This window comes from Dermacentor variabilis, chromosome 4 (genome assembly GCF_050947875.1).
Source record: "Dermacentor variabilis isolate Ectoservices chromosome 4, ASM5094787v1, whole genome shotgun sequence".
Taxonomy (NCBI): Eukaryota; Metazoa; Arthropoda; class Arachnida; order Ixodida; family Ixodidae; genus Dermacentor; species Dermacentor variabilis.
Window position 1 is genome coordinate 108,409,144 of NC_134571.1, and position 72,089 is coordinate 108,481,232.

General features: G+C 45.6%; 1 protein-coding gene across 3 annotated transcripts; it reads right to left on the bottom strand.

Annotated features, from left to right (window-relative positions):
• Positions 1-29,156: 29,156 nt before the first annotated feature.
• LOC142579593 (uncharacterized) lies at positions 29,157-57,628 on the bottom strand. 3 transcript variants are annotated; one of them, XM_075689974.1, is made up of 4 exons: positions 57,557-57,628; positions 56,085-56,143; positions 53,538-53,665; positions 29,157-33,543 (listed from the first exon to the last, which is right to left on the bottom strand). In XM_075689974.1, the coding sequence occupies exon 4, from the start codon at positions 33,502-33,504 to the stop codon at positions 32,131-32,133; it is 1,374 nt and encodes a 457-aa protein (XP_075546089.1). In that variant the 5' UTR covers positions 33,505-33,543; positions 53,538-53,665; positions 56,085-56,143; positions 57,557-57,628; the 3' UTR covers positions 29,157-32,130. The 3 variants fall into 3 exon arrangements, with proteins under 3 accessions (XP_075546089.1, XP_075546087.1, XP_075546088.1); XM_075689972.1 differs by lacking the exon at positions 53,538-53,665; XM_075689973.1 differs by lacking the exons at positions 53,538-53,665; positions 57,557-57,628 and adding an exon at positions 56,493-56,806.
• Positions 57,629-72,089: the final 14,461 nt, after the last annotated feature.

Consider the following 72,089-nt stretch of genomic DNA (forward strand, 5'->3'; position numbering starts at 1 on the left):
AGCCCGTGTTCAAGAAGCAAATGAAAACGCATGAGAGGACACATGTTGTGCACTGGTATCAGGATCGGCCTACCAAGCAGCCTTTGATTATGCTGCCTCCAAGAGCGGCTCAGTTTACTTAACCAAACCTCAGTCGACTCATGGCGGGAGAAAACTCGCCGTGAGATTACTTGGAGTGAGATTCTTTTATCCAAAGTCGACGTCCCTATAGTCAGGCCCACAGCCTACAAGGAAACTGGACAGTTCCTCGTGCAGCGTTTTTGGATATACGAGACCCCAACAAGTATCCTGATCTTCCACCGTTATTTTGCCAATGAAAGAACGACTTTGCGTGTCGCTTTAAGCCGACTGGACGACGAAGCATTCAGAGGAGACAGATTCTGGGAGACCCAACCGCGTGCTGTGACCCACCAGAGCCGTGCTGCGCTTTTTGAAGGCGACTGAGCTCTGCGACCGCCTGTTATTGCGCGGTGAACGCCGTTGCAGGTGAGCGCGCGTATCACTTGCTCTTCCTTTCCTTCTGCCTTCACAGCTTTTCTTTATTTTCTGTCCTCCTCCGTTTCCCACAGTGTTGGGTAGCAAACCAGCTGGGTTAAGCTCCCTGTCTTTCCTTTTCTCTCTCTTTCTCTCTCTCTTTCAATCGAAGCGCACTGCCTTCAAACACAAAGAAATGGGTCACTTAGGGATGCGCTGTAGATTACATTTAGGTGGGCGCGTCGAAACTTTCGCTGCACGCTTTGAGCGCTACGCTGACGAGCGTTCTTCCTTCTTTATTAGTTTCTTTCTGTATTCTTTGTGCTCCGCTCCCATCTAAATGCGGCCACCGCTGCCTGAATCGAACCTGCAACCTCGAGCTCAGCAGAGCAACGCCACAGCCACTGCGACAGTGCTACTGCGCCGTGTCAATGCTGAAATCTGCCGCTAGGGTAAGATGCACTACTAACTGTCACTGCTTGCCCCCTTCGTTACTGTCAGTCCGAACTTCGAGCAGAGGTGACCTCGCAATAGTGAATGCGAATGCAGCAACGGTAATTGTTGTCTATACACGGCCTGCTTTGTGCGATCTAAGCCACTCGGGCTCAACGTTGACATCTCGTTGAATCCGACCTATATAGATGTTGCCTTGATCAGAAGTGTATTGTCCTCTCTCTTTGCTTTCGAGCCAGAGAAAAAAAAGGAAACGTACGAAACGGATCTAAATGAATATGAATGAAGGCTAGTAGACGTGTGGTTATGTCAGGTACAAAATAGCAATTATGTAGTGAGATCGCCCCTCATACCCTTAACCGCGCAGTCCAGGTGCTTTCTGATGGCGGGCCACAGAAATTTTCAGAGCACCAGAATATAAGGGAGGAAAATATTAAGACGGTACGGCTGCGAAAAACAGTCAGTCTGAGGCAACGAGCAAGACTTAGTGGAGCGGTCACTCTCAGGCGTGAAACCCAAGGCACGGATATGAGGCAGGCGCATCACGTTCCCGTGTATAGAAGCAGGAGCTACGCCATACGAATGGAGTGGGAAACTGCCCCGGGGCTGTGTGTCTGAGTTCTGAGCCTAGTCCCCTCTTCTTACCTCCATCCCCTCCTTCCTTCCTATAATCTTCGCTCTAGAGGAGAACCCGTCTACGCGCACTGAGGCGAGTGCTTATACCATTTTCTTTGCAAACACGAAGCTTCTGGATTGACGCACAGAAGAGGAGTTGTTCTTCTTCTTCTTTATCTCTCTCTCTCTCCCTGCAAAACACTTTGTTTGAATCTATAAAACAGTCGGTATTAGATTCAATATATGATAGTCTTTTTCTTTGAATATTCATATCCGACTTGATTCGAGAACTTAAGTATTCGAAACCCCTGTTTTTAAAGGCCAAGTCTTCCTTTCTTATTTTCATTTGTTTCCTTATTTTACGTACTGATATAGACGGTACGTGATTCGGAGCGATGTTACGAATGGATTCGCAATAAATCTCCCAAGTGTTGCAATCACATCGCATGGCCGTTGCAGAAAGTGGCTGCACGCGCTTATACGCAGTTTTCAAGCGAACCTTGCATTGCCTCACAAGTGGCGTTGTCGTGGCCACGCAAGAACACCCAGTTGCTCCCAGAGCCGAGTGACTGCGGGAAAGGGCGCCTTGATTGACAGCTGCGTCGGCGCCGGAGCGCGAGTTATTAGCAAGAATTCCAGCTGCACAGGCGCGCGCTCACGCCCCGCGCGCAACCAATCAGAGCCGTTTCGTTTCCGCCGGGGAGGGAAAGGGCAGGAAAGGGCTCCGCGTGCACTGCGCCGGCTTCGTTTTCGTTCAGTTCTGTCTGAGAAAACGGATGGGACGGCCACGCGTTGTGCCTTCCCCCGAGGAATGGGCAGCGTTCGACGAGCGGCGGCTAGAACTCGCCCTTGAAAGGGCTCACCCGGCGCGCCAATCCATTCATTATACCCGCCCGAGCCCAGGCAATCCGACAGCAACGAGAAGAAGATCCCGAGCTGAGGGAGCGGAACGCCGATGCAATGCGGCACCGTTACTTGTGGGTTACTTAACAGTGACGAAGGTCAGGTGCACCCAGGACAAATTTCGCTTCCCGCCATTTCCCGGCAGGGGAAGAGTTGGTCATTTTACTTTATTTATTTATTTATTTATTTATTTATTTATTTATTTATTTATTTTTATAAGTAATTAAAAGATAGGTTGGCACCTTTAGTGGCGCTGGCCTCACCTCACCTCTCCGCACAGCAAACTAAGTTAATATCGTTAAAGAAAATGCGCAAGGCTCAGGGTAGTCGAGTATCACGAACATTTGCGAAATTTCTCGCACGAATTAAGGAAGGGATGCAAGAAAGTAAGAGACGCTCGCAGCACCGTAATAATATTTGGGGTTTTACGTGCCAAAACCACTTTCTGATTATGAGGCACGCCGTAGTGGAGGACTCCGGAAATTTTGACCACCTGGGGTTCTTTAACGTGCACCTAAATCTAAGCACACGGGTGTTTTCGCATTTCGCCCCCATCGAAATTCGGCCGCCGTGGCCGGGATTCGATCCCGCGACCTCGTGCTCAGCAGCCCAACACCAGCTCGCAGCACCGTAAACAGCACCCAAAGGCGCACCCAAAGAAATACCAAAACACGCGCACAAGTTGACAGATCTGCCGACGACACGGCTGACGTATACACTCATAGATGTATAACACATGACGGTGCCGCGTGCATAATCCGGTAAATTCAACGAATCGTTTGTTTATTTATTAGAAATTTATTTCGGCCATGGCCATTCCGGAATTTATAAACCTGTAACTGGCCGTTTACGACGATTACCTTCAACTTCCCAACATTTACCATAAGGTTTGTAGCTACGAAGTTAGTTATTCTGGTTTGTTCGATTAGCGAATGGATTACTTTGATTTTTCTTGCTAATGAAGCTGGCCTGGACAGATAATTCATCTGTTGTGATGTAATTCGGGTAAAGCTTGTTTCCTTCTTTTTAACATTTACGTATGCACGCATGTATGTATTCATGCATGTATGTCATTGATGTATTATCTGTGTGATGTCTTGAGCAACATGCTTGGCATCTTTTCCCCTATTTCCCCTATGTTGTCCTTGGTGTCAGTGTTTGTTGGCCTCATATGATACGCTTGGCATCTTGGCAGTCGCTCTTCTTAAATCCCCGTTTTTTACACTTTTCATGGACGCTACTGCCCAAAATCCGTGCTCAGTGCGGTAACCGAATGCGTCATGGAACGCACGTACCGGCCATCTCGAAATCAATAACGGATAGAGCTGCAAAGACGGCCGAGCCTTTCCTCCGGGATCTCGCGATGGACGACTCCACTGATCCGCTTTCCCGATGAGCTTATCAAGACCCCGTCTACACTCACCCACCATCACCAGCCTCACGCCAACCCCAAAACACGGCGTTCGCAACATAAGAAAAAAGAATTTAAGCCATATTGGTGGTCGCAGCTCGAGTGCCTTTGCCGTGGTTACAGTATAGGCTTTACGGAAAGAGGTTACGTGCTTCATTTCAGGGCGTTATAGACTTCAGTGTTCAAGGCGGTATCAAAGGCTTATGTGAAAACGTACAGCAGATTAGCCGGTAGGGCTGGGAATGTAGGATGAAAAAGCTTTCGAGCTTGCCATAACTTTTGGTCAGAACGCAAGTAAAAAATGAATGATGGCTACAATGCGCTTAACCGAGATACTCTACGTATCTCTAACAATAACCGTGGAGGTAAGCCAGGCAGGGAGGGGTGAAGCATGCTCCGACTTAGGAGATTGCACACGAAACTACCTTTGCAGCAAAAGGTGCCATAGAATCGAAGAAAAGCACGTGAACGTGCGAACTCGAGGTGGCTTTTACAGGGCCTGGTTGAGGCATCCCGCTAGAAAACACGGGTACAACAAACGGGAATACTAAATTAAAGCTGCTTTATAACATTACGCTCCGCCCATAGGAAACAGGCCACTTTTGTAGTGAGCGGAGGCCCAGGTAAGTCCGAAAAAAATATATATACAGTAAGAAAAGACGAGTGGCCGTGCCGCCTTACGTTGCCTGAGCAATTTTGCCGTGACGTCACGGCGTTTGCGTCTACTTAGGTCTAGTTACTTATTTATCGGTAGAAAAAAATATTACGCAAAAGCCCCTCTGGGAGTTGTATAAGTATGCGCAACCATTGCGCCACTTGCTCATCTCCACGCGGCCCTGTGCCATTATCAATGTTAAGAAATTTGATACGACAAGTATAACGACAGATGTGCGGCGACACGAACTGCTGCGGACGGCAGCGTAAGGGGGATTCATGACGCAAGCAAAGTACTGCAGGTGGCAGGGCCAGATGCACTGATGACGTTCAGGTCATTATAAGCCGTTATCGGTCTTTAGTGCCTTACCCATCCGCCTCGAACCATTATCAACTGTGATCAACCATACACCGGCGGCGGCTGCATATAGCCAACATCTCCTAGATAGCACGAGGCCTGTGCAGTTCGATCCATGACGTCATACTACCTCGCCCGACAGTCATATAATCCAATGGGGATGCTCCCGAGTGAGCCGCGGTGATTTTTACGCCAGCGCTTTCGTCACGCCGGGAACCACAGTGGAGGTTTCGGTCCAATTAAGTAGCATGACGTCATAAAGAAGAGTGCACGGGCCTGCTATCTAAGAGGCATTGGTATGGCGCGGCCGCACGGGCCTTATCCTAAGGGCAATTTGCTACGGAGGCCGAGTACCGCGAATGCTGATAGCTTCGTGAGCGCTGTGCTCTCGCCGCTTAGGCACCGTTGAATAGAGAGGCAGCACGAAGGGGAATTCGCTCGCTGCTGCGGGCCTTATCTTGCTACAGATTGCCTTACGTGACGGACGGACGGAAGGACGGACGGGCGGTTTTCCTCGTTGGTGCAAACACAGAAATGCTTACTCATTTAAAAGGGCTACATTACATCCCAAAGGAACGAGAAACTCAGCCTGACAAATTCCGATAAGAACTTCGGCAGCAAACGGCCCAAGTATGCAAAAAGTACTTGATGTCCGTCACGTCACAAGGGCGTATAGTGTCCCGGCGTGAAATTAATAATGGAAAAAGTTAATCCGACCTTCATCTTCTTTACTATTAATCAATCCTTTCTCTCTCCAAATAAATTGAGAAATACAATGGGGCAGAAACTTCCTACTGGGTATTATCATACAGTGTGTAGCATTCTTTGGGATTACTTATTAGGCTTATGTTCTGCTTCTTGAAACCAAGTCCGTCGTATTGACAGCTACTCCAAAGAATATCACGCACGCTATGGCGATCCTGTAAGTAAACTCGTTTTACCACCAATCGTTTGCTTCTTAAATTAAAGACGCTACACATGGTACATATCATAAGAAGCCAACAAACAGTTGAGTACTACTGACAGAAATTAATTGAGGAGTGCTTTCGTCATCGAGCAGGTGCTTGAATGTCCTGGGGAAGTCTCTAATCATGTCGTGCATTTACTTAAATTTCTCGATCAGCAAGGCTCTGTTGGCGATAATATTGATTCCTTTGAGATTCTCGAGCACTAGTCTATCACCTTAGCTTGACTTAGTATTTGCCTTTAGTGTCCCTTTAAAGTATGTAAGTGATGAGCTGCTGGTACCTGAGGTGCTGTGATGTGTACCTTATAATGCATCAGCATTAGAAGTGTCAAAATGGAAAAAAGTGTTTGTGACGAGTTTGTGGAGAGTGAAGAAGTGTTTATGAAACAAAGAAACTATAATTTAATAGAAATTAAAGTTGATGAGAAAGACAGCTAAATTTACTTTAATTTTGGTTTAATTTCCATTAATTTATGGTTCCTTTGTTTCATTTATTAAGCACAGGTAATTTCCCCTATGTTGTCCTTGGTGTCAGTGTTTGTTGGCATATTATGATATGACTAAAAAAAATCGGGCCCCTCGGTTAACCCCCTTTATTCTTGTTTACACATGGCACGTGTAACATACACTGTGTATATTAAAAGCCAAGCTTTTCTTTGCGAACCCCGCTGGGTTTCGTCGCCGTGTAAGCTGCAGTCTGACTGTTCCCTTGCCGAATAGGCCAACCAAGCACAGCGAAGCGCCACTGGGTTCCTCGCAGCACCACCAGATGGCGCTCGCCTCCGCGCATCCACGGCAGCGGAGTCGGCGGTCGTGCGGGGGAAAGCAAAAAAATAACCAGAAAGCGCGCCTTCGTGTGTGTGTACGTGTGTGTGTTTCGACTCCAGTGTGTGTGTGTGTGTTTCGACTATATAGCTTATATAGACTATATAGCTGCAACAAATCACGCCGCTTGTAGCTCGTCTGCGGCGTTCTTCTGTGTGGCGTGATTCGGCGGCACTTGGCTACGCCGTGCTCATCCGCTGGCTGAGTTACGTCACGTGAATGCCGCTTAAGGGAAACTCCGGCGTTTTTTACAGGGAAGCTGTATATAGCTGGCCTATTCGTCCGTGCGACCATCTGTCCGTCTGTCGCCTGTACTTAGAAAGGTCCTCCGGCGCAACCCCATGCGCATGCGCGAAAAAAAAAAAGGGGGGGGACAAAGAGAGCCATAAACGAGGTCGTTGCTCTCCGACGCAGCCGAACGAGCGCGCAGCAGTCTCTCCAGCTCCGAAATCAATAGGCCACGCGTCATACGTACTCCTGAGGAACAGGCAGTTTTCGATCAGCATAACCGCGAGCGGAACCGGGAACGTGCTCGTCTACGCCATGCCGATGCTGCAGCCAAGGGCACAAGAACAGGCTCGTGCAGCCGAGTGCGAGCATCAACTGCGTGCCGAGGATCCGGCATACCAACCCTTCGTTTAATGAACCGTTGGGATTAACCCAGTGATAAACACCGAGGCCGCACGTTCCACCTTCGCTGTTTAACGATCTGTATGGAGTGCTTGGGCGGTGATTTTTTAACCATATTAGGACATCTATATTTTAACCATATATGTCATTTTCAAGAGGCATTGACAGTCCTGTCACCGATAGGTTGGTTCAATTTGCTTAGAAAGTCTTCAATAATTTTAAATAACCAATAAACGAGATACCGAAACTGAAGCGGGTAGCTGCTTCGTGTGACGTCACGATGAGTCGATGCCGTCAGATCCTACACTACCACAATGTAAACACGCAGTACACGTTACGCTAACGCCAAAGAAGCGAAGCCGATGATATCTCCTGACGACACAGGGAGCTTTTATAGATTTTCCGAACTAAACAGCGGCGATTTCAGCGATGATTTCTGCGACAGTAGCTATGTAGTCTCTGACGTCACAAACACAGGGGGCCCTGTAAAAAGTCATGAGTGGGAACACAACCAATCTTTAAAATTCATTTTCAGGAAAAATAAATGACTTGCAGCCATTTTGTTTGGCACAGATAATCACAACGCAAAAAAACATATATTCGAGATTATATTAGGATCAGTGGACATCAAAAATTCGCCGGAGTTGCCCATTAAGCACATTCTCGCTTCTCTCTGGGCACAGCCGCAGGAGGAATATCACCTTGGACAGCTCCCAGTCTTCAGGTGCCTGTATATTGCAGCTGTTGCAGATATACCTATATAGGAATGCTGACCTCCTATATGACTGCGTATTAAACAAAAGGAACCAGAGCAGCCAGCCCATCGCAAGCGCCGCACTTGTTTGCAAGAGAAATATGAGGCGTCTATCATGCGTATATATAGTACATCATCCGTCAACCTTGACGTCAACAAGCCTAATATTGCTATAAGAAATACCTCAAGAAACTGATCCATACATTGAGTCAAATTATACTGCCTCGATAAGTAAAGAAAAAAAAACAAGTAGTCAACGCAAGCTGTTTACTCACACGCGAAAGATGCGTTCAAGAGACATTATTATAAACAAGTTTACTGTGCGGGCAGACACATACATGTGTCCAGCGCGCGATTTATTTTTGAAACCGTAAAACAGGCTCCGCCTCACAGTGACCATCATTCACAGAACTGCTGCGATATGAAAAACGGAAAAGGCAATAGCACTACTATAACGTCCGGAAAACCCGGATACAGCTTGGAAAACAAGAGCGCGAACATTTAATTAAACAAAAATAAGGGAAAACAAACAAGGGCAATTTGATAATGGCGAGCGAGAAACCCGTACACAGCAATGGTCGGGTGCGCTGTCAGCACACTAGCGCAGAGAAAGCTAGACGCAATATACTTACAATGACAGATACTGACGGTACGGTATACGTGCAGTGCCTGTTTCACATCGGAAGTGAAGCAGCTGCGCGCTAACACAGGCGCAAACTGGACAGCTAGGGCAGCTTGTCTCTGTCTTCTCTCTTTGCCTTGCTTTCCTGCCTCGAGGAAGATTGGAGGAAACGCAGGACATGCGCCGCACCTCTTTCATGTTGGTAACGGACTGAGCCGCACCCTTCTAGATGGGCACACGTATACGTCTCACCATGTTACAACTTACCGCGATCGAATCAAGCCATTACGCGACGTTACTGCATGAATAGCGAGAACGCGATATATCACGAAGTAACAGCAGCCCGCTCTGCAACCAAACGGAACGCTCCCCAAGCAGTGCACTGCCGTGCGCAAATCCAAGACAGAGGCAATGAACCGTTTCCCAATGAGTTCAGCTTCTAGAGCGTAACACCGCCTCACTGCAAACCTCTTGGAAAGTGGATTCGCGTAATTGCTTGGAGTTTCCTTCCGAGCCATCCAGACTTCGCCGCATACAGAGTAACACAGAAAGTCCGCCTGCGTAAGAAAATTGTCATTACGATACGAGGTCCTGCAGTACTACGTAACAATACCGTGGTTCTTGATTAGCGCGATGGTGATAACTCTCATCCCCAGTTGAAAACAACGGAATGCTCTCCAACTTGCAGTTGCAGCTGCATTGATCAGGCAGGTTGCAACAGGTTCGCGCACCATCTTAACGCACGGGAGGACTCTGAAGTTATTACGTGCCACATAACATTGACTAGTCATGCTCAAGTTTGTTCACTAAGCCGAGGCCAAGTTAGAACGCGATTGGATCCAAACCGCCTTTCTTGATACAGCAGATATGCGCTACTACAATTTTAGCTAGACTCTAAGTGAACAGGGTTGATTGCATTGAACATGCTCTTCTCTACATGCCACCCCCCCCCCCCCAATCGTTATGTTCACTCAATTCCTAATTCGCATATTCGGATATCAATGAAAGAAATAGAACGTTTGAAGAGTGAGAAGCACCCTTCCTGCACGTTCTCTTAGAAATATAATCAGGGGTCGCATCCTCACTTGCCTCCACTTAAGTCTGCAGTACTTCAAGATGCATTCTGCATGGCCAGACTCGAGGATCAAACCTCCGTCAAATTAAGGAAAGAATACGACTGAAATAGTTTTAGTGAAAGGAAAAAAGGCAAGCCACTTCCTGATATCCTCCAAGCTTGCCTTTTCGGCGACGCAATACGCACGTGTACTATACGAAGGTGCGAAAATCCACTCGGGCGGACACATTCGCGACTGACCTGGAGGCTGGACGCCGTAATATCCCTGCCTAATCCCCTGACCTGGCAGCAAAAGGGAACGTGGTTACCAAGACCACGCAAGGACACCAACGCCCGCAGAAAGCTTATTACGCCGGCGGTGCTGCTCTAACGTCGCCGACGCCGAGGTGAGCGTCCTTAGTCAGAAACAAAACAAAGGCCGCCCGGCTGCGCCTGCCAGCCAGCCGAGAAAGCAACGCAACGCACAAGAGGGGGCCTCCCCAGAAGCACTCTCCAGAGTTGCTGCAGCAGCTCGTGCTGAGGCGGCAGCGGCGGCGGCAATCGATATCTTGCGTGGGCCGCTGTAAGCTCCCGCCCACGCGGCACCCGTCCCGCGAGCGAAGCTCGGTCATTCACCATCTTCCCTTATCCGCCCATCCACGGCCGGAAAACCGCGTTCTCGAAAGAAAAATGCACCTGTTCGAGAGCCGGAGCAAGTGCTCACGGATATACGAACACAGTAAGGAGAGAAAGGGAAACGAAGTTGTGAATGAAAGCCTTCCGAGAGCGACGGCAAGTTCACGGGCAGCGCACGTGCGCTTGTATGCGTAGAAGTGCAGGAGTGGTAGCAGCAAGAGGCAGCAGGCAGCAGTGAAAACAGCAGAAGGAAGCGAGCTGCGTGGGCACGCTAACTAAGGTGGGCGTAAATCAAGATCAAGGCAGCATTTCCTCTCTTCTTTTGTACTTTTCTTTTATTTCCGACGCAGAAGACGACGACGCTGTATTTTCTCCCTTCGTTTCCCTAAGGTCATCGGCCTCCTCTTTAGGGAAGAGGCACGGGTTTCCCCCCTCCTTCCCTTTCTTCCTCTTTCGCTCTGTCTCTGGAAGCACGTGGAGGTTTGTGTGTCGTAAAGGAAAGGAGGCTGAGCAATCCTGTCGGCGGCTTCGGGTGGAGGTTTCGAGACGCGGGTTTCGGCGCGGAGCGCCGACGTGGCGTGGGACGTATAAGCGGGACGCCCACGCGCTCTCAGGCGCTTAATCTAGTCGGCAAAGGATGGACTGAGCGAGGGCTTTTTCTAGTTGCGCGCGCTGTTGGCACAACTCGTAATCGAAGCTAACAGCTAGCGGTCTTAGTAGCCGGTTATGTAAGTGCACATACGTCGTCGCAACAGCCGGACAAACTTCGATCACTTTGTCGAGCTTTATTTCCTCTATAACCTGTGAAGGGTACGTGCTAGCTCTTACTTTGTTGTGCGTCGTGCCGTTGTTGCCCCTCGTTTGTTCTGCATGCTGGCGAAATATGTATAGTGTGGAAGGAACTGCGAGCCTAAGGGAAAATGCGCGAGCAAAACTCGATCATTGCCATCACCAGGGAGCGATGATTGTTCCTTCCCTGCGCAATCTTTTGGTTTACGCTGCGATCAGTATGGAATCTGACGCACTATAAAGGAGTCCAGCGCCTTACTTAGCCAGCGCTCTGACGCTAAGCATTATTTGCCTCATTCCGGGGCACTCAGCGGCAGGTTAGTAGTGAGGCAAGTACGTATACATATTTCGTGTCTCACTGCCCTTCGCACATCTCTTATAAAGAGAAATAGATGACCGAAAGTGGAACTGAACCTCTGCCATCGAGTCCAGCAGCCCTATGCTTTATATAACCACTAGGCCACGATCGCACGCATATGTACTACTCTCGCGTCAAAGCCGACTAGCGCTTCGCGACGTTTCGTGCTTTTGACGATTCGAGACAGTTCGCGCTTTGAGAGGCTGTGTTCGAGGGCCGTGTTAGACTGCACCCCCGCCTCCGCGATGGCCCCACAGAGACCCAGTACTTTCCTCGTAGCAACTTACACAACGTAGAAGCTGTGCGACGCTCTACCGCCTTCATGATCAGCCCACGTCGAACAGGTTTTAACGTCTCATCTCCGGTGTGCAAACGTTGCTTTAACGTACACCAGACGACATAGCCATAGGTAGACGTACGATTGTATGAAACGTTGCCACTGATCACGTCAAAATCCATGTTTCTCTCGTTTACGCTCGTCCAGTACCTGTGTAGAACCAAACATTCGGCATGTTGCTAGCTCGCGTCGAGTTAATGGCCGAAGTAAAAATCGTGCCTTGGGTGTCACACGATCGTTGTCCCCGCCGTCTTGCAGCTGTCGTCACACACACGCTCGCGTTCGACACTATCTTTTCGTCTTACACAAACACGGTGGTCCACCTTTCAACTATTTGCGTAATCCCAAACAGCGCTGGATTAGCCAGGTACCAGAAAAATGCTTCGCATATCGTCGATTCCCACAGTGTGTGGGATTGCTTCAATATGTTTTTTTTTCTTGCATGTTTTTTTTCTTGAGAGTTTAAGCTTTATTTGGCTCTTCTCCAGAGTTCGACGTCTGTCGGTTTATCACCGAGTAAACAGGGCTGATTCCGGGGACAGCGTAATCAAGGCTGATGACTTAGTTCACTGATACTGAGTCCTTGCAAAGGTTTTAATGTCGCTCGTAGCACCAGCCACCAACCAAAGGCGTGAGTGAGCCGGTTCTGATAACGCTATCGCATTACAGTCGCTCCGCATACGGACCTAACTTTTTTGCAAACTCCGAGTTTAGCAATCGATGTCCCACCGATTAGACGCAGCGGCGGGTTTTTCACACAACCAGCTTTTTTTTCACGGTGCAACGGCGCATGCGCCCTGCTCTAGCAGATTAGTCGCGAAACGCTTCGGAAGGGACGTGGGCGCGGTCTAAAATCGGGGGAAAGTTCTCCGAAAAAAAAATAATGCGCCAGGTCGCGCACTGCAACAATCACTCGTGCCGTGCACAGCGTCGGAACTCCACTGGTAGCTCGGTATACGTCGGTGCGCTGCTGAAAACGTGTGTAGCGTTAAGACTGCAACTCAGCTTTAAAACAGAAAGCGGCCAGAGCTTCATCCGGACAACACCGTGAACTTGAATGAGCGCAGATGTGTGAGTTTTGCTACGTTTTGACGTTATTTCATATGAGCGACGCGCCGTTTCCACAATATTCGAAACTTACAATGATCTGTGGCTGCAAATGCACCGCTTTGACAAATCCGACGCGGAGGGATGCGCTCGAAGTCTTCTTGAATATGGAAAATGTCTAAAGAATGTGTGAAAGGAATACAAGACGCTAGGTGCAAGAGTCGACATCAGCGACAACAAACTCCGAGGCAGCCCCGTCGGCAGACGGAACTCGGAGTGCCTTTATCAGCCGCACTTTTAGCACAACAGCGCATTCAAGCTTGCAGCACAATTCCAATCGTAAGTTTTTCAAGATGTGTGCGACACATTTTAAATATAATTACTTTCATCAATGCATTTGCGGTAGATGCACAATCTTGGCGTACACAATTGTGTACATAGCGCCTTAAAGAGTTAATTAATGGGCCAAGCAATGTACGAAGCACCTTGACATCACTGCAGGCTTTTTAGTTCCAACCCTTCACTTAGCTATCTGCCCATGATGTACGCGTATGTTGGCATTACCAGCCGAGAGAAAATCAAGCTCACTCTTTTTGGATACCAATCTTAGCTTGGCGAACTTGGTGAAGTGAGGTATTCTTGATCAGCTGTTTCATTCTTTCATGAAAATCTGTTCGCACTGAGTCAGGTGTCGCAATTTCAATATCACAAAAATGGCCCGAAGTGGCAGAATATGTATTGGTAGATCAGTCACAACACCACTTTGCTCGAGCAAAGTTTCGTTAGAGCTATAACGGAGTCCAAGCTTGCTTACTGAATCAATAAATGCAGCTTTCGCTGGTGAAGGAATGACAGGACACTGAGTGCAAGCAGAACTCAGAAAAGGGCTGCTGCATCAGGTTGTCTAAAATCATGTCACGGTGGGCAGGGGGTAGTGGCTTGGCAAAGAATTACATGTAGGTGGGCAAAAACAGCGGCCGAGCGTGCCCGCGTCTACAGCGAGGCTGCCTCGGTTGTTCTCCGGTCACGGAAACCGAGAGCTGAACTTGTTCCACCATCTGGGGCAGTGGAGTCCATGCTATGGAGGAGCGCAGCACAGGCACATCACTCACAGCACATATTGGCAAAAGCAGTGCGAACATCCAATACGGGCACATTCGGCGTTACTTTACGATGACGGCGCCGTGCACTCGTTATTGGGAAGCAGCAATAACTATTCGTCATGAGATGATAGCTGCAGATTTTCATGAATGCAGTGTCACATGCTGCGCTAGAAGGGCTGTTTGCAAAACGCTCTACTTGTCCATCCAGGCGCTGAACAGTTCTAGTAATTTGAAAGCATACGCAATTGTTTCGATACAAGCATGGTAGAACTCATTGTCGTAGAACTCGTTGTACCCCAGCCGCGCGTAGTCGCGCGGGCTTTATCTTGAAAGCGACCTGCTTTGGGGGGCACAGTCTAGGTAAACCGACGGCTTACCTTTGCGTGTGCTGTGTTCTCACCGCTCAGTTTGCGTTGAAGCGATATACAGCACGAAGGTCACTTCGCTTGCTGCTGCTACCACGATTCCTCACGCCAGCGTTTTGCCAGCGAGTGTCCACAGTCATCGAGTGGGAAGTGTTCATGTTTGTCTCTGTGCGCTGATACCACGCTAGGTAATTTAGATAGTTAGCGAATGTTTACAAAAGGGCGTTCTACTCCGGCATCTGCTGCGTATGGCGCGGCTGCGCGAGCCCTGTCTTGAATATGATCTGCGATGCGGACAGTGTAGGTGTCAAGGCTTAGCAAGGGCCGAAAGCGTCGTGTGCGCTATAGCACCCATACGCTTGCGCATCATCCGCGTTTACGAAATGAAACATCACTGTAACTTTTTCTATATCAGCCTCAAGTCTTATGTACGGCGTAAACGTGAATGTACAGGCTCACTTTACAGAAGCATGCTAGAACATTGGAAAATGTCGCAAACAGTGCGCAGGTTACGGCTAATAAAGCTTCATGCTTCACAACATAGCTACGGTTCATGTTGTAAAGGCTACCGTCAAAATAAACCTACTCACGATATTATCATTGACCTCGGAAAAGCACCTCTGCATGTGAATATGCGAACCCAGTATGAAGTTTTATTGCATCACTGTACAAAATTCAACGTCTTACTGCATTAAATTTCGTCAAGCCATGCGATCTTATTACAATTCCATGAAGATTCATAGCGCTACACGAGCATTGCGGTAAAACCGGTGGTAGACGTAGGACATCATGAAATCAAATGTATGCGTGCACAGTGCGCTTGTGCATAACGTGAATGTAACCATTTGCCACCGCTCCGTACATGACTGAGTCTCAGAGTGCGAAATTCGGCCATATTGCGCGACGTCGTTACAAATTTGACGAGCTTCAACGCAGTGCTTGTGCACTGCGGTAAAGCCTGCGACAGAAGTAAGACATCATGAAATCAAATAAATGCGTGCATAGTGCGCTTGTGCATAAGTAGAACATAACCATTTCAACCAAGGTCTGTATCCGAGGTAATTGGTACAGCTACATTTCAGGCAGGTAAATCGCTAATAAAGCACGGACAGCGGAAAGAATGAGGACGTACAGAGTGTTCTGTATGTCCTCATTCTTACCGCTGTCCATGCTTTATTTGCGCTTTACCTGCCTTTAAGTGCAACCGCTTGCTACCGCTCCATACAAGATACAGTTTCAAAGCATGAAAGTCGGTCGTATCGTGTGACATCGTTAAAAATTGTTTAACTTCACCGCAATGCACAAGCATTGCGGTAAAGCCGTGAAGTAAGGTATCATGAAATCAAAGAAACGCACGCATAGTGCGCTTGCGCATAAGGTGAATGTAACCGTTGCTACCGCTCCGCACAATATTCAGCCTCGGACCGTGCAATTTAACCATATTGCGCCATGTCGTTACAATTTTGTCGAACTTCACCGCACTATCACAAGCGCTGCGGTAAAGCTAGCGGCAGAAGTCGGACTGCATGAAATCGCATGAATGCACAGAGGGCGCTCCTGTTCGCGACATGAAATAAAAAAATACCCGCAGTGGTTGCTTAGTGGCTGTAGTGTTGAGTTGCTGAGCACGAGGCCGCGGAATCGAATCCCGGCCACGGCAGCCGCATTTCGATGGGGGCGAAATGCGAAAACACCCGTGTACTTAGATTTAGATGCACGTTAAACAACCCGAGATGGTCAAAATTTACGGAGTCCCCCACTACGGCGTGCCTCATAATCAGAAAGTGGTTTTGGCACGTAAAACCCCATAGTTAATTATTAATTGAAATGAAAACACTCACTGCCCCTCTGCCTCAAACTGACACATCTCAATGCATCTGTTTCAGGCAGACTAGGTGATGTTACAACTCCGTCAAGCTTCACAACACAACGCAGCATTGCCATAAAACTCTCAGCAGGTAAGGTTTTACGAAATTTAATGAATGCATGTACAGCGCTTAAGCGGAAGTGGGTGAATGCAAACATTCATTCTCCTCTTTGCACAAAGTCATTGCATAGCTGTTTGAAAAGAAGGAAGCGCTGTGCGGTGCATTAAGCTGTATCAACGCTTACACACTTTATAGCAACACTTAAGGATTCTAAAGGCGACACGCTGTAGATAAAGGATAAAAACAATAAATAAGAAACGATTTCGATCATGAGATCAATGAAAACATTCATTTCCTTTCTGCACACAATTGACAGCAGTTATAAAAAAATTGAAATTTCATGGAACCCCTAGAAGATATATGCAACTTTCAGATAATAGCATGTACATGCCAAAGACAGCATCAGCTGTTAAAATTAAGAAATATCCCTAAACTCCTTATAGTCCATCGCTCCCTTTGTTCCGGAATATGCAAAGCACTGCGAGCTCTCTCTGCTGTAGCCTTTTTGGCGCGACTCGCCTGTCTCACTTCGTCAGAGCCATTGCGAAGAAATAAATAAGATGCAACCAGTTTTATACACGAGCTTGAAGTCAGACGTCATTACTATCTGGGTGCCCCCGATAACTGACATGATGTCAAGTAACCTCCGCCTCTCCAACTATTCCCTGCCTCCATCCAGTCCTTTTGCACATTTCTTGCTTATAATATAAGCAGAGAAGTTATGCATAATATACGTAAGCTCCATTCAGAAATGATAAGTGACTCTGTACTCATGAAGGCCAGAAGTGGCTTCTGGGTAGACTCCATGGGGGTGGCGATCTCTCTTACACGAATAAGAGAAGCTTGCTTAGCGTGTTTGCTTAGCATGCTTGCTTCCATGTACAGATACTTGTGTAATGTATCTAGCTTAGTACCACGTTGTTATGGTTTTTACGTTTCCGTTACTTTCACTGTGCTAAGCAGTCAGTGTGTAGTAATAAAAATTTATGAATGCTTGTGCCTATAATATATTTGTTATGGCGAAAATAACTGTTAATGCTTTGGTTGTAAGGATGCTTGTTTGCAGATTAACAGCTTGACATTCATTAAAAGAAGGTCCCGCTGCGAACAATACTCTTGCTTGTTATTTTGAGGCATCAATGAAGAACTCTGGGCATGCATATTTATATTTCAATTCCAGATAGTGCAGTTGCGTATACTCGCATGCACACCTAGCACATGCTTCGAAGTTTAAGAAAATTAGGTGTACTTTATGCACTGCCACTGTCAAGGTGTGAAATGCTTATAAGGCGTCAATAAACGATTGTCAAGGATTGCTATATCGAAGATCTTGCAGCAATGTTTCTAACACGTATTGTGAATGGCAGTCAGCATGTTGGTCGTATAAATAGATCAGAGTATTCGACATGTCGTCTACTACAGTGTGGCAGTGTTGTTCAGAATCGGACTGAACCTTAGGAAATCACATAATTCCACTAAGTGACGCACTTGACTGTGTATGGAGAGAGTGAGGGATGAGGAGGGAGGGGGGCTAGGCCAGCCGCATACTGACACAGACATTTCGGGGAGGAGGGTGGGGGCGACGTGTCCGGTGTGTGTCCCCGGGCCACGCCACTGATGTTGCTACAGGAGCCGAGTACTTGGGACATATCTCTTAGTCAACTTTAGGCGATCCCTAAACCTAGGTTCAGAATTGTGTAAGGGCCACTCCATCTCAAAGTCTCCAAAGAGACAGTTCCTGTGCCCGGGTAAGGTTACGGGCAAGGAAGCAGACATACTGGGAAATTAAGGCACATATATATCTGTCCCATCAGAGGTTAAATTTTAGTGTGTGGGGGCGAGCATGGCAATCAGAATACAGCTAGGTGTCGCAGATGAGGAAGGTGATTGAGACATTTGGTCTGCTTAAGTGGTTGAACCAATTGTACTTGTACTTATAGCCCTTGTACTCAGTACACCTCAATACCGAGATGTGAGAACTTGTAGTGTATGTGGATTTGACAGATTTGTAGCACTCTTGTCATTTGTTTGAGCTGCTTTACTGCAGCAAGTTATTAAGACTTTGATCGTAAGTGATCGAGAGTGATTTGCAATATTGTGATGTTGGTTGCTGTACTGATGGACTAGATGGCATTGTATGAGGCTTGCAATTCAAGTGGTAATTGGTTGGCCGTTTCTGCTTGTACGTGAAGGAAAATCTAAAAGGTGGATGAGAAGGACTCACATAATCTTCTGTTATGCTTTATGCTTTTAATAATATTTTGTTGTCTTCTAATATCGAACAGTAACTATTATTATACCGGAACGCGTGCCAGTATAGTTGAAAACGTTTTGCGATAATATCCTAAATTAAGATGTGTTCCTTAACTAACGTGCAAGACAAATTCGTTTTATGTAGTAAGTTCAATGCATAGTCTAGTGAGATTCGATGTACTTCGATTGTTTCTAGTTTAATTTATTAAAGTGACGTCACTCTCCCGTGCGGTGCAGAAAGCGTTTCTGTGTGGAGTGGTCCTGGGGGGCCGCGCGGCGCACGAGGCGCTGCCCTTCTTTGTTTTCTCGCTTTCACTCTGCATGCTATGGTGATGATGATAATGATACTGGAAGAAACGACACCGAAACTGCACATAGTGCGACGACGTGTACCGAATGCTTCACAAGCGCATTTTACGAACCACGCAGGAAGTTTGCCTAATATCATGAAAACCCTTAACGTAACACAATGTCGACGATCTGAGGTAAAAGGGGAGCATATTACACGTGGGCAAAGTTTAGAAAGGAAAGCGCTCGTCCTCGTGTAGCTGCTCTTCTCCGTCCCTGTTTGTTTGCGCACAAAAACTTTTAAGATGAATCTGTTCCAACTAGGCCGACTCGCAGTTTAGAGTGCGTCAGTTGATCACAGCCTTTGTGAAAAACTCCATGAGCAAGTGCTTGAATGCGTTATATGGCCGTTATCAGCTATTTTTCCCAATGTGCCTAGATAAATCTACGCACCACCGACTTAATATTTGGTGAAAATAAGGGGCATGTTAAGCGTAACGTGTGGGAAAACGCTAGCGTTGCAGTAATTATGAGCTTTAGAAATAAATACACAACCCTCATTTTCTCCGTGTGAGGTTCGCAGTCGATTTCCATGATGTCTTCGGTGAAATAAACGAGATGTACTTTGTTTATATTTTGTGAATATAAGGGAAATGTTATGGGTAATGTGTAGGCCAAGTGCTCCGGAGTGTTATTGTTCTGTGAATGGCTCAGGATTTTGCCAACTTTACCGAAAGAACTGTAGTTGCCGCCAAGAACAACTTTGTTGCAAGTGGGGGGAAGTACTTGACGTGGTCAATTAGCATACGAAGTTAAATTTGTGTTGTTAAATTGTAGACGCGGTAAAAATTGCTTCAGCAAGTGCTTGAAAGCGGGATAGAGCAGACCGTTATTCGCTGCTTCCCAGTGTCTTAGGATAATTGTGCATGACAAATTGGCATTCAGTGGAAATTGAGGCCATATTAAGCGCGATGTGTGAACATAATGTTTAGCGTTTTTGGGCTAATTCAATAATTGCAAATAATTACTGAATGCTCTATCGTTTTCTGCCTATTTTCATGCGTTCCACGATACACTATATGCAATTACCTGATGACTCTGCGAACTAAACGAAGGACTTCTTTTGTATTTGGTGAAAATAAGGAGAAAAATGTGTAGGCAAATCTCAGGCTGTGTGGGTCAATTGCGGCCTTTCGAGCAAATTACGTATGCAAGTGATCTGGAACGTTACAACTCAGTTTTGTTAACCGCAGAGAATTTTTCCCGCCATTCTATAACTACCACCGTGACGAACTTTGCTTTTCTTGGGGGGGGGGGGGGGGGGGCTTTATAGCCAACTAGTCTGCATTGTTAAATGTGTGTTCATAAATTACAGCCGATGTAATTCATCGAATGCTCGAATGCATTATGTGGCTATTATCCGACATGTTTCCCAATGTTCCGAGAAGACTCTACGTCACAGCGTGTTCATAATTAAAGAAAATCGGGGGCGTGTTAGGCGCAGCGTGCGCGAAACGTTAACGCTTCCGGAATAATTAGGAGCTTTGCATATAATTACTCAACCGTTGCTTTCGCCCTATTATCAAGCGTTGTGCGAGACGCCTGTGGTGCCCTCAATGAACTACACGGGTCACATTGTTTTATTTCGCAGCTATAGGGGGAAGGTTATGGGTGATGTGTAGGCAAAGTTCAAAGTGTGTCGTTGAATTACAGCATAAAATTTATACCGCCGTATTGGGAAAACTATGAATCACCAAAATCAATTTCTGTTGGATTTGGGGAACATTTTGTATGATGTGCGTGCGAAGTTAAATGCGCGTGGGTGAAGAATAGCCTTGGCTAAAAGTTTATTCAGCAAAAGTAAGAGCAGCTGGGCGAGTTGGTGCAGTAACATGATGAAGCAATTCTAAAGACAAACGCAAGGAGAAGAAACAAAAGCGTCTGAGTTGTTGAAAGTGTCATGTGCTGCTAACAGTGCAAACGGGTAGGTCATATGCAGGCAATGTTTTAAAGTACGTGGATTAATCACACGCAGCCTAAATTCCAAATGCAACTGCTCGAAGAAAAAAAAACATATTCTCTGGAAATTGGGCTGTCATTCTGCAAGGTCGCAGAAGTCTGAGGCTGTCTGTTTTTGATTGTGGGAAAACTTTCAGACTTCAGTAATTCCTACAGCGGATGGCGTCCTCTTCAACGACGTGCGTAATAGGCATGTATGATACGTGCCTCAACATTATTAGTTTTCTTTTTAAGAGGCAACGCTAGCAGATAACAAAATCACTGCTTAATTTACATTTATAATTGATGAAAACATAGCCACTTACATGCAAATGTATGCTGCAGTCATGCGAGTGTTGCCTTTTTTTTCCGCTACCTGGACATTACGCACGCGAACAAACTTGTCAGCACAATTCTGAGGGCATGTTCTAATGCGAAATGGAAGTCGCCTAGTACACAACGCATAACTATTCGCCTGCCGAGACCTACGGTTCCGCATTGTCGTTAGTCGGTATACAGTTTGGTGAAACTGAACTTCATCCTGACCATTCGTTTCTGTGGCACCGACGACCATGGACCCGATCGACGCAACAAATTATCCAGGCCAGAATCTTCCTGAACAGAGCGGTGAGAACTCCTGTTCGTACCACTGCCGGCCTCCCGCAGTACTGAGACCAGCATCCCTTGTCGTGGTTACTCCGAACCGCAGTCTCGAGTCGCTGGCGCGCGCTCCTAAGCCAAGAAGTTTTAATGAACTGTTTCAGCGCTTTCCCATTTAAAAAAAAAATAGAGAAAGAAAGAAAAGAAAGCAAGTAGTATTTCCAGTTGAACCAATTGATTGGGTTCAACTGTGTCCAGTTGAACCCAATCGGACCCAACTGGACACAGTTGTGCCCAAGTGGTCTCTCAATTGTACTCGTTGGGATAGGGGGGGAAACACTACATGGGTCCTAAACCTTTATGTGACACGGATATACTTGAAACTCCTTTCGAGATGCATACTCATGCGCGCACACTTTATGGCAATTTTCTTCAACCACATAACCCACCATTTACCACTTCACTAAGAGATACATGTACGGCGCTACTTATACAGGGCTAGCATAAATGATTCATTCGTTTTGAAAAGGCTATATTTTTCAAAAGTATTACGCGTACACACATGAAATATATATGAAAAGAACCACAAACTCACCAAGTTTGTAATGTGTGATTCTGGGGTACGGGAAATCCTCTTGCAGGCATGACAGTTGGGAGAGATTCTTCGTGTTCCTGCTTTCTTTTGTCCGTCTCTCCGTCATTTGTTTATTTACTATTTTCTTTCCTATTTGTTTCCTATCTTCTCTTTTCATTCCCTCCTTCCGAAAGGGTAGGCAGGCATCGTGCCCCTCTCGGTGGCAGTTGTCAGCTTGCTCCCTCCCTGTTTCATTTGTGTGCTTATATGCTTCCATAATAAAAATAATAATAATAATAATAATAATAATAATAATAATAATAATAATAATAATAATAATAATTGAACATTTAGCCTTTTCAAAACAAACGAATAATTTATGATAGCCCATATGTCATAGCAGAATTTGGGTGCCAGTGGTTCATTAGAAATTGTTAAAGTGTCAAGGTAGATTGTTTCTCTCCACTGACTACACTAAAATACAAAGAACTTTTATTTGAAGACACGTTATAATTATGCTATCATCATTATCGACTATTTTGTTGTTTCCCGTGACTTCCAATTGAGCCCAATTGGAACCAATTGGCATATCAAACTCCGATGATGTCCAAAGGTACCAAGTGGACTTCCAATGATGTCCTATTGGAATCAGTTGGACATTTAATAGTGTCCAATTGGAACCAATCGTGTCCCATTGTAAAACCCTATTGGACTATGACGAAACGAAGGCAACTCGTACAGTGGCGTAGCTAGGAATTTTTTCGGTACAGAAATTTCGTGGGGGAGATTAACATATCCGGAAGAATCGACATTTGGGCAAGTTGGCACTAGTTGAACCTCTTGATGGTTCTTGCGTCATCGATGGCTCTTGAAGACACAAGGAAGGGAAAACACAGGACAGCACGGAATACTTTGCTATCTTCGTGGTTTGCGCTGTGCCCTCCTCTTCCCCCCTGGCTACGCCCCTGCTGCTACAGCGCACAGTAGCTTTCCATTATCCTAGTTTGTAGCAGCTACTGAACAACAGACCGTCGCTCTAGCCAACTTCTTCATCGCATCAGACAGCTGCTCGAGAACACGAGATCCATTGACCAATTATGTTGTCAGATGGTCCTGGTCAGGTGGTCAGAATTGTTCAGAACTGCTCAGTATTGGCAGATGGTCCTGGCGACAGCATCCGCAATGGGTTGGCCAGACTTGCCGCGTTGGCCGACAACGTCATGGATAGCCACCGGATGACGCACGCCCTTGACCGCACATTCTCCTCTCACCTGTGGAACAGCTCGAGCGCAACGCTATACGTTGTTATCGCTATCAATTGACCGCCTTCGGGCGAAACTGCCACTTCTTCTAACAAGTGTTTATGTAATCTTCGGCGTTAACAACCCAAAGTGTACACAAGAGTTTTGATAAAATGCCCTGGCAAAATGTTTGGCCCCGCCTTCTTTTTTTTCTGTTGGCCTTACTTTAGCTGTACACGTGCTCTGTCGGAAAAATATTTTTCGCTATACTTTGTTGTTCCTGGAGTTTAGTTGTAATGTCTTTAGATATAACCCCCTAAGCAACGGTGTTTTTAAGGCTTACACACCGAGTTCCTTCGGTGGGGCCGGACCTGGGTTTGAAGCCACGCTCCCGGGCTTCAAAAGGCGCGCCCAGGCCGGGCAATTCGGCCCCGTTCGGTGCTCTCGTTACGCTGCTGAGGTCGCGGCGACGATCCCGACCACGCCTTTCGCATTTCGAAGGGGCTGAATGCAAGAACGCTCGTATGCTGACATCTTGGTGCACGTTATAGAACCACAGGTGATCAAAATTATTCGGGAGTCTCCCACTACGGCGTGACTCGTAATCAGATTGTGGTTTTGGCACGAGAAACCCTAGAATTTAATCTTAAGTAACCATTATCGTCTTCGTTACACTTACAGCGACAAGAAAATGGCAACATTTGCGGCATAAGCAGCGTGCCATCAAAGCAAAGTGTTCTATAAAAGATTCCGACCCTCTATATTTACTTAAGAGCACAAACACTCAAGGCCATTCCGCCCATAGAAGCTGTGAACATCGTGGCATGAAAACTTGTGGTAAAGACTTGTCACTTAGTAACGACGATCTCATTGGCTTTGTGGTAGCTACGATATACACTGATCGGTATAGTCGTAACTGCAAACACATTTTTTGATACTGTGAAATCCATGCATGCACGCCGCTGGGTGGTCGGTTGGGCAGGGTCAGTGTGGCATGGCAATCGATGTCTGCAACACGAAACGCCAAACTACTCCCTTTTCGGTCCCGACACATCCACATTGAAATTACCGACAACGACCACTGGGGTAGTGTCATCGAACTAACCCACGCAGAGTAGCCATCAACCTCACGGGGCTATGAGCCATTGCATGTTTTGCTTGCTTACGGGGCCGAGCCATTGATGATGATAGTTTTTGCGTGCGGACCCGAAAATTCTGTTACCCTAGCCATATACATATTTCCGCTTTAAAAACTAAATGTGCGATCATTGCCCACCTAGTTTCGCTAGAACAAAAGACAGCAAAATGTTGACTTTGAGTCGGAGAACCTAACGTTTAGTCCCACTATTCGTGATTTAAATTGCGCGGAGCATGAGCACCGGACATTGTACTGCTTTCAAACACTTCTACGAAACGACCCTCCATGACGCTTTCCGCCGACCAGCGCCGGTCAAGCGGCTTGAGGCGGCTGTGAGGACGCCAATTCCACATAATATATAAAAAGCGAAGACTGCTATTTTACAATTTCATAAATTGTAGAACAGCTACAGCAACTGAATTGCTTTACTAACGCTGAATGCTGATTTTGCGAGAATTGCTTTCTGCACAACATTCTTTTTTTTTTTCTGGGCTGCAAAGGGCAGTGACGGCCAAATCGAAACTGCCCTACAAGGCGTCATTGACGTCGTAGAAGATTATCTTGAAGGCATGGGACTCCGATGTTGCCCTGAAAAGTCGGAGCTTCTCCTATACCGCCCCACACTCCGTGGACGCCTCCCACGGGGTTCCACAAATACATGCCAATACGAGGAAATCAAACTCCACCTGAGGGATGGCAGACCCGTGGTCCCTATGACCATAGAAGCCAACGGAGCTAACTCTACGGCTATCTCCAAGATCCTTCGACAGACCGCTAATACATCCAGACTGCTGAAAAGAGTGATCAACCGACAAGGGGGCATGAAGGAAGAAAGCCTCATCCGCCTTGTCCAATATATATTATCATCTGCCACATTACTTACATTACGCCCTTTCTCAACTGATACAAAGCTGAAAAGACTAAACTGGACATCATCATCAGAGGAGCCTATAAGCAGACCAACCCAACCACACCAGCACGGAACTTCTACTACAATTAGGTATCCACAACACGCTAGACGAGTTAATCGAAGCGCAACGTCGATCCCAACTAGAGCGGCTTATCCTCACGGAAACAGGCCGCCGCATTCTAACCAAGCTTGATATCACCTACCACTCTGGGCGACCCAGCAGGCCTATGAAGCGGCGAAGAGGCAAGACCTCGATGTCCCATCGTGGGAGGCCTAGGCCCAGCCGACTAAACTGCTGGTGCTCATTAAAGTTCACTCTCTCTCTTGAAAAAACGATGACATGCTCGCGTCATCCGTGCGCTGCCAGGGAGTGGGCATCGACATGGCGGACGCTGTAGCAGATGACGCAGTTGTAGCCACCCTGCGCGCATCGGTGGGTAGGACATGAGAGAACCCTACGCTACTGCCTTGCACAGCTCTGGGCTGTCATTACATTATCATATTGCCGATTTGGCCATATTCTCAATTTTGATTGGCCGAAACCGCCGTCATAACAGAATTACACAATGTCACGGATAGCCCCCCCTGTAACCTCGTATGTTTAACAGTTACAGCTAAACCTCTAATAATACACACCGACCCCTATTTGCTGATCCTTAATGTGTTTTTTTCCTGTACCTAATTTTACCTTTTAATGCTAGTGTATAATCACTCACTTTGTGTCTGCTCATTACAAAGGATTCAGACAACCATTAACCACAACCAGCTCCGGTAGCTCCGCCGCCACCAGAGTGCCTAGTGTGGCCACAGTGGTAAAGTGCGAGTATGGAAACAGTCCCCTTGCACCGCACAAATTAGTACGCCGTCTTTATTATCTTGCCATCGCCACATGACCGTGACGTCTTATTAGGTGGCACACTTGCGACCACTTTCGTCACCTGGCAGTCCATGACCAGCAGCAAACCAATCACGATTTATGTAGCACCTGCGTAATATTTGCTGCTTATTTCATCACGAACAGCCACAAACTCCAATCGACACATGAAACTGTACAAGTCTTACTGCGCATAATATTGAGCGCCTGTGGATTTTACAAAATGCACCAGGAAAACTATAATTGCTTGGTGCCACCTAACAGCTGGCCTATAAATCAGTACCAAAGTTAAACGAAGCCAGCAGTAAAAAACAAAAGGCATGATAGGAAAGAAAAGGGAGAAACCGTTTCTGCAGAACCGCGAAGCGCCAGTTCCACAAACGTGACAAACTGACGTTGGAGGGCCCCTCCCCAGGCCACAGCAAATTTTGATTGTACTCTGGAAGTTGTTACGTGCTTTGAGTGTTTTACCGCAACAATGTTTCAGATTAGTTCGTTAATAGCAAAGATAAGAAATATTTGAAGCGCCGCGAACCCATTTCAGGAGGCGAGCGTCACCGCCAACATACACACTCCACTTGCCCCGTCTAGCCCCCGCAAGGAAATTCGTTCCCTGCTTTCTCCCATGCCGGAACCGGAGGATCGCATGACAAATACGTCACGGGCAGTCACGGGCTTCGCCATCCTCGCCTTCATATTTTTCTCGCGCGCGCGTTTTTGCCGAGTGGCGCACTTCCGGTGACGGAGAGCTGAGCCGTGCTCCCCCAATGGCTGCAGAACATAGCTCCATCCTTTCCCTTCCTCATACAGAACCACTCCTCACTCTGATGGTCTCCGGCGCGAGCGGTATAAGTCAGTGCTACAGTTAAGAGCACTAAGGCGCGACAGGATGAGAGAACATGATCGCGGAGCAAGAACACGGTAGAAAATGGTAGAAATGGTAGTTTCGTTTTCTGCGCGCGCGACTGCATCACGTGGGAACAAGCAGACGAAACGGAAGTACACCTCTCTTGCTACGACACGAAGTAAAACAAAAACATGCAGGCATTCGGTTTGTATGTTTTATTATTTCTCGAAACAGATTAAACAAATAACTGATGTAGCCTTGGATAATTCTCGAAGTAACATGTCACTGCGAGCGACGTAACAGCACAGCCACGTGGGCGCACTAGCGCAATACACTCTCTCTGGCTGGGAACGCGGCGCCACAAGGGCAAACGGCGTTTGGTTCGAAATTCAAGCTCTTCAGCGGCGCGTAGCGATGAAACACTTAGCAGACACGATCGTTAACGTGCATTGTATTTACTACGCCTGTCAGCTCAACATGGCCAGACCTGGTGAGGGGCCCTTCAACATAAAAGAAACTTTTATTCTCCAAAGCCTATTGCCAGCTCACAACTCCTAATGTTTACTCCGTCTGATACCAGACGCAAATGTGCAAGACTTACTGCATATAAGGTTTCTGAAAATTAACGGGACTAGGTTTGTTCTGTGGGCTGTGTAAAGCAGGGGCTTGGTTCATAGTAATTAAATAATATACCTTAGTAGTGTTAACTCTAGTTTTAGCTTTCAGCAACGATTCAATTTTTTTATAACACAGACATTTACACCCTTGTCTATGCACATCATTCAGCAGAACTGATGAATCAGCCACAACATGGAGCTACGAATCAACTTAAGATTCGTAAGGTTGAAGTAGACTCCATCAGAAGCACTCTAAATTCAAAATACCTTGGCATGGGTGTAACAACGCCCTGTCATACAATTGCGAGTGACACAAGGGGTTCAAAGAAGAGGGGCATATCTAAGAGCAGATATGGGCCTTCAACAAGAACTGAAGGTAACATTGTATGGGTAAGGCAGACATTGTGTGCCAATCATTGGCTAACTGTTTGGATAACTGCCAGTTAGCTGGCCATGCTAAACAATTGTAGTTTGGTAAATAATCTTGAAAGACTTTTGCATACAAGACCTGTGCAGAAATGATGCTCAATTCTGATCAGAAGCTCTGCATGCAGGTGTGTCAGTACAAGATGGCATGTTTTCAAATGGGACCATGCTAACTTCGGAGAGTCATCCCTAGTGAGGCGACACATATATTTCAGTACGGCCCAGAATTCAAGCGCCAGGGTTGTCGATGAAAGTCACAGACATCACCAAGACCGAAGAAATCAAGGCAGCCCTAGTCAAAAGTGAAACCGTGCTGATCACATTATTTGATGTGGGAGGCACCATCAGTATGCATCACGCAGTGCTCAGTATGTGAGAAGAGGCAACGGCTGTGGCAGGACAGGTCTTGACTGCTGCATCAGGCCTGCATTATTCGGCAGATCGTGGCCGAAAGGACCATCACCATCCTGGAATCCCCCATTCCCTTGGTCCTGCCCACTGTAATGTGATTATCAAAGGGGCCTATTTTTGAAGGCGTAGAAGCAGTCAAGAGGGCCATAACGACAGAGCTGCAAAATATCTTGGAATCCTTCCAGCAGTGCATAGAGGCATGGTGGAGAAGGATGGAAATTGTGTTAGGGCTTGTAGGGATTACATTAAAGGGGGCACCTCTTGCGGTTTGCCGTTTGGCAGATAAACAAATTAATTGTCTGCGATACCAGTCACATTACTTTTCAGAGGACTTCGTAACGCATCAGCTAGTAGATCACTGCTTCACATTATGGGTAAGACTGCAATATTTTCCCCCTGATACCCAAATGCACATTTCTACTGGTGGGTGCCGTATTATGATGAACAAACCGAGTCTCTGCACTGCAATTACTGTCGAGCACTATTTATAAAGAAAAATAGAAGAAAAGGCTTTGTCACAGCAACGAACTTATTAGGCCACTTTTTTGTAAATACAGTAACATTATTTCACAGGCATCTGGTAGACTTCCCTGCCCGTCTTTTATATGGTGCATTTTATTGCTTGAAGCGCCTGTACTCCATAAATTTTACACTTCCAAAGAAAATGGCAGTTGTAAAATAAAAGCGGGAATGGTGCACAAGGTACAAATGAAGACTTTATATGCCAAGAAAATGGGTTACAATTCCGTGTTGGTAAAACAAAGGAAGGGAGGTGGAGGAGTTCCTTTTTAATTTCGCATTAAACAAAACAGTCTTACTGTGAGCTGTACCGTGCATAGTAATTTGATTGAACAAATGCATTTAGATGTACAAGGTGCACTCACGACTCCAAAAGCTTTTTGAAGCACTGCAGAAAAACGAAATTTCATTGCGGCTAATGCGTGCATCTTAAAACCAAACTGTGCAAGATACAGTAATCTCTTTTACAACCCCTGCACTGTGTCTCTATACTCTGTTTCAAATTTACCCTTTGTTTCATATGTAGCAGGCAAAGTACAGAGGCCGGAGACCTTCCACTGCTCGATTTCACGACCAATACATAGCTTCTCACATATGAAGAAAAGATGTAGGTATCCGTAATGTAATTCAGTAAAACATATATTCTGATGTGTCATAATATGACATGTACTTACGAAATATGTACTAATTATGTCATATTCTGCAACACAAAAGTATAAGACAATGTTATGTTGAATTACATCATGCAGACCTATATCTTCCTTCGATCGGCACACTGCTCTTTGGAGACAAATGCGATGACAAAATCACCTCGAGAAAGTCTGTAGTCTCAGCTTATACCTTCATTAAGGCAGAATGGAATAGTGGAAGCAGCAAGGCACTGCGGAAACGCCTATAAGAAACAGAACAAGTCTTCGAGGCTTCCGAATGTGGAGTAAGGCACACAGGCGTCGGAAGAGAGCAGTTTTGAAGTTTCAGTATCAAACTTCACACCTAAACAAAGCATGACACCTGCCACTGGTACTAATCCATACGGTAACATTACAGGCTTAGTGCCCATAGACAGCTAAGCTTTCATAATAACTGAAGCAACACAAGACAAACAACAGACATACCATTTGCAAGAAAACAAGGAAAAAATAAACACTGCACAAGCGGTGACAAGAGGATCCCAACACCATATTGCACACTCAAATTTTGAAATGCTAGCAATCTGCTAGGGGGACACAAAGCATGCTCAACCTTGCACGACCACACACACAATACACAACATATTGCATTTCTCAAGTCACGCTATGGGCGACTTGATCCACCGGTATAAAAAGAGAGACCAGAGCTGGCATCTTTATAGACTATACAGCCAGTGCAGCAACCATCTCTGGAAGCAAAAAGCATTTTGTTCAACACAACACACCAAACCACAATCACAAATTAAGAAAAACATAGCTAATGCATTGACAATAGATGAAAACAAAATGAATCCCTGATAGTCGGTCAGGTTCAAGCGCCTCTGCAGCTCACACAAATTTTGATGAAGTGTCCATAATGGTTTGTGATTGCAAGTAGCATCTGCATAGGAATGTTCAACTCTGGTGTTATAAGGCACATTGGTTGTCATCAAAAAAAAGAAAGGAGGGGGCGGGGCCTAATATGCACTTGCATATTGACCATGGCAGCTAATGTGGACAATAGTATAAAATCTATACAGCTATAGTAGGCCTCTGTAGTTAGAAAACAAATATAAGGCATGATATGTTGGCTTAAGAAAGTGATACACAAGCAATCATTTTATGACTGCTGTCAGCTCTTATCACCAAAATCACTGAGGGAATTTCATCAAACAAAAAGTTGTTCACAATAATATAGCATTTATGCTTGAATGCTTTCCTAGGAACAGTCCCTGGGTTATATAGCACCACAAAAATAGTATTCTGTGTTATTTGCAAACTAGAAAATGCATAGAAAATGCATTCTTTTATTTATACAAAAAACATGTGACCAAAAGTTGCCTTAGTCCTATTAATGTTCCAAGACCATGTGTGGTTCACAATTGTCTGTTGAGCCTTGCATTAATCAAATTACACTGCACATGAGTGATTTCAGGCATTTTAGACCCTATTATGTAGTCACTGACTCTAAACACAATCCAACAAGGAAAACTGCAACAGCAAAATTGACGATGCTACTGATGCTGTAATACATACATACACACGATCAGAATCGTACACCATCACTCTACAGCAACATGCTCATAACATGTGTATGTGCTATATAAAAAAGAAAAAGAATGAAGCCCTGTGTCTTACAAATGCAGGAGCAAATAATGTATATATAATGCATAGCTTATTCTCAAGCAGGAGTAAATATACAGGACTTGTGGTTATGAGCAGAGGAAGAAAAAGTCAACACTGAGATTCACCCCAACTATGGGGAGAACAAGTTCAATTTACCTGCATTACAAGGCACTTTGGTGATGCAGATGATAGACTGGTGAAAGGTTAGAATTGTTAATTAACACGCAGAGCAATAGTGCTCCTCCATTATTATTATGCTGCACCATGGTACCACATGAAAGGTACAGGTCATGCTTGGACATGGAGAGTAAGAAAATATGAGTAGAAAGGAGCCAGGTGGCTCTTGTAAACATGCAGTAAAAACAGCAATTATGCTTTGTTTCAACAATGAATAAGGCACACGCTGGATAAAGAAGAGATGTTCAGAATGGTTGCGAGATGGCATCTACTCGTTTGAAGTTACCAACAGGCAACGTTCCTACGACAAATGCTAGTCTGCAAGGCACGATCATCAGCCATAGGAGCAGCTGTAGCCTGCCAACTCCCACAGAAAAAAAGTTACAGTCATGATCAGTCAACACAACATTGGGCATGCACGCTTTTTTTTCACCGGTTGATCGCTGTTTCCAGACTTGCGTTTCACACCAGTCCACTCACTAAGCGCAGTCGACAAACAGAAGACCTCATTTCTCTATAAAATACAGCTCTCAGAAACAACAGCACACTGCCCAAACAGCATCACGACATCTTACAAGCCACATATAATGCAACAAGGAGCACAAACAAATGCAATGTGTCACAACCACTCCTTATCCTTGAGGTGGCGGTGCTCCACAGTGATCAACCGGCACGTGTTGTCAGATGTGCGGGTGAGCAACCAGGTGGCTGGCAAAGTCATACCTGTGCTTGCATTGGTGACCGCAAAGGTTGCACCTCCATGGTTTGCGGAAGGAGTGAGCGCCACGGTGTAGAAGGTACAGGGTGCGATCGTAGAAGACAACATCACAATACTGGCAGGCCAGAGGACTTGGGTAGCGCATGTCAACGCCACTGTCACCATCAGCAGTAGATGTTTCTGGCGTGCTACGCATCTGTTTCTCATCGGCTTTATCCCCGACAGAAGTGGACCCAAATGCGCCAGTCGGAGGAGGCGAGATGACTATACCAAGGTCGTGGTTTCCATGTACTGCTGTTGCACTCCACTGCCCACTGGTCCCCAAGGAGCAGTGTTCTTGAGAAGACGAAGATGAAGGCATGGTCCAGTTTCCTGTATCAGAGGTAATGAACCCATGGTCTTCGGCAGAGGACTGGTTGTCCCGAGGAGAATCCCTGCTCTCATCAGCTCCAGCTGTTCCAGAGCCTGTGCTGGCAGAGGCATTGTTGTTGTTGCTGGCATTTGTGTTGTTGTTGTTGGTGTCGCCGTTGTCAGCGGTAAGTGTGTCAGTGATGTTTTCCTGCATCTCCGATTTGACCACAATCATGCTGTCATCGTCATCCTCCTCACCAGTCTTGTCAGCGGAGTCGCGCTGAGATGTTACGCTCGTGATTCGAGGTGATATTTCCGAGTAGTCTCCTTCAATGTGATGCACCTCTATGGCACCCACACCATCCTCGGAGGACTCACGGTACACATCCATTGCCGCCATGGTACTTGGCCCTAAGGTGCAGACTTCACCATTTGGACCCTGGTATGGTGAAGAAAGCAAGGAAGCAAGGCCTGGTGAATTTCCTGTTGGAGATGACGACCGCAGGGCTCTGCGAACGTGGTAGGTCATGTAATGAATCTTCGCTCCACCGGCTGAGGTGGCAACAAAACCACATATGTTGCAAATGTTGCTACGAGGAGTGTAGCCTGACGAGTGGGCATTGGAGAGGTGACATTTGAGCATGGGCACAGAGGGAAACGTCTTTGCACAGAAGGGGCAGCGCAGTGGTCTCTGCTTCGAATGCTTGCGGACGGTGTGTTCAACGAGGTGGTCCTTGCGGAAAAAACGCCGAAGGCACAAGCGGCACTCGAAAGGGCGGATGCCCGAGTGGCTGAGCTTGTGCCTCCGCATGTTGGCAAACTGGGTGAAACGCATGAAGCAAACATCGCACTCGTACGAGCGGTTGTCACGTACAGGCTCGTCACCAGACTTGTTGCTTGCTGCGGTAGTCGTGTTGTTCATCTCTCGTACTGTCACAGCCATGCTTTCACTTCTGGGTGTCGTCACCTCCCCCTCAAGATCCATCCTATGCAGCTCTACACGGTGGCAGTGTTACCTGAAAACCTAGAAAATGATTGAGCAAGTTAAAATCATGACAGCAAAATGTGCAGCAACAATGGCTCATGTCTACAAGTGTGACGATGTACAATTCGAGCATAACGTACCATTAACTCTGAAAGACTTCTTTAGTGAAATAAATGTACACACAAACGTGCCTTGAATAATCAAAGGGTTTTCCATCATTTCTCAAGTGTTACGTCAAGTAATGACCAATTGATGCCCCTGTCATCTTGTGATCATTAATAGCCAAGCATTCTTTTATCGCAGAAGTGTTTTATGGCTAGGTTGCCCATAGGCTTCTAGTATCATGATGAAACGAAAATCAAGTCAATATCAACGTGCCAGTGCCCAGCCTGCCTGCTTCAGGCCAAACGGATAGCCCTTTCTGAAATGTCTGCTCCTTTCACAAGCAGTGAATGGTGTTGCAGAATTTTATTGTGATAGCAATTATTTGGACACTCGAGACACATTTCTGCCATCACCGTTGTAGTGATGTTCAGTATCAGAAGGGTGATAACATCGTTGCTGTGCGCCATATGCTGTGCTTGCGAGTGAAAGTGTACAAGGGTGAATCGACGATGGCAGCTCAATCTCACGCATGCAAGGGAGGAAAGTGGGGAGGAAGCGCACAGTCGTCCATCATGTGCAAGGGACCGGGTGGATATTCCCATTTGTAATAAACAAGCTCTCAGAAAGGGGATGCACTATGTTTAAAACACGTTTACATTACCCTGGGTCGTGTGTTAAATAGCAAATTGCTTTCCTTTGTTCTGTTCATAAACTGTAGTTCTCTTATTTATTCTAGTACCTACAGCATGGTAAAGATCTGAACATGAAGGATAGAGAAACGTAAGTTTGTTGAGAACAATACAGAGAAGTCACCATGCACGAAGAACTCGGAGACAGGAGCACTCCAGGAAGTGCTTTGAAACTTTGTAATGTAAAGGGGCTGCAGTACTTTTGGAATAAATGAGTACAGATCTTGGCACTCTGTCACATATTGTCTTGCCCTGAATAACTGCTTCAAATATACGAGTTGGCAAAGGGTCACCATGGACACCTATTTGAACCTTCCGATTCTTAAGCTTGCTATATCTCACGCTCTCTACACTTCATTAATGTCAAGAAAGACACACTTGATAGTTTGAAACCAGTTAGACTAGAACATGGTCTTTACACAGTAAACAGATGTCTAACAATTCACCGGCTGTTCAATGTGAATGCCTCCTGCTACAGTACTGATGCTTCAAAACAAGCTAGAAAAATATGAAGTGCCTCATGGCCAAAATTAAACAAGAACAAGAATTAGGAAGCAACCAGCTGCAAATCTGTTGAATGTAAGTTTTCTTGAATGTTTGTTGCGAGTGCTACAGGTACTTCAATGCTCATTCATTTTTTTAGAACCCACTTTCATACACAACAAGAATAACGAATCTTCTAATAAATATTTTTCAATGATACACTGCACACTTACTTTTACATATATTTCTGTACAATGAACCTTCAAAATAAAATTGTACAACTTTTGATGTGACTCCATTTTATATAGTTCACGAGGGTTGCAATGTGGGCTTGATGGTAATGCATCTTCAAGGGGAGTACGGTAGCACGATTAAAAGACTGGACAAAAGAAGACACATAGGGACACACAGTGCTGTGTGTGTCCCTATGTGTCTTCTTTTGTCGCGTCTTTTAATCGCGTTGCCGTACTCCCCTTGAAGATCCGTTTTATAGGAAGGCATACCAACCTTGTTATTTTTAGCTTGTTATTTTTTTGTGTGATTTTATCATTATGCTCTCAGGATTTTTCAAACCATGTTATAGGCCTTTTCATCGGGCGAGGAGGAAACAATGCGTGGCGAGCCTTTCCTCCTCTCTGACTTGTGCGATTCGACGCGCCCCTGCTTGAAAGTAGGTATTGCTGCCGCGTGCTGCGGAACAATTTCAAAATGTTTTAGAATATACTTTGTGAAATTTACACAATGTCTGGTCATATAAGGTCGTCAGGGAAGCCTTTCGGTGCATCAGTAACTACAGTATGCAGAAATATCTCTTGGGGGCGCAAACGCGTGACACGCGTTATCAGCCACAGTGTGTGTATGCATTGTGAACTATTTTGCGTATATCGGCTTTAATTCAATCAAGAGGACTGGTGTCTCTGTATTCGCAACCTGAAATGGTAAATCTGCTCACTATCTGATCAATTGGCGTAGGGACTAAAACATAAGAGCACATGCTCGTGTACGACCAATCTAAGGCAACCCCGAAACATCTAAGCGACAGGCGCTATCAAATATTTGTGATACACTGGCATACTTCTGACACATTTCAAGTCTAGTAGGTTTGAAATCACTATATGTCTGCGCTAGCCTTCTGCATGAGGCTGCTGGCACTGCTCAACACAGCGATCACTGCGGTTGGTGAACCAGCGTGATATCTATATAACCTATGTGCTTCAGCACTGCCTTTTTGCGCTGTAAAGCCATAATATCCCAGATGAATCGCATAAAAAGAATGTGATGGCTATCTTTTAGAACAAAATTTCCGTAATACGTGTGACTGCGTCATAGAGAATGGAACAAACACAACCGAAAATAAATTTGGTTATCATCCCTTCTCAAAAAAGAAAGAAAAACGGGCTAACGCCCCAGTACGACCTCGCATAGTGACGCCGCACAACGTTTATAAATGTTTAAGCGTTGATGCCGCAAGCATGAACCATGGGCTATATAGAACAAAGATATCTGTAATCCAGCACCTACCACTGCTTAGGATGCTCGCACAGTTTGTAAACGGTCGCACTGCTGGACAAGTATAGTTCACAATGTAAGGTATACTGTTACTACTAACCAAAACTATTTTATTTATGGATGGAAACCTCATCCAAAGAACCAAGTAGCCACGCAATGTAATCTGCAGCTAACAATTTGAACGCTTGTCAAAGTATAACAGCACAGCTCAAAATTATTGTAGCAGAGCAGTACCCATGCTGCCACGATCGTCGCATATGTTTCATTGCTCCTAAACCGCAGCTTAGAACTAGAGAATAATACTGCAATAAGGTCACACTAGTGAATGCAACTTTCACAAATACACAATTGCTCTCTGAGGCCGATTGTAGGCTCAAATATGTGCCCACACATCGCGCTGCGTGCGTTGTCTGCACCAATGCCAGCAGAAAGTCCGGCCATATTGACTTAAACCAATTGAGTACATATCACAGAACCGTTTACCACGTATAAGACACCACGTCATATTAAACAGACCGCACGAGCACGAAAACAAGTGCCAGAAACTATCGCCTGCCATACAAAACGGAGTGCTCGCCCAAGCCAGCATGCCGACTGCCCATAGATGGCGCCACTGCGCAGCAATATGGCAGCGGCAAAAATCACAGTCCAGAATCACAGTCCAGGCTGGTGGAATGGACGGCTACAGCTGCGGCCCCCTGGGCCCCGACCTAGCCTACCCCCGTGACCTGGCTCCCCCTTCCCCTACTATTTAATAAAGTTGTTTCCCCCTCCTCCCATGAAAAAAACTGTCAATAGTTTCGGTTCACTGTACAGATAAATGTCGCTCCTATGCGAGTGCAAAAAGTTACTTCATTATGGCAAGCTAAATTTAAGTTACAAGTGCTGCGTGACATGCATATTCATTATTTCTTTAAATAAAAAATATTATCAAAATATTTTACACCTTATGTAACACTTTAATTTGTGTAGAAAAAGGCACTTATAATATAGAGTAATAAACAATGATCTTATTTTTGTAAATAAATATTCCTTCTCGAACTTGGCATCAAACGTTCAGGAATTCCAGGTGGCACTAAATAATTCAAAGTGCTTCACATCATCAGAGATTGAGTGAAAATGAGTCGGGGTTGTACCCTTGCACAATCACTTCCGCTAAGTTTTGCATGACTAGCGCCAGACACGTTGACTTCCACAGGTGGCGGTGTTCCTGTCACTGTCGATGTGTCCAGCTTCAGTCAGGCGAAATTTCACGAAAGTGAAAGTATCCACAAAAGTGATTATCCAAGAATACAGCCATAGCTCTTTTCGAACTGTGTGGTGATTTCTAGATGTCAGTGGCACAACTTTATTGTTTTTTGTAGTTGTTTTTTTGCTTACAACACTGATACTTTTTTCATACTGTCTGAAACGTGCCCACATATAGACCTTTTCATCGGGCAAGGAGGATAGGGCGCGCCCAGCCTTTCCTCCTCTCTGGCTTGGGCGATCCAGCGCGGCACTGCTTGAAAGTATTGATGTCGCGTGCTGCGGAACGATTTCCGAATGTTTAAGATCGTACTTTGTGAAATTTACACAGTGTCCATTCATATAAGGTCGTCAGGGACGCCTTTCGGTGCATCGGTACCTACAGTAGGCGGAAATATGTCTTGAGGGGCGCAAAAATGTGACGCGCTTTATCAGCCGCGGTGTACGCACATTATCAGTCACAGTGTGTGTATGTGTAAATGGTAAATCAGCTCACTGTCTGATCATTTGGCATAGGAAGTAAAACATAAAACATAGGAGCACATGCTCGTGCACAGCCAACCTAAGGCAACCACGAAACATCTAAGTGGCAGGCGCTATCAAATATTTGTGATACACCGGCATCGTTCTTATGCATTTCAAGTCTAGTAGGCTTGAAATTATTCTATGTCTACGCTAGCATTATTGCATAAGGCCGATACACTGCTCAACACAGTGATCACTGCGGTTGATGAACCAGCACGATACATATATAAGCTGTGTGCTTCGGTATTGCCTTTTTGGCCTGTATACAGCCATAATATATGAGAGGGATCGCATAAAAAGAATGCGATAGCTATTTTGAGGACAAAGTTTCCGTAATACATGTGAGTGCGTCGTAGAGAATGGAACGAACACAACCGAAAAACAAATTCGGTTATCATCCTCTTTCTTAAAAAAGCAAGAGAAAACGGGCTAACGCCACAATACAACCTCGCATAGTCACGTCGCACAACGTTTATTGATACATAACCGCTGATGCCATATGCTTGGATCATGCGCTATATAGAACAAAGATATCTGTATTCCAGCACCTACCACTGCTTAGGACGCTCGCGCAGTTCGTAAAAGGTCGCTTTGCTGGACAATGTTAATTCAGACTGTAAGGTATGCTGCTATTGCTAGCCAAAACTATTTTATTCATGGGTGGAATCTTCATCCATTGAACCAAGTCGTCACGCAATGTTATCTGCAGCTAACAGTTTGAACGCTTGTCAAAGTATAACAGCACGACTCCTATCGTAGCAGAACAGTACCCACGCTGTTACTATTGCCGCGTATGTTTTATTTCTCCTAAACTGCATCTTAGAACTAGAGGATAATACTGCAGTAAGGTCACATTAGTGAATGGAACATTCAGAAATACATAATTGATCTCCGAGGCTGATTGTAGGCTCACATATATGCGCGCATACATCGCGCTGCGAGCTCTGTCCACCTCAATGCCAGCAGAAAGTCCGGCCATACTGACTTAACCCACTTTAGTACATCTCACAGAACCATTTAGCGTGTAGAAGACGCACGTCATGCTAAATAGACCGCGTGAATGCAAAAACAAACACCAGAAACTATCGCCAAACGTATACCTGCCATGCAAAATGAAGTGTTCGCCCAAGCCAGCATGCCGACTGCCCATAGATGGCGCCACTGCGTGGCAATATGATGGCGCCCATGAAAAACGGTGTATAGAAACATGCCCCAAGATTAGTGTGGTATCAAGATGGCAGCATTGTTATCAATATAGAGGGAGAGGACTCTGCAATGGTTTTACACTGGGTAATTAAGCCCATCATTGTTTACAAATACAGTTCAAAATGGTGACACCTGCATGTCATCACAAGCGTATCTATCTATAACATTAATCACCACATATGGCTGCAGAATGATTTATACAAACAGCTTGAATTTATGAATGCAGGCTTGTGCTCCTAAACCCAACTAAATGTAAAGCAGTCAATTTGCCATAGACGCAATCGTTTCCATTTCCCTTACACAATTACAAACATCTTTACTGACATCACTAAGACAATAAAATGTTGAGGCATTACTGTCATGCGTGACCTAAATTGGTGCTAGCATGTGGCTAACATCACATAATCTGCTAATAAAGCCTCATGTTATAAACCTTAACTTAAGCTATTTCCATCAACGTGTAAAGCTGCTAGCATATAGGACAACTGTTAGGGTGAAAATTGAACATGCATCTCACATATGAAATTCTCACTAGATCTACCTCATAAGCACACTTGAGTCCACACAGAATTGCACCATAAGGTTCATTCACTCATCATATCTATGACATACGACATCAGCATGTCCTCATTAAGAGCAGAGTTGGGCTTGGACACCCTTTTCTGCCCACAACTTATCACTAGCTTATTATTTTGCAAGTTTTATTGCAGTTCATTTTGCCAGATGCCTTACATTCTACCGCTGTCACACCATATTGCTGCACACAAAACCACCTCCTAAATGTTGCTCAACTGATTACACATACTATCACCTTCTTTCTTGTCACCACTTTTTCCTCACACAGTAGCCAAAGTGGAACTGTGTTCCCTAACACATCACTACCATTAACCATTCATCTGCCTCCATGGACAAAATAGCATTATTTTATAATTAACAATGTGGACAATGCCTTCTTCATTTTTCTGTGTTCCCACCATTTACTATGCTAGAGCCTGCAAAGGTGTTGTTTAATTCTTTCGTTATCACTAGAAACATGCCCATTTTCAGGGCTTCTATGTTCTTTAATTTTTTATTTCGAAACGTAGTAGTCAAACCGTATACTATGGTACATAAAATTACAGTCTGGTCACAGGTATGTAGAATGTATCTAAATCAGCAATAACTTCTCAGACAGTTTTTGAGAATTCTTATGTCAAATTTCAATGTACCTGAAGCAACACGAATGAAAGCAATAATTTATTTTTAGCACAGGTACTGAGAGCAAAAAAATCTGAAGTATATAAAATATGCACCTGGCTCCTCATTCCCAACTTTTCTAAGTCGGAGAAGTGAGATGCAAGTCACAGAATAAAAGTGCTATGAAGATTTCTTGGTGTCAATACTAGCCATAGTGATGCCCATGCTATGTGGGAAAGCAGTAACTTCGCAATTGCGAAAACGGGAAAGTTCCTATTGGACAGGGAGCACTTGCTTTTACTCATTGCAGCAAGCACCTGGTTCATTTCTTATTGCATTCTTTAGACTTATGAAGCAATGGTTGTCAGGTCAGAGAGCATGCAGAAGCCTCCTCCTACTTGATCATTGAGTTTGATGAGCGTTTCTGTGCAAGCAAAGTGGTCAAGTGTGCATTCTACTGGCTCTGGAGCTTTGTTAAGTTGCTGTATAGTAATGTGGAATGTTACACAATATTGTACAGTAATGAACAAGGACACTTGCACAGGCCGTGTTCAAAATATAAGAGATTAGACTAGGTCAAAGCAAGGTCTAAAATTGACTTCACACTCTTGTGTGAACGAAAACCCCACATGACAAGCAGGATTGCTCGTAATAATTTGTACATGTGCTGTCGAAACACTGATGGATTACAGCAACCCGGCAGAAGCAAGCAGCGCAGCGGAAGCAAACAGTGCAGGTACCTAGTTCCAATCTTCAGGTTTGGGGAACCAGGTGGTTCCCCAACTGGCAGTGCAAATTCTTGCAAATTGGTCGCAAATGCAGACCATCACATGGCCACGGTGAGTGGAACAAGGAAAAGTGCAAGGCAGAAAGCCAAAATCTGCAGTGCCCGGCGAGTGCCAGGGGGAAAGTCTGTCAACCGCAACGAAAGAAGGTCCCCAGGTAAACAACTTGTTATTCTGTGTCATTCCCTACATTTGTGTACGACTCCAGCAAACACTCAGTCACTACCAGCCTGCATACCGGCGAAATCTCTGGCTTGCCATAAACATTGTAAAAGTGTGTTGTCATGTTTGTTGCTTGCCTTTGTACCAGCAAAGCCTGGTTGTACAAGATGATCACTCAGGAGTTTGTCACCAAGAGTAAGCCATTATGTGAAAAGGTGGCTTAGCGAGAACTCCTTCCACAAGTCGTCAATGGAGCAGGAGACAGAGCCATGTTAGGCAAGCTAAGAGGATCTTCTCAGAGCCAATCCGCGAGCTGACAGCACCATGGCATTGATTACGAAATCGCACTAAAATTTACACCAAATTTGTGAAGGCGGTGCTAAGAAAGCAGTAAAATAGCTCAGTTCTACTACTGCAATGGCAGCCAATATTAAGAAGCACTATATATGTGATATCTGTGTGCCTTAGTTATGGTGACTATTAAAAATCACTGTTCTCTTGTGAAGATTAAAATTTTACATAGCAATATTTCATCATAAATTCGTGCAGTGGAGGGCTCGAAATCTTAATGAAAATCCAGCATATCCTCAGTGCTGTCTGATAGAGTACAGCAGCTGTAGTGCTGCTATTGACAAAACATATATTTTCTTTTAACCATAACTGAAATTGCAGTCAAAAGCAGTGAATCAAAGGTCAGACAAATGACAAATTTTTACTTGTTATACTGAAGGAACATGACCAAAAAATGGAATGGTAAACAAGTGCAACAGAAGCATTCTGTTCCAAACTTAAATCATGGAAGAAATTGCTCAAATGAATGCACAATAACTGCCAAAACTTGTTATGGCAAGAGACACACATTTCGCATTGCAATGTGCCCCTGACCACCCAAAGGACAATGCTGCGAGTTAACTTCTCCAAAAATATTGTTACGGAAGGATGAAAGAGGAGAGAGAGGAAGAAGATTGCAAGACGCTGGCTGCTACGTGTTGTTCCTAGTCGGCCATTTTAGCCCCATTGACTCTCATTGTATATACATTGTAAATACAGCCTTATACTCCCAACATCCCTGTAACAATATCTTTCAGTTTGTTATGCTATTTGTTAAATCGACACTAAACAGAAAAATTATTTGATCTGTATTAGTAAACTACCATTCTAAAATGCAAAAAAGAAAACTCTCTTAGCACGAGAGGAGGCTTGGTAACCCAGAAAAGGCACATGCACAAAAGGCGAGTAGCAATGCTGCCTTGAAGTTTCTGCACCATCTTGATGTAATGTCATAGCTTTCGATGCTGTCTGCTTGAGCCTGGTTATATTTTTTAGCGCTAAAGATGGCCTACATTGTATTCTAAAATAAGCGAGCCGAAGACCAAAGTTGGTAAGCTCCCCGAACTTTTACAGGGCCTCACTGGTCCAAATGCAAAAGATACCTTGAAATATGTCACAATGACATACCAACCCTGGCGTTCTGCCGCAATACCTCTGTGTACTGATCAACCTATTAAGGTCGAAATATCAAAAATAGAGTTTTGAAAGATTACTTTATCATGATTCAGTAGGTACAAGGGTGCTACTGACCAGGTGCTTGGCAATTATGAGACCTCAACATTTGTAAAGGGGTGTTACTCCCCAACCAGACAGCATTCCCACCTGATAGGTGCTCTGGGACACTGCATGGAAAATTGCCACCATGGGAGTGGCCCAGATACCCCTTTTCAAGGTTTGCTGTGCCCACAGGGTTTCATGAGATTTGCATGGCACAGGCTCCTTCCCTAGAACAGTTCACCAACAATAAAAGCAAAGCCAGGGGACTCCTCTGCCCATTTGGGTAACCACTGTGGAACCGGTAGCACTGCGGTTTTGAACCCGCATCTTCCCGTAGCCATGTCAATGTAAAAAGACTTATTATTTCTCTTTAGTGTCCCTTTAAGTATGCCTTGAGCCTTTTAAATTCTGTAACTGTGCTCTGCAGCAGATGTTGAGATGCAGTGCTCCCAGTATCTTCAAGATAGAAATGTATAAGTTCTTGTTGCAGTTCACAAAAGCTCCATCCACGTTTTCCACTCAAATTTCATCAATGGGAGAGGCAAGCACTTGCAAATCTTGGATGTACACTTAAATTTTATGCGCTGATTCAAGGTTCCCAGCAGCTAATCGGGGGAGAACAGACTGCACCTTTTTCTGTGTACCCTTTCCTTTCTGCAAGCTGCCTTCAGTGAATGTCTTAAAATTGTTGATGTAAGGCATAAAGGCCACTAGATGATAGTGACCTGTTTATTAACTTGTAGAATGATTGGCTAAAAATTTCTGCGCACCTTCTAATGTAGAAATAGGACCTGACCTAGTGCTAAAGCTTTCTCTTACCAGCCTATGCTCAACACGGAGAACAGTGCAACGCTGGAACGAGTAGGCAAGTATTTGAAAGATGATGCAAAAGAACATCAGCAGCTTTGCCATATAGCATCAATGGACATTTCATAAAGGTGAGAAGTCATCTGAACTGGTCAGGAGCACACATTTACAAAACCTTATCCTGCTCCTTTCCAAGCTCATGGATAAAGTGTACTAACACAGTCAAGCAGTCAGGCTGATCGCACTAACTTTTGCCATATTTCTACGTTCAGCTCATAGCCCAAGTGTGGATGATGGCCTCACTTTCGTACAGCCGACTTCTGTTATTTTGATCCTGACAGGACCAATGAAATTGACTGAATTTTTCGGCAGGTCAAAACGGCAATACACTTGATTCATTTGGCAGCATTTGCCCGATTCTGACGTGCCCCCAAACCAAACACTCGCCTGCTTTCTATGTGTCCAAAGTAGAAATCTAACGGGCACCGAATTCCTCAACAAGAAAAATCGTCAATATGTGTTGCACAATGGCAGCCAGATTTTTAGCCTTCATTGCCACACAGGGTATTAAAGTTAGCTTGGCTGTAATACAGTTGTTTTGCGGCAAAGCATACAAAGGTCACAAATGCAGTTTTTGGTTTTAATTTTCTTGGGAAAAAAGATCGATGCACGTTAGAATTGAGTAACTACCATAATCAGACATTGTGAGCTACTAGTATTGCTTGAATATCTTCCTGGGGCAGGCCGAAAATAGCCGTTTCCAAGGAGAGATCACTTGAGTTCAATGCATTCACTGACCCTTGAGCTCTGCCGAGACAGACGCTGCCAGTAAAAGGGCCGCCCGCTATCGGGGTCACCATAGGTGCTAAGTGCATGTTTGCTGACTGGTCAGGTTCGAATTATTCAAGAAAGACGAATTTTAAGATCGAAAGAAGTTTGGGCCCATGGAGATGCATGGGTGCTGGCCTGGAACTCCCGATTTAACCAATATATCGAACTAACTCGAGTGGAATTAACGGAAGTCCACTGTATTGGCAACAGCATTCCACTGAAGCTTTTAGATGGTGTGCTGCTGTCTGGGAATTCCTTAAAGAAGGATTGTCTTCGTTGCAGAGCAGTTAAGGCACATTCTATTCAAGCAACTTGCCCAGGCCGGCCATCCTTGTCAAAATTGTCTTCCAAGGCCTGTATGCTTATTAAGTACTGGTTAAGTGGTGGTGTTTGTCATGGGACCACAATAATGAAACGGTTACCTGGACTCCTACAAGAAATTCCTCAAATGGGCATGTTAAAAAGGGATCATAAACCGCTGCAAGCAGACCAGGCCGACCGCAATGGAAAGCCAGCTAATTCCTGCAACGATTGGTGCTTCGTGCCAGCTCATTGAACAAGCCAAGGAGCATCAAAACTGGGAAAATTAGCATTGTATTCCACCTGCATCCCTTTTCACTTGGTGCTCAACGATCAAAGGTGCATGCGTCGTTGCGCTCTTTTACCACAAAGGAGGGGGTCAACGGTGTGTTCGGACCACCTGTTCGAGGGGATGCGTCATCATGAGTTCCCTGGTGTAGGGATCTGGGGAAGAGAGGCGATACTTAAATGGACATCTCGTGAGCTGCATTCTGATAAGCATTTACACAGATATGTGATTAAGCATGCCCAAACGTGTAGTGTGCTTGGTGATCCCTTAGCCTGTAAATGTTTATGCTCTAATACCTCCTATAAAAATGTAATTAAGCTTTTGCTTTTCATACAGCCTCTAGATTTCAACTCCTCACCAACAGGCCACTTTCATCATGACGATAAAGATGATGGCGTGGGCTCACTTAGCCTCTGTGCGACACGCCGGTAATGTAGGCCAGCTACCCCTTTCAAGACAAACTAAGGGCATAGGCTAGCAACCCTCCTGAGTGATGCTCAACAGCAAGCAAGCAGAGAAAAGCATGACCATCCTTTCAGTCCTGCAGAAAGGAAATGGAAGCAAAAACAATGAGTTGCGAGCATCAATGCAGGACATTTTGCAGCCTCTCCATTGTTGCTACAGTAAAACCTCGTTAAACCGTACCCGCTTAAACAGTAATTTCGTTTTAAAAGTAGTAAAGTCAAATCCCCGACTCAGCGGCCATTGAACATAAGATGTTTTCTATCCGCATAAACTGTACCAGCTTATTGCGTACGCATCAGTTAAAACGTAGCGTTTCAACTTTTCATCGCGCAAACACGGCGGTGCGTCGTCTCCATCGGGCGGCCCGGCAGAACAATAAGCCTCAGAGATCGGAACAACGGCCTCTAAGTGCCCTGTGCGTTTGCGCGAGAAGCCACATCAACGTAATTTCGACGCCATGCCAGAGAGTGTTATGGCGTCATGCAAGCGAGGACCGAAGCTCGGATAAAAAAGACGCCAGGTGCTCAGCATAGAAGAAAAATTAGACATCGTCCGTGCTATCGAACGTGACACGGAGAAGTCGGCGCTGGCACGCGACAAGGATCTGCTGTTGACTATGGTGTGTGGCATTTGGAATGCGAAGAAGTTGCTCGGCAGCGCTGCTGCGACTGCGAAGACATGTCGGCTACGAGGTTCGACTTTTTGCCATCGCTGCCTCTGTTGTTGCCGAAGTGTCTCCTATCGAAAGTGATAAGGACGACACGGAAAGTGACAGCACGGGCTATTCAGGCCCGACAGTGGCAGAAGCTACGCGTTACATCAGCCTCATGAATGCAATCGTCGCGACGAGAACAGGGGCGCGATAACGTAACTCTATTCCAAACGAAAAGTATTCAATTCTCCGGCACCCAGCAATGAAAATGTGCCCCCGGGACTTCTGCAGCACTACTGTGCGCGTGCACGGAGAATACGTAACACCAACGAGGAATCTGCCATGCGAGTGTTTGCCGAGAAGAGGGGGCTGGCTGAAAAGCTGGCACGCAGCTTCAGTAAGTTTAAGGCCACTGTCGTCGTGCTAGGCCGCCGCAGCATCAAACGAAAATAACACTTTTGTCGTGCGAAGTGAATAAATACTGCATGTTTTTTTCCCCTTTCATCGCACTCTCTCTGAGCTCCGTTTTCGACTGACAAGTGGGCGATCTCATGCTATTTCGGTTAAACAGTACTACCGTTTAGTACGTAGTTTTTCCAAGCTCTGGCCAACTACGGTTTAACGAGGTTTCACTGTGTTAAGCTACACTGGTCATGACTGGCATCTGCAGGAGTTCCATAAGCATAAAGCATTTGAATGTTGAGTGCAGCTCCCCCTTGAGGCACTTTGAAAATGGTCGCTGATTGCAAGAAGGTGTCCATTCCACTTATCAGAAATTATACCGGGGAGAGCTTCTGCTTATCCTTTTCTGTAACCAACTGTGTGACTGATTCTTAATGTCAGTGAGAGCAATATCCCAAAATTACAAATTTGGTGACCTGGAACCACTGTAGCCACGTGCATGGTGGGCAAGATGATCCTGTGAAGCTCCCTAAAGGATTGGAAGCTGAAACATTGACACAACAGCCTGTCTGGTTGGTTTAACAGCTGAACAATATTTACACCTTTTCTTACACCCAAGGTTGCGGCCCAACACATCTACTTCCTCAGTGGTTAAGACAAGTGCAAGCATTGCACCTGACAAAGGCATAAAGAGGGTGCCAAAAGCTGTTCTTTCTCACATTTAAAGCAAGTAGCTTTCTTTGGGGCTTTCACCTGTTTTCATGGTCAGCGGCCTGATTTCTCTGCTGGGGTCACTTGCTCTTGCACAACAAAGTTGCTGGACACATTTGTCTCTGAACGCAAGATGCACATGCTGTCGTGCGACATCTGAAGGTTTAGATACTGTAGTCGGCAGGAGCACTGTGTCGTATTTCTCCACCTCCTGGGCGCATTCATCACAAAATTCTGTTGCACCTCTCTTGTCAAGATGCACTGTTTCATTTTGCTAGCTCACCACAGCTCCTCTTAGACCAACTCCTATAGAGGGTGGGGTCTGCATGATTTTATAGCGAATAGTGGGAGTTTCTGGCCTTCATGGTGTAAACAAATGGAGAAGGAAGCACAGGCACGCAGCCATTATCATACCACCATCATCAGGCTGTCACCATTTCGTTGTCATGCTGCCATCACGATGCTGTCATGGTCACATTGCCAAGATTTTGCTGTCATGCCGCCTTGAGCATACAGCCGTAATCTCGTCATTGCACTGCCATCACTTCCATCATTGTCGTTTCTTTGTCGTCACATTGACATGCCGCCTATCAAAGCATGTTGACAATAATTTGTACCGCCAATTAACATCAGCAGTATGCTCTAGAAGTATTATTGTTAGCGCAGTCATCTGATTTCTGTGGTCCACATAAGCTAATCACTTATTTTGACAATCAATTTCAATAGTTTCTGGAACAATTTTTTCACACATCTTTCCATAAAATCATTGACAGAAGGGGAACAAGAAGGGGCAAGAGATTGCATAGGAGAGACATATAGAGCAGCTACACTGTTGAGGCAGCTATTACCACTTGCCACATCTTCCTCCTTTTGTGGAGCGCAGGTCATGAACAGAACAGTGGAGAGGTTACCCTCTGAACAACTGGCACTACTCAGTGAAGTTTTGATGCACAATGATCCTAACAAAAGCCATATATGCAGTGAGAGGTGTCCTCCAAAAAGCTCTTCCTGTGATAAAGCTTTTGTGGCCCAGATATCCTGAATGTTTGACAATGGCACTACAATCACTAGCAAAGCTTTCTACAGAGCTTTTATGTTGCCCAAGCGTATTACTGCTCAGCCTCACTATAAAGGAGATATATCTGACAGTTACCTTCGTGAAATCTGACATTTGTTGTAAGCATACACACTGACGTCAGCAGAAAACAAAATTTAGAGCTATTTAATTTCTGAACCAAATTAGGTGCCCACAGAAGCGTAGCCAGTTAGTGTTGTCAAACAGTGCAATTAATCAAAATGAGGTGTGCAAACAACACGCAATCAGTGATAGTTCCAGTCTGAATGAGTAGCATGGTCACAACATCTCTTGCTTGTGTCGAAGGCCTGATACTCTGGCAGTGTTACTTAACTTGATCCATTTAACTCTCTCCCTTTGCTGTTTTCTCACAATGGATCCATGGCATGTTGTGGAAAACGCCGCTAAACTATGTGCCTCTTTGCAGCTTGGAACACAAAATCGAAACAGATTTCTATGGCTCCAATATGGTCAGGGTCAATCACCAACGGCAAGGTGGCTTGCAAGGATGCCTTCAAGGAGTAGATAAAGATGTATAGAAGCATTTAAACGTGTGTGCGTATTGGTGAATGTGAATGACTGTTTCATTTTTTCTGAGATTGGGTTTCCACAAGCAAATGAGAGCTGAAATGGTCAGAATTGTTCATGTGTTCAATGTATGCCTATTTAAGTATTTGCAATTGTGCTGAGGATTCAGCTAGCTAGCACCTACCTATTATGCATGCATTTTTTGCACAATAGAATCTATTGAAATCAAGAATCTTCACGCGCTTGAGCATTTGTGTACATGAAGAAGTTTCAAAATAGTTTCAAGGTATTAAATGCCAAGAATGCCAATCCAGGCCAGCAACATGATGAGCCACCTGTGTGTTACCATAAGCTAGGCCTTCACGCCCTGATACCCGAGAACCAATCTCAAGAAGACTGCCAAAATAATGCCCAAACTTTGCTACCAAGTTGAGATGAATGAAGGGCAGCGAAAGTCCAGAACACAAACGAAGGAGTCAAATGGGTCAGAATAGTTAGCTACCCACTTGGCCTGAAGTGGGCAGGCTTGGCAAGGGTGGCACTGTCACATTAGACAAGGACGTTGACATAATTTGTGTGGAACACAAGTCAGTGGAAAACCAACTAAAACCACTTATGCGGTAAAAAGTTCTTGTTCAAGTCTACACCAAGTAAACTAACAAAAAGTCTATGGGTTTTGATGGCCCATAGGTAGCCGTGCCACAAAGTGGTGTGGGAATAACAAAAGTTATATACATGCAGTTTGCACCAACACTAATGCACAATGTTGCAGTCGGTGTCACCATGTGGGATGATCCCGTCTGCAGTCCAACCGAACCACGCCACTAGCCAGATTGCGTAGGTGCTACCCCAATATGCCATTTCAGATGTGCTTCTGAACTTTTGCAGAGTACAGTCACAGACAGATTTTCGTACACAAAGGGGCCCATGTGAATGCTCACATTCTGCTACTACAGCCACCAGTCTAGCCACTTCTTATGATCTCGTGCTCGATCGCTGATGAGGTCTGTGGGTATATGTGAACATACGAACGGCGGGCATCTCACAATGGCTCACCCTTCAGCTTTGTCACAGCCATACTGCCTATGCCATCTAGCCAGCACCGCCTCATTGGGAGTCAGCAATCAAGGCTACAGTTAGATGCAGAGACAACTTGGCACCAACTCTGCTCATACACAGCACAGAGTTCATGGCTACCATGTTTGGTTTGTTCATGGCTTTGTTCATGCAGTCATGTTTGCAGCATCGCATGTGCGGACCATGTCCAAAAGAGCCGACCAGCACACTGTATGGCATCCAAAATTTTGATTGTCATTACATGCTGGTTTTATAAGTGTAGGTTACACTGCCAATAGGAAGCCTGAATAAAATTGCAGGTCCAAAAAAAGGCATCTTAAAAACTGATCAATGACTGTATTTGACATTTTCCTTGTCAGAATACATACTTTGATCCAGGTGAAAACAAAAATGCCACCAGATCTTTTCATTTTGGGCTCAGCTACAGCATAATACTATGTTGAAATAAAGTTTATCCAACCAAATTTTATACTTACTTCGTTATATTTGATAAAGTGCTTGCTGATAAATGCCTAATCAAAACTTTCTCCCATTTGTGCAAGGTGCTGGTACTAGCAAATGTTTGCTTGTTTTTCTTTGTGTTTGCTTCATAACTCGCCTTATCTTTTGTTGAAAATGCCAAGGCAACACCTCAGATGCATTAAGCATGTCTCCCAAAACAACCTGGCATTGCAGTTATATTGAGGGTTGCCTGTATTTTAATTTCTTGTTGACAGTGACATTTCAGGTTTTTCTCTTGTTGGACAGTCTTTGGGTACGGGAGCCAATTATGTACTTCTCTGCTTGTAGACGGTGAACAGGCATAAGTTAATCAAAATCCAGATCAACACCTTGATGCTGACACTGAGGTAGGGGAGGCGGACATGTTTCTGCGGATGTAGTGAACTATGAAGTTGCAGTTGCTGTAGTCCAATGCTTTTGTCGACGGATGGCTTTCCAAATTGAGTCATCTGGTAGTTTTTCCTTCTAGGTTCAGCAAGGATATACAACAACCACTTGCTAGCAAAAAGTGACATTTCCCTTTTTTCTTGGACTTACTCCCATTCAATTATGGGGCCGGGTCGCATGAATCACAGTTTCCACTTTCCTCAATTGTGGGCTTGATCTAGGTGGAGTCTTGAGGCAGCAAGGTCAATATACAGCATGTCTACCGCTCACTGCTTCACACAGCCTTTGGGGAGCTGTGTGACTGATCCTGTGTGGCATTTTCACCTTCATTACAGCTAGGCAGCGTTCAATCTCCTTGGCAGCGAACCAGCACACAGATCCATGCAAGGCAATAAATGACACTAGAGCATAGTAGGTGCTCAACTTCATGCGATCCTCATGCAGGGGTCACACAGAAAAATGGCCAATGTGTGCCACTTCAGTCAGACAGCATTAGTGCATGCATTTGCTTCATCCTTCAAGCTGCCACCAGCCAAGATAATCGACCTGAGTCACTTGAAGTGCTAAATGCAGCAGGGAAAATAGTCACCAGTGCCACTGAATGTGCTGTAGTTGCTCTTATCCACTGTCCGGAATTTGGGATATATAGATTACATCCGGAGTTCATTCTTCACGAGGTGATTGCACCAGGTCTGAGTGAATTGCTGTAGGTCAGCCTTGCTGCGAGCAGCAACAAGCCAATAATCAATGTCACATGAAATAAAAAAAACATTTATTGTGCAGCAGTCCTAACCTATATGATGTCAGTGTGCCAAGCCAAGAAAAGGGACATACCAGTTCAGCTCAGGAGTCAGTTTAACGAAACAATAGGAGCATAGCACTTCGCAAACCTAGTGAAAGAGCCAATCTGGTTTGCAAGTATCAGGAAGTGGCTTAACCTACTAATGCTTATGCAGAAGTGTGCTTATTGCAAATGCAAGCATGCTTACAGCAGATTGCAGCTTAAGATTTCTCCACACACGTGCTTCCAAAAAGTAAACCCCACCTGAAGTTGTGAAAAGTGCCTCTAAGACACCCCACTGCCAACACCTGCACTTTCCCATTATTCTGCATTACTGGACGAACCAGCTTGGCTTCGTTATTTCTGCAACCAGATGCACTGGGCATCCCTGGAGGCCTTGAAACCTTTCACATGCTGGGTGGGCATGCATCGTCAATACCAGGATAGCACAACAGTGGTGGCTGCTGGAGTAGTTGTACGTGGTGCACACAGTGTAGTGTGGAGGTCAGTGTTGCCTCACAGGAGCTGCCAGGGCTGTCAACTCAGGCAGCCATGCGAGTGCGGCACAGACCAGCAGTGCAAGCACTTTCACACGTGACACACTGACGCGAGAGTCACAACATTGGCCATCGCATGGACCAACTGCTTGCCATGAACACTCAACCACTTAAGTCTAGTCATTTAGAAAAAGTCACTCATTGCCTTGAAGTGCCTCAAGCACTAGCAAATGAACATATTCTGCAATGATAACTTCTGGCAATAGTATTGCCTTGGCCGCGCCTTCACTATCAGATGCGTGCCGATTGACTGCTTTAGCAAGACCGGAAAATGAATAGCGCCATCCCGTAGTTTCGGTCTACGTCAATTTTACGCCATGGTGTTGTTGGGTGCTTCCGACATAACACTTCTTTTTGCGGTCGGTTAGTGGTGAAATGTAGTAGATAGGAAAGAGATTGTAGTTTATAGCATTTTTTATGGCAGTTTGCACAAGATTTTGTGCAGCGCTATTTGTTGACTGTTGGTCGGCTAGTGCATTGCATTGCCTTGTGTAAGGGACAATTTTCAGTGACAGTTTCTTGAATCATGCTGACTGCGGCACCGGGAACAACACGTTGCTCCTGTGGTTCCTCTACTGGGAGACAAGGTTGCTCTGGCGGTGCACAATGGCTCACACATACACAGAAACAAAGTGTGTCGCTTTATAATACCATCAAAAATGTACTTCGTATCCATGAAAGTTCTAGCACACTTTAATAATTAAAATAAAACATTTCACACTTCCTTTTCAATTTATTTTACCTAAAGCAGCTATAATCTGCCCTAGTCAGTGCACGGAAGCCGTACTACGGCTGATACATTCGAAAACAATACACCCAAGCCTCTCTATAGTCGCATGATGCACTCTCTCTTGTGTTGTGAAGCGTTCAAAAGTGTATGTTGGCAGTGCATGATGACGTCACGGGTAATCACTTGCTTGAATTATCCAATGTGCCTATTGCCGAGGCGATAGTATCTCGGAAAGTATCATCGCAGAGTATGTCCCCGAAACTACAAGCACGCATGCCATCAATCCTCTCAATCCTCATATGTTGTACGCCTTCTCAGTGACTGCAGCCATGTAACGTTTTTATTGCGCAACAATGGAATACCAAGACCTAGACCCCAGTCAGTGCTGTTACCATTTTTGGGTATTGAATGCACTGTTAAAAACTCGCGAGAACGTTTACTATTAAATTTCTCAGGAAGCTAGCATGACATCGTTGTTGATTATGACAAAGCAAAATGTCTTGCCCTCAAAGTACAACTGCTCGATCCCAGGTAAGATTCTGCATGTGATAGCACTCATGGAAAAGGTGTTAGCAGTGGTTATGTCACTGAAGGACAAATCAGGGTGGAACTGGAGGCACGCAAACACAACCCTGCAACAGTAACTACACATTCAATCGCCACAGCTGTTGCTCACACATGGCATCACTCACAAGAGCTGTCATGTCGCATGGGTTTCCACTCAAGTGGGGTTTCTACTTCTTAGAAATCTCTGGCACAGCGAGAAATACCGTTAGGAAGCCTACAAGGAAAGTGTGTGTCATCTCCCTTTTTTTCTCTTTCCATTGCCCTTTCCCCAACTGCCAGTATAGGGTAGCAAACCGAGTGCTTGTCTGGTTGACTTCCCTGCCTTTCCTGTCCCCCCCCCCCCCTCTCTCTCTCTCTCTCTCTCTCTCTCTCTCTCTCTCTCTCTCTCTCTCTCTAAGACATGTGCCAGAGCTTGCACTGCTGCTAAGAAACCAGAGAAGGAAAGAAGGCCTTAAAAGGTCATGTACTTATAGTCAAGTACGAAGAGCTAAGTGACAAGAATGTGGGTGCATAAAAAAAAGCTGATTATTTCAAGATAAAGTTTGGAGTGACATCAAGATTATTTTTGCTGCATTATATTCCTTTCCACCACTCATGACCGATCGTTCATGGTGATAGCACAGGCAGAGCATAGCTAAGTCCACCGACCAAACGCAAAATAGAATAGCATTGTAAAGTAATTCTTGTACAGAGAATGAGGTTCATTGTTATTCAAACACAAGTTCCTTATGGAAACATTGCAGTAATGGCTGGTCATAATTGTGTACACCATACATAATACAAGTTGATGGCCAGGACAAGCACTTTCTGGAATTTTACATGCCAAAAGCATGAGACTATAAGGCAAGCCTAGTTGGGGACTCCGAAAAAATTTCGGCTCCCTGGGTTGACCCCCTGGGGTTCCCAATGTGCGCCTAAATGTGAGTACATGAGCATATTCATATTTTGCCCCCATCGAAATGCAGCTGCTGCAGTCAGGTTTGAACTCGCGAACTCGAGCTCAACAGCACAAAGCCACAGCCGCTGGGATATCGCAGCGGGTGTCCTTAGAATTTCCAGTCATGATGGAAAAGGCAAAATATATGAAAGGGAATATTGTCATCCAGCCGACTTTAGCACAAAGCTTCAAATGAAGGGCGTACGGGTCTCTCAGAAAGAAAGCTCCGCAGCTGAAGACAAATTCGTCCTGATATGGTTATAAAGCCCAGGACCAGTGCCTTTCCAAAGCAGTCACTCTAGCATGAGCTAACCAGGAGGCTAGCAAACCAGAATGCAAGGGTGAATTAATTGGCAACTTGAAGCGCAGGGACACTGAACACTTCATTTGCGATACTCAAGGCAAAATGTAGCCAAAAATCAATTGCTGAAGAATTACACACAATGCTAAAATTGAATGGTCCTTAAAATCAGTTAAGAATCAACTTCAATGCAGAAGTTCCTGGATGTGTTGCGGCCGTTATCAGGTGTGGATGCCTCACGGGCAATGCCCGTCACACTTCGTTAAGAAGAATTACTATGTTCCATGCACATGTGCAGCACTGAAGCGGAGCAGTCGAAAACCAATGTGCACAAAAGTGTGAATTCACTAGCAAGTCATTGATGTTGGCTTAACGCATGAGCAGAACTCTTGCTATTGAGGCACCAGTCTAGCTAAAACACCACTGACAAGAAGACTACATCACACTAAAAGTTAAAACATGCTCCTACATGAAACAAAACACGGTTTGCTCAGACAAGGACAGTGCGTGACAAAATTCCTGACAGGACTGTATCTTAACAGCCCTGTGTGTTTCACGAATGGCCGTGCGGCAGAAGATTGCCCCTATCTTCAGCCAACGTCACCTGTTTGCACAGAGACAATTCCTACTCTGATTAAAGCTGATAATCAAGGTAGGGCTGTGGAGCATACAAAAAAAATCGGAAGCAATACCAGTGGAAGCAAGGATTATGTGTTTCGAACACCAGCATTATCACTAGCAACACACAACCTGAACAAATAAAGTTACTTCACAAACAATTCTCTCTGTGAAACAAGTGTGTACAGAGCTGCTTGCCTTTTGTTAACCTCATCAGTTTTGTTAACCTCATCAAAAGATGCGTCTATCCATTGCCAAGGTGGGGGCTTGCCACAATCACACCATCCCCAACAACGCAGATAACCAAAAGCCTGTTACATCTCCAGGCGCGAAATCTGATGACAGAAAATATGGATATTAACTCCAATATGATGGCAATGAGATTTGCACAATTCTGAACAAGATGGATGGTTAAAGCAGTTACATTGCTATTAACTCTACACACCCCATGCCATAATGATGGTTTAATGCAAAGCTTGAAAAACATGACATTTCTTCTGATAGGAGAATGAGAGTGTCAATAGATGTCTTAGAATCTAAATCAGTAAACAATAAAAGACAAATAAAGTGCCGACATTCTGATATCACTGTTCGTTTAGTTTTGAGAGCACAGATCTTGTGAACTTACACCGTGCTTGCATTTGCAGAATTAAACACCCGGGGAGCGCACCATCAGCACGGGAGGGCCTGCAAGAACGTCCATTAAGTTTGCATATCAACGCAATCTTGTTCCTCAAGTGTTACAACAGGTGTTCTTGTCCACCAAGGCAAATCTAACACAGAAGACAACAAAAAATGCTTTCCTGCCACTTACAAAGACAAACAAAAATCGTAGCTCGTATACATCGTTATTAGTTCCATGCCACTAAAATGAACACAAGTTGTCAGCCAACATTTGCCAATCTAAAGTCTACACGAGCAAGAACACAAAAACACCCGTCGCGAATACCACACTAACAGCGCATCCGTACGATTTTTTTTTTTTTCCAACGCCGACAAGAGGACAAACTATCAGTTCGAACAACTTAACACTTACCTTTGTTTCCTATATCATAATGAACGGAAACCTACGAACAGATGGCAAGTTAGTTATTGCACGTGACCTTCACGAGCAGCGTTTAAAAGGCTCCGCGGACGAACTAAATTTGGAAGACGATAAACACTCGTTCGGAGTCCTTTACTAGTTAAATTCCTATCACAAATGCAGAGCACGACCTCCCGAAGCCAAGTGCCACGCTTATCTACAGCCGCGCGCCCGGCCGAGATAGAGGGAACTTCCCATGCGGTAGGGAGACGAAGGAAGCCTAGCGCACCTGCCACCGTCACATGTTCCGCTAAGGCGAACAAAAGCTATTCTATTTAATCATCGGCAAAAGAAAAATCGCATACGAAACGCTTCGCAGAGCGCACGCGCACACACACGCAGAAAAAAAGAAACGCGGCTTCGAAAGCAACAACCCCGCCCTCTCCCTTACGCGACAGTCCCACAGAACCGGCCTGGGACAACAATAGACGTTCCACGTCCCAAGGAGCGAGAAGGCGGCGTCCAGCCGACGGGATTTAGGTCAGGTTTGAAAAACTGAGAAATGCGGCTGAGAACCGCTGAAATAGTTCGACATTTACGATTAAACGTCGGAAAACAACCTCACACGAGTCGTTCGGTTAACGTTAAGCACAAATTCGACCGCGACGAGCACGAAAACATTTCTTCCCACTTTCCCGTCGTGCGAAGCGCCGACATGCATTCCTCCATGATAGTGGTGGGAGCCGAAGCGGGATCCAGCAAGTTGGGATCGAACGACAGACGCTCGCATCGCGGTTTGTAGAAATTGAGTCTACCGTCGCGCCTAAAAAAATCTCGTCCGTTCTAGCGCGTGGCTTTGTTAGCCAGCCCGCGAGCAAAACAGGCGAGTTAAGTTGGCAATCCGGCTGGCAATGCGTCCCCCCCGAGAACCTCCACTCCTGTTCGGGGATGTCACTCGGTGGCACTTAAAAAGGGCACAAAGCCCCAGCCGTTGCTCGCCGACACCTTAAGTCAGGTTACGCGAGACGAAACTGATTCAACAACCTAATGAAAGTCGCAAATAAACGTCAACTCACCAGCAGGTTGGTATAACGCCTCATTAGTCTTCCCGCAGCGTCCCGAACGGTTTACATTTCCTTGTTTACGTTTTAATTGAGCAAGTTTCGTATCTTAAGGATATTGACATCGCAAAAATTTTTATAGCACAATTTAAAAGTATTATTTCGAATTATTTGAAGAGTGTATATTTTACAAATTATGAAATTAGTATGAGTTATCAGCAGCAATGTAATTTTAATACGAAACTAGCGTTATTGTGGATGCTCATTCATCTTCACTTTTTAGTCGCTATGCGCCGCTAGTTGTTCGCTGTATCGTAGAGCTCGAGCGCGTCCAAAGTTTTCAAATGCGACACATGCAGCCGCCTCGTTATCTTGCTGATCTACACCCGTCATGTTACATAAGTAAGCTTTCCTTTTGCGTTATCACTTTTATTTTATCACTCGTCGCATTCTGCAAGGCATGTCTGCAAGCGTTATCACATTGAGGTAAAGAGGACTGCTAGCGTTCAAGTCATTGTTTTGCCGCAACTGTCAGTTTTCATGATTGCAGGAACGCTGCGTCCACTCGTGAAACATTTTAAAATGTTGTCGAGATAGTGCTACAAGATAGCTCGTGCTGTGACGGTGTGTGCGACTCGGTGGTTTGCGACTGGTACACAGGGATTCATGGTGCGCTGAGCGTCTGCCCATCTTGCTTGCGGAGACGAAACTAAACTGTCACTTATACTCGTGAAATACGCAGGGCAAAATATACTTTTTAAGCACAGGCAGGACAAAATTAATCTTGGCATTTATTACTGCACAAACGATAGTTTCAGGTGTTGTTTAACGATTAATTACGTAAGTATTCACAAATCAAGGGACGCAGCCAATCACCAGTCTCCGACTGGTGTTGGCGATTAACCGTTATCGTGATGACTATCATCATTGGCCAGCTTCACGATGCTGGCTGGCATGTCCTAGCAATGGTCCTAGTTAAACTCATTTAAAGAAAGCGCAGATTTAGCACAAGCGAACAACTTCAGTGATGATGAGGTGATGACTAGCATAAGAAGGGACACATTTCAAAAGTCCGCGTGACAAATAACTGACCACGTGGCTGCTAACAGCGTAATCTTGGACGCTGCCGCGCAGTGTTTCTATCTGCTCGCGGCCAGTGGGGGAGTCTCCGTTGGCACGAGGCAAAGACGTGGCGTCATTGCGCAGCAGTGGTGAGCTACATTGGTAAATGTAAAAAGCACATAATTAATTAATCCACATCAGTGTGCGGGAATGCGGGGTGTCAAACATCTTCGCCCAATATTTGTTAATTCGTCGCTTGCTACATTGGGCTTAACTTATAGGGTCTGAGCACCCTGTGTTGTGTACCTAGCTTATGGTATGGATAACTTTATTTAGGTCCTGAGGGATCAGTCTGGGACTGATGCGGGCCGCTCCCACGTCGGTACAGAGAGGCCGAGCCCCTCTGCCGTCACACGGGCCCTCTGGACAGCCCTGAGTTGGTCCGCCAGCACTTCACTGTGCAGCATCCGCTGGCACCACTGTTAAGCACTGTAGACAGATATTTTTTCTTTTTTTTTGGGGGGGGGGGGGAATCTGCCTGCCGCTACCACTCGTTCCCCTCCTTCCCCCATATCTCACTGTATCTCATTATATATATATATATATATATATATATATATATATATATATATATATATATATATATATATATATACACACACACACTACGTGAAGACAAACTCCTAGCACTCCCCGGAAAAACACGGTTTAACGAGGATGCATGTTTTACGTTGCCGAAGCAACACTTTGCTTAACTTCTGACAAAAGTTTTTCATTGCTAAGGTGTGCAGCCACTTCGCATCAAATTAGGCTATCGTCCTTTTGCTATATTTAAAAGTGATGATATTAAAGAAAAAGAAGACTATTCCATTCCGTACACAAATTGATGCATTTATAAAACGTAGGTTGATCATCTAGATAAGGTGCATGACTTGGAAAAACGAACAGTGCTGAAAACGGGACCAAACAAAAACAAGGCAGTGCACTCTCTTGTGTCTTTTTGTTTAGCCTCGTTTGTAGCGCTATTTGTATTTCCAAGCATTTAAGCAGCATCGTTAACGAACCCGCAGTGAAAAACGTAACCGATCGTGGCCCATCACTTGCAGTTTTACTCTGCGCATGCGCGAGAGATGCACTCTTCCACCGCAATATTCTTGTCCATAAACTAGAAGAACAACGTATTCTTACCGTTGAAGTAAGGTACCTCGCTTTCCTTCTCGCCCGCTGCTTCGTATAGAGGGTGAGGGCCTTCTTTGACGGGGCTCTCGGCGCCACAACGCTTTTTGTAGCGCCGTCCGCCATTTCCACGCCCAGCTCGCGTGTCGGGCACGTGCCGGCAGTTGGCAGGAATATACGGCGGGTGTCATTTGTCACTGTGCTCAAACCACTGCAGGAATGGTTGGCGATGTTTCATTTTCCGAGCGATCCAAAAAGAAGAATTGCACGGGTTGCAAGGATCAAGCGCGACAAATGACAGCCTACAAAAACCTCATCCACCTGCAGTGTATTATGGCACCCCCTGAGAAGATTTTTCCGCAGGAGTTTTCAGGAAGGAGCGGCAGCCGAGATAGAGATAATCGACGACTCTGAGATCCCGTCCATTGAACATTAGCCGAGGGTGGCGTTGTATTCCAGATCGCTGGATTTCTTATAAAAGGGATTTTGAAATCTATCGGCGACTGTGCGGAATGCTAACCCTGCATGTTGGGCTCGAACGGCAGTGAGCGTGCTTGCTTGACATCCGTGAAGGAATACGTCCGTGAAGGGAGCAACCTTCACTACCCAAGCAGTGCAGTTATATGCTCGCGTTCAAATCTTGCGAGGAGCATTTCAGTGGCATCACCACTTGGACGAAAAGCGTACTTTCCATGAAATCGCCATTGAAGGCTTTTATTGCGTACCTTAACAAGGTGCCGCGGTCGAACGTGAGAGGTTGCTGTCAGCAACACGAAGAAACTGTTGAAAAGCTGCTCATTTCAAACTACGCGAGGCTGAGGTTGCGCGTGCACCTACCTGGGCCAGGTCGCGGCGGAGGGTCCTAGCTCGCACACAAGCAAGACTTGTGCAAGGGTGAGTCTACAATGATCTTCGAAATCGGATTATGATGCACATAGCCGCAATCCAGACACTTTAATTTCTGCTACCCTTTTTGATGTAGATTTTGTTATTGTGTTAATTTATTTTCGCTTCCGTTCTTCAACTTGTAAAGTTGAGCCTCACAGTGATATTGCCATTTTCTTTGTTTAAATTTATTAAAAGCTCATTTTCCTAGTTTATCCCGTTTGGTCCGAGGAACTCTGCCAAAGACGTGTGGCAAAGGACAGTACTCAATAAAGCAGTGTACTTAGATGAAAACTTCGAGGCAATAATCACGTATTCATTCATCATTTATTGACTGATTCTCTTTACTGTCAGCATGTTCTTAAGGGATTTCGTTATTATTGCTGCATAATGATTTGTTTCCAAGCAACGCGACTTCGCCGCTCAAATCTGCCTGAAGAACAGCAATGCCTAGTAACATGGTAATTCGACATTCAGTCGTCCATCGCTCTATACGAATGCTTGAGTAAACGTGTTATTTCGCACCTCTAGAACAAAACAGCGGGTACCACATAATTCAGTTCCCGTCTGGCAGTAAACAAAGCCAACAAGCAACAAGCCAACGCGTTTGAGAACGATTTCAGGCTGCAGCATCACACGAGAGCGTGAGACGGCTTATTTACTAGTGCTGTCAGACTGTAAACCACCAAGATATTACGTACTTAACTATCATCACGAATTAACGCCTTTCTATAGTATTTTTGTACACATAAAGTCCCCGTGCTGCTTACAAACCGCTCACACTAGCGCGCCTGCAACGCGTCCCTCTCAGCAAGCGTAATGGCGAACGCCGTAGCAGACGACGCCGTTGTTTCCACCCTCTACGGAGTGGCGGGCGACGAGGCCATCGAGACACCCTACATAGAATGGGGAACCAGCGCTGGATTTAGAGTGCCTAGATGTCAACACCGTCTCCGCCGTTCAGGGTGGTGACACCCTTTGACCAGGCCCGCGCCGCACCTCCGCCATATTGTGTCGGAGCTGTTGCAACGGTCGTACATGTGCGTGCATTAGTCAGTGCGCCGCAGTCGTGTTGCCTGGTGTTTATAATTTCCGCAGTGCTGCGTACGTGTTCGCCGAGTTGAATTTTTGGGCTCGCGACGTGAGATGAAAGGTGCTTGACAGTTTTATCGCTTGAAAATACTTCGTCATGCCCGTTTGCTTTGTACCTTTGCGCACCACAGCTCAACGAAAAAATGACACAAATGTCTTATATTTCCCCATGACCCAGAAGGAAGCAAAAGGTCGACAAGAACCTTGTTGATCAAAGCCATGATGTTTAAATTTGTGTCTTCGTGTGAAACGGAATTTTCTGATGCACTAGGCACTTGCCGTCTCAATAATTTAATCAAGGTGATGAGAAGCCTGCTCAAACTCAATGTGTGATTTCCAACAATCCCATGCACTGCATGAGCGTCCATATGTCAGAAAAATGTTCTTGGAGGGTTTTGTGTTGTTGCGGCTCAGCATTTATACTTGCACTTATTGTACCAGCCAGATAGATGTAACGAGCGAGATGGAACATGAGACTGAAACCGCCGCAGTTGTAAGCTTGAACTGATCTATGTTTATCTTTATAATAAGCATATAAACATTGAGCTTTGCTTTGTCAATACTATCCAATTTGTGTGCATGACCTCCTGTGGCTTCAGGCAGCCTGAAGCCGTACTCCGCCGGCTGCTGCGTACGGCGCGGTACGCGGGCGCCCATATCTTGAAAGCGATCTGCGAGCTGGACTAAGTGCGCCGAGCTTCGAATGGTGCTGCATTTTCGACGCTTATATTTCGCGTTGAAGCGAGACGCGGCACGAAGGTCGATTCGCTCGCTGTTGCTGCCGCGCTTGTGCACTCCAGCGTTTTGGCAGCGAGTTTTCGCGGTCATCGAGGGAGATGTGTTCATGTTTACCTGTGCGCGCGTGACACCGTGCTTGTTAATTTAGTCAGTAAGCGAATGTTTACAAGGTTATACAGACGATAAATCTACTATCCTTACTTCGTATAGCTCTCTACTAATTTGCTATCGCGATCGATGCTTCGCCTTTCGGGCGAAGCTGCGACTTTTTTTGTGCAAAGCGGCAACGGAGATGACCGAGAACGTGTTTCTAGTACAAGAATATACACAGTTTGTATCTCTTTCGCGAGTGCTAATGTTATAGTACCAGCCGGCATAAATGCATGCTCACCGGGTTTCCAGCGGTTCGCGTCTTTGACAATGCATGGTGACAAAACGCACAGTCTAACGTACGGTGACACGCGCACACGCGCATAGTCTTAACAACCGATGGTGCACATACAGACCTGCTAAAATGTGCCGAGAACAAACCCCGTATTCGTAAGAATTCATAGCGAGTTGACCCGCGCATGTTAATACGAGAGGTCCAGCGCGCCGCCGCTGTTCGGAAAGTTCCGTGTTTTTATCGCGCACGCATGTGTACTACGTGACCTTGGTAAATGCTAAAAAAAGAAAACGCAGATTTCCCTTGCTTCGCCTTTAGATTATCTTATTTTACTTTGAAGCGGTTGCGCTGCAACACACACAGCGCAGCGGACCACTTTTATTCGATCCCCACTTGCAGTGGCACGCGCGTGCACCAAGATGGCGCGTTGCCCGGTCGCCACTGTTCGCGTACCCAGCCACTGTAGATTCCCAGCGACTGTTGGCTGGGAATCTTTGGTTGCCGGTAGTTTTTAATTGGTGCGCCCTCGTTAGTAGTTTTGCCCGCAGCGCGGAAGCACTGACATCTACCGCGCCGCTCCTTCCTCCATGGTGTATACACTCCTTTCATTCAGCTTTTCTTTGGACGATGCCCTCCGAGAGCGTCAAGTAACCCTCCGAGAGCGACATCGCGCGCACGCGGATTTCCCGGTCGGCCCGCTTAATGATATGCACGGCCTTCTTATTACTTCTTTTTTTTATTATTATTATTCAGCCGCCATTATACCAAGGTGCACGTCGCGCGCGACCGGCTCTGTCTCGAGGTGGTGAATCGTGTATCGGGCATGTGCACTCTCGCATATGCGAGATGCCTTAACCCGAACGCATCGCGTATACCACGCGCACAGGGAACTGCGCGCTTGCTTATCGCTTGGATCTAATTGACCCCTTCCCCCGCGTATACCGGTGCAACACTCCTTGGCGAGAGAGAGAGTTCTGGGTGCGCTGCGGTGATGTCGACGGCTAGCTAGCGCCGGATCTGTATATATATATGCATGCTTTCTTGTGTTTTGGTGCATCCTATATAACGTGCCTCGTACCTCCCGAAGCACATCGGTTGTGGTTATTCTAATTTTTTCGCATCGCAGGTTGAGTGCCGGTGCTCTCCGCAATGTCGCCAGTGCGTGAAGAAACTCTCGCGACGCCGAACACCCATCCTCATAATCACTGCTCTACAAAAACGTACAGTTTTCTTAGAATACGCGGCCATGGAGAAGTCATACGGGAACGGTATAGAGTTTAAGTGGCAACGCTAATTAACGAAAATATTTTTTTTTTTTTTATTTCGGGGCGAATGACTTGCACCGCTCAGTGGGCGGAATATCTTGCGGCCAGTGTTCACTGTGGTAACGGGGGAGTACAGAGCAGTTTCACAGTGTTGGATGCAGTGCCTGTGGCGCTTACGACCATGCAAGTTTATCGCTGTTGCTGCATTTGTTGCAACTCCCAAACGCCTGTGCAATAGCCTTTCCGAAATATGCGTTTGCATAACACCAAGTAATAATTGCCCTCTTTTGTCCAAGAAAACAAATGGAATGTGCATCGGTTAGCAACGCTTGGAGCTCTTATTTGGTGATCCTTCTAAGTGAGACAAAGAACTGTTCCTTTCGACTTTAACGCAAACAAGCCGTAATGCGTTCGTCAGTTGTTTAACATTGGACACTGGGTCGTATAATTGCAAACCTTTAATAATATTGCGTCTTTTAGAGAATATAACCAATCTCCGCACAAGAAGAAGGGTAGTCGTGATCATTCGTGTTGGCGGAGAAAGAAACATTTTTCATCCCTTTTTCAAGGGAATCGTTCATAATACGAAAGTGAAACGCATATTCCAAGTAGAAGTGGCGGCTTTGTTGCGCAATCCCAAATGTATGTCCATAAATGTGCACATTCTTTTATTACGTTTCAAACTACCAATACTCAACGGAAACATTGGGACGTACCGCCATGGAGCGAAATTTAATGGCAATTCCCTTTACGTAGACCAGCAAGCATAACCCTCAAAGTTATTCGCGCCAGTCGTTTGATATTCCTTTCAATATTTCGCGTGCGTTTGGCCTGCTCACTATAGGTGCGAACAGCAGTCATGAAACACTTCGTTTAAGCGTGCGCCTTTTATTGTATTGTTTCCAATGGCGGTGTAGAAACACACAAGGCGATAGTCGCAATTATTTGCCGGGTGTAACACCTGCGGCTGGAATGTCAGCAAATTTGCGTGATGATGATCGCGTGACGTACTACATTCATTGGACAGTTTTTTCGCTGGATCTCGGCGGAGAACGTTTGTGTGTTAAAAATTACCGACGATTACGTTACTTCCTAATGCGAAATTTGAGCGCAGCAAATAAGCTGTTTCACCTTTTCGATAGATTGAGGCAAAGAAATCGAGCAACACATGTATGCGCTATCACAGAATTTTTTTTTTATTTTTCACACGTATTCCTTTAACAAAGACTCCACTAACAGTTCTTGACAGTCATGAAGGAAGCTTTGTGGTCGGAGAAATAGACTGATATATGTTCGACTTGGTACACCAATGCTTGATTCTCAAAGACGAGATCTATACAAGTGCCTCGCGAGGTTGTCACAGCCGTGGGACGTGTTACGAGCGAGAGGAACGGGATGTTCTCCCGCATAAGTGTTAGGAAATTGCTGTTTGTCTTTATGTCAAGCCGCCACCGATCTGGCTCTCTGATTGCCACCGCACAGGGCGAACGGCAGCGGCAATTTCGGCTCGGGCGGTGCACATATACAGATCCGCCGCCACCGATCTGGCTCTCTGATTGCCACCGCACAGGGGTTGCATTGGAGGAGGAGCGAAGAAAGGAATGAAGTTCGAGCCGGCGCTTTGACAACCGGAGACTCGCAGGAAGAGGGGGGAGGGGGGCGGCGTGTACACCCAGCGGCAAACGATGGGGGCAGAAGCGCGCGCAGCAAGCGGACAACACGATAAAGGGAGGAGGGAAGAGATAGCAGCGATTGACTGATGCCGCTGACGCCGATAGTGAGTCAACCCCAGCTGCGGAGTTGGTTTCAGGGACAACGAATAACCGGCGCGTCGGCAACTGAAGAGCACCCTATCCGCCACACAAGAACAGGGGGGGGGGGGACCCTTTCCTCCTCTTTCTGCATGGCGGCGACGGTGTTCTATGCAGTCACGTTATCTTGACTCTCTAGCGGCGTCAGCGGCATCCAGCGGTATCAGTCGGTCGCTGCTAGCGCTGGGGGGATGAAAGGGGGGCGGAGCTGGTTACGAGGCCGACGACGACTACGACGCGAAACCCAGGAACGGACGCCAAAGAGCTGCGCTCTAAAAAGCAAGCAAGCAAGAAGCTAGCAGGGAGCGTGACGTCAGGCGGATAGCTTCGACAAGCCAACCGTCTCTGACGTGTACACCGTCCCTCCTTTTCTTAGGAGCCTATCTGCGCTTTGACTCGTGGGAAATAGGCCCTCCGTGGTGGCCGGCCCTTTAATGACATCGTTCGGTTGCGGGAGCTCTCATATTTAGTGGTGTCTTCGTCACTATTGGCTCTCGCCACCCGCTCTTCTCTCTTTACAAGGTATTTACCTTTCCCTCGCCGTCTAGAAATTATTCCGCTGGCGTATCACGTGGTGAGGGCCTATTTCTCATGTGCCTCTTCTATATATATATATATATATATATATATATATATATATATATAGAAGAGGCACACACACACACATATGTATATATATATATATATGTGTGTGTGTGTGTGTGTGTGTGTGTGTGTGTGTGTCCGCTGTTTTCCTCCTCTCACGAGCGCTGTTGACGCGCTCAGCGTTTCCGACAGCAAAGCACTCAGCGCACAGCTTTAGAGAGGGTTTCAAGTAACGTCATGTTGCTGAACGAAATTACAACCCAAAGAGCAACCCCAGAGTCCGGCACCAATAGGCAAATGAGTATACATCGATGTAGGAGGATTTTTTTTTATGGTTCTTGTTGTTTTAGTTGCACCACATTTTTTTTTAAATTGACTGTGACAGCACTATTCTAACCATTAAGCTAAATTACTCGACGAGATGGTCGTCACTTCTACGAGAAAACAAAATACTTGACTAAATGATTACCATAGTCACACTAATTGTCTTTTTAATTAATTACTTTGGGTGAATATTTCAGTCTGAGAACTGCTGTTATAGTTAGAGAGCTTGCAAAGCATGTGGACTTGAAACTTATTTTGAGGATGGCACGGGTTTCGAGATAAGTGCCGTCAAACTTGTGGTAAAAAATACAATGTTCCACATATTTTTTTTAAAGAAAACGCCGTTTTATGCATTAAAGCAAAAAAATAATTGGAACGCCGACTTGTGTGCTTTCGTCGGACACCTTGGAAATTAATATCTCTAAACTGATGTAGCCCTGAGAATTCGTTCTAAGCGGACACGCAAACTCACCTGGTACAATTCGTAAATTGAAATATGTGCTGTAAAGTTATTTTAAAAGTTAGTTAGTGTAGATATGTTAGGTATTTAATTAAGCATATCGATATCTTGTAGAAGTAATTGCTGCTTCACTGAGTAATTGAGTTCAGTTGTTGGAATTGTACTATCTGCGACAGGCAATTTTTTTGAAGTTTGTTGCCGCTAAAAAAAAAAAAATGGGACCATCTGGTATACCGTCATACCCTCAATAACCATGGGATGGAGAGGTGCTTTCGATTCATTTCCACCCGTTCGCATGCGTGTGTAGTGCGCTCTTAGCGCACCTCGCCTGCCTTCGCTGATATTAAATCCGGTGATCGACGATACGCTACAGATGTTTAGATAGTGCAAATACAAAAAGTGCGGCAGCACAAAAGAACACGCGGCAGCCCGTTCCTCCGCTCCAGCGCCGACCGCCTTGCCTTCTCCTCTCCGTTCCGATCGCATCCTCGCGTCCGTATCTCTTCCCCGCAGGGTCACGATTATCGCGCTTTCGGGCGCGCTTATTCCTTTCGTACCCGCCGTGGTTGCTCAGTGGCTATGGTGTTGGGCTGCTGAGCACGAGGTCGCGGGATCGAATCCCGGCCACGGCGGCCGCATTCCGATGGGGGCGAAATGCGAAAACACCCGTGTGCTTAGATTTAGGTGCACGTTAAAGAACCCCAGGTGGTCGAAATTTCCGGAGTCCTCCACTACGGCGTGCCTCATAATCAGAAAGTGGTTTTGGCACGTAAAACCCCAAATATTATTATTCCTTTCGCGCACCGCCGCCGAACAATCAACTGCGCGCCGCGGCTCCTGCCTTTCGGAGTGCGCACGCGCGACTAACGGAATTGTGCAGCGCTTCCGAGACCCGGATTGTTGTGCATTGCGTACGTGACGGCGTCCAGCCTCCGATTCTGTTTGTTCGTGACGGACGGCCACGTGACTTGTTGGGGATTCACCGCCCCACTCTCTTTCTTTCTTTCTCTCTCACATGCGCACTTTCTTTCTTTATGTCTGACTACCTTCTGCCTTCGTCCATCTTCCAGTCCGGCTGGCTCTCTTGCCGCTTCTTTCGTTTCAGCAGTTGGGCGACGCATATTACTGCGCGCGATTATGCGGGGTAATTGACGTTCCAGTTCACCTTCTTCCCTCTCGCCTAGTGGAAAGGGACGGGAAGGGTCACGACCCGTTCGTTTTCCGCTGCCGCTGCTTGCTGCCGCGTGGCGCAAGCAGCGCGTACGTCATGGCGGAGGTGTTTAACTCTTGAGCGCACTCTTTTACTCTTGAGTTCGAGGACTGTTCTCAGAGAAAGGGTGCGCTGGTCAGTGACTAAGCCCGGAGGAGCTTCGTGCGCGCCTTCTCTCGCGAAGCTGTAATCGGTGTATAGGTCTCCGGCGATCTGTTAAAAGGCGAAGAGATCCACGCACGAGCAAAAGCGCCCGGAGCTAAGCGATGAACGGCGCATAGTTTTCCGTGGGCAGAAGAGTTGTTTCCAAGGGAGGAAAGAGGAAGGAGAAAAAAAGAACAGGATGGTGGTTGTGTAGTAGCAGAAGACAGCCGGCTGAGAACTGTGTCATGCGCGTGTTCGGGGCCATCGCTTCTTTCGCTGGTCGCTTCGTTTCTTTAATTAAACGAGCCCTACTTGGAACAGCTAATTGTGCTCACTCATCACTCTTTTGAATACCAACCATTCGTTCCATCCTTGTGTCGTTCTTCTCCCTGTTGCCCTTTCTTGCTCTGCCCAGATGCAAGATCGTTATCCTCCATTGCTTTCTTCTCTGTGTCGTTCGTGGTTTCTTTGTCATAACGGCTGCAGCGCGAACTTGGAATCTGTGTTTATCCGGAACGCGTGCTTGAAAGGCGTACTTATGCAAACGCGCGCGCGCGCGCGTAATCCCTAAAGGCCGAGCGCATGCGCATATCACTCCCAGCGGCAACTATATGTGCACTTTGTCGAGCGACGAAGCCCAGTCTCTTCGGTATACCCAAACCCACACCTCGATGGCCCGTATATAGGACAACGCTGGCATGTTACTTGAGAACCTGCCACGTTGACGGTTCCGCGCGGGCAGTCACGCGGTCGGATGCTTGGGTTGATTTTGCAGTCCCATCTGGATCGAGCTCCCGGTGGTTCACAACTGGGCGCAACACCTGACGCTGCATTTCAACATAACATTTCGTCGGTTTGTTTCGAGTTGCCGCCTGACTCAAAGTTCGTTTTATCCAAATGTATACAGTTTCGAGCTGGCGCAGTGACTTTATCCCGCTTGTATCGAATTAATTTCGCTCAAGTCGCGCTGCATGCATCAACCTCTGGCTGCCGAGAGTTTTCGTTATGCTGCAGGAGTGGATCATGGAGTTAACGTAGCACTAAAGGAAAACACGAAGTGAATCAATATGAAGGTATAGGTAAATCGACCAAAGATCTGTTATTGAGTTATTGGCGAAAAATAGATGGTTCTTTTTAGTCGAGAAAATGATGGGGCTACCGTTTCCGTTTGTGACGAAAATACCACGAGCGACGGCAGAGCAGAGGGCCGACATATACAGAGACAAGCGCTGACACGAACCTGTAGATTGTGTTCATAGCGTCCGTCGTGAAGTCGTCCACATGTCAATTCGGTTGCAATTTATTTTTATTTATTGATTTCGTTACCCTCAGGGCCCGAGGGCATTACAGAGGGGAGCGGTGCATTCGATAAAGTGGAAAACGAAAAATAAGAGCAGTAATCTTGCATAAAACTAAACAGAAAAAAAGAAAAGGTTACATCAATACAATAAAGGTAGTTAACAATAAATAGCACACAGTACACGGAAAAAAATGAAAAAGAAATCGCTGAGCATACAAAGCATAAATAGAACTTATCAACAAAGAAAGAAAACAAAAGAAATGACACTCAAAACAGATGATTGGTGTGGCATGAAGGAACACCAACCTTATGACGATGGTCGATGCGAGCTGAGACGTAACAAGGGAGGGTTATCAATTTTTTCTCAAGAATGGGGTTATCATAACATATATTATGGAACAGGCAAATGCGGAATATTTTTCTACGTTGTGATAGCAATGGTAATGACAAGCTTGCTTTCATAGTAGTGTCGCTGGAGTTGCGGTGATTGATAATCAGAAAGAATGAAGCGAGCCGCGCGGTTGTGGAAAGATTCAAGTTGATAGATGAGCGTCTCTTAACTGGGGTCCCATACAGATGCAGCATATTCAAGCTTAGTACGAACTAACGATTTATAAAGGAGTAGTTCCACAGAACTAGAAGAAAGATAAAGATTGCGGCGTATGTAGCCCAGCATGCGATTAGCGTTGTTGGTTATATGGTCTACATTCATCTTCCAAGAACGATTACCAGAAATAAAAACGCCTACATATTTGTAACAAGACACATTTTCGAAGTTACTAGTATTAAGATGGTATGAGGGCAGTGTAGTATTACCACGAGAAACACACGTGTACTTACATTTGTATTTAATGTTTAGTTGCATGTTCCACATGTTAGCCCAGTCGAGAGCATGGTTGATATCAGACTAAAGAAGGCCTATATGGGAGTCACTGTTAATTTCGCGGTATATGACACAGTCGTCTGCAAAAAGATTAATTGATGAGCGTAACCTATCGGGTAAATCGTTAATATAAATGAGAAAAAGCAAATGTCCCAGTACAGAGCCTTGTGGCGCACCTAATTCAACTGTAGAAGTGACAGAGGAAGTGTTGTTAGCTGGTGACAAATTGTGAACGATCGCTGAGAAAAGAGTGCAGCCATTGAAGAACGTTAGGGTCAAGGTTAAGTTTACCTAGTTTTAAAAGAAGCCTGTGAAGTATAGAATTTAGATAATGTGTAACCGATAAAAGTTGAGTTTTACAGGAAAATTACTTGCGAAATCCATACTGATGTTCTGTAAAAAAGGCGTTTGACCGTAGGAATGATGAAAGGTAGGAGTGAATGACACGTTCCATAATCTTACAGGGAATGCACGTAAGTCAAATTGGCAGATAATTATATCGCGAATGGCTATCCCCAGACTTGTGCAAGGGAATCACCTTCCCGACCTTCCAGTCTTCCGGAATGCAGGCGGTCTGAAGAGATTGCTGGAATAAATTAGAAAGTATTATAGCACTGTACACTTTAGTACTGATTAAAAACTTGGAATTGATATCATCAATGCCACATGACGAAGAAACTTTTAACTTATCTATTATTCTTTCTATGCCAGCAATATCAAAGACAATAGGGTTCATCGGTAAAAAGTCAATGTTCTCTTCTTGAATTTCGCGCTAGAGCTGCTTGGCACCACTGGGGTTAGCGATCGAATTTCTTGGTATTTTATTTATTTTCGGCGTGGAAAAGCTTCTCAAAAAGTTTCAACATTGATCAATCATAGCCTCACCCGCCGGGTCGCTTAGTGGCTTTGGCCTTGCGCTTCCGCGCACGAGGTCACGGGACCACGGTCCTGCATGGGGTCGAAATTTAAGAAAGCCCGTGTGCTGTGCATTGGATGATCGTTAGAGAACCCCGGATGAGCCAAATTAATACGGAGTCTCCCATGCAGTATACGCTGTGCCCCATAATCAGATCCTGATTTTGGCACGCAGAATCCCAGACTTAGATTTTGGCACAGTGCCAGAATCTGTGACGTCACGGGCAACTTATGCGGCAATTTTGAGACAGCTTTGTCCCCGCCTTTCCCGTTTTCATGTCCTCTCTGGCATAACAAACCAGCGCTGACAGCA

What these genes read in the sequence shown, in the direction of transcription:
- LOC142579593 (XM_075689972.1), bottom strand. Translation starts at nt 33,504, where the DNA reads ATGGATCTTGAGGGGGAGGTGACGACACCCAGAAGTGAAAGCATGGCT.